At 35.1% G+C, this 54,516-nt stretch overlaps 3 protein-coding genes across 4 annotated transcripts; all 3 read right to left on the reverse strand.

The window, feature by feature from the left end:
- Nucleotides 1-13,250: 13,250 nt before the first annotated feature.
- LOC123544790 (uncharacterized) lies at nt 13,251-23,858 on the reverse strand. Of its 2 annotated transcripts, none has more exons than XM_053551074.1 (2): nt 23,694-23,858; nt 13,251-20,620 (listed from the first exon to the last, which is right to left on the reverse strand). In XM_053551074.1, exon 2 carries the CDS (start codon nt 19,027-19,029, stop codon nt 17,599-17,601), a length of 1,431 nt encoding a protein of 476 aa, XP_053407049.1. In that variant the 5' UTR covers nt 19,030-20,620; nt 23,694-23,858; the 3' UTR covers nt 13,251-17,598. Both variants share the same exon structure in this region, with proteins under 2 accessions (XP_053407049.1, XP_053407050.1).
- A 658-nt stretch (nt 23,859-24,516) lies between these two features.
- LOC128559239 (uncharacterized) lies at nt 24,517-34,065 on the reverse strand. The gene is made up of 4 exons (XM_053550476.1): nt 33,980-34,065; nt 28,524-28,661; nt 26,474-26,634; nt 24,517-25,064 (listed from the first exon to the last, which is right to left on the reverse strand). The coding sequence occupies exons 3-4, from the start codon at nt 26,574-26,576 to the stop codon at nt 24,517-24,519; spliced, it is 651 nt and encodes a 216-aa protein (XP_053406451.1). The 5' UTR covers nt 26,577-26,634; nt 28,524-28,661; nt 33,980-34,065.
- A 15,382-nt stretch (nt 34,066-49,447) lies between these two features.
- On the reverse strand, nt 49,448-53,099 carry LOC123546767 (uncharacterized). Its single transcript, XM_045333305.2, has 3 exons — nt 52,948-53,099; nt 50,430-52,048; nt 49,448-49,986 (listed from the first exon to the last, which is right to left on the reverse strand). Exons 2-3 carry the CDS (start codon nt 52,044-52,046, stop codon nt 49,498-49,500), a joined length of 2,106 nt encoding a protein of 701 aa, XP_045189240.2. The 5' UTR covers nt 52,047-52,048; nt 52,948-53,099; the 3' UTR covers nt 49,448-49,497.
- Between the last annotated feature and the right edge of the window lie 1,417 nt (nt 53,100-54,516).

The raw sequence follows: 54,516 nt of genomic DNA on the forward strand, positions 1-54,516 counted from the left end.
ATGTTAGCGCGAATGGCATAATGTCGTACAAGAATTGGTGTTAGTTACAGGTTTTAATCGAAATGAATTATTTTACTCTGCAGGAAACAACTATATACATACTTGATAACCCGCTCATCAGGTGGCTATCTTTTCAACTTTCCTTGACTTTTTAAGTTGCGTCAGTAGATGCATACGTTACGTACAAGAACATGAATTATTTGAAACTGTAATTGATGAAACAAATGAGTCGCGCCATGAGAAAACCAACATAGTGCGTTTGCGACCAGCACGGCTCCGGACCAGCCTGCGCACAGTCTGGTCAGGATCCATGCTGTTCGCTAACGGTTTCTCTAATTGCAATTAGGCTTTGAAAGCGCACAGCATGGATCCTGACCAGACTGTGCGGATGCGCAGGCTGGTCTGGATCCATGCCGGTCGCAAACGCACTATCTTTGTTTTCTCATGGTGCGGCTCAAATGAACTTTAAAGATCGCGCTTTAGAACAAATAGGTCTAGTTCTTTCTTTTGTCCTCTTAACAGCAACAGATATAATTTTGCAAAAATATAATACTCCTTGCTAGTAAAATGTCTTATCAAAATATATTTCAATGTTTATATTTGCACAATGAATAATTATTTGAAGGCAGCACTTATTTATCAAAATTTTTGACTTACTATGTTATGGTTGAAATAGAATAATGAGTATAGTTAGGTAACTTGAAGTTAAACAGTAGTCTAAAATACAAAACTTAAAGCCTATTTAAGCAAAATATATTTATTTAGCATATTCATGACCAAATAACAATTATCTACCCTAGCGTAGCTGTAAGAAAATTGTTCATAGTGTTATCATAAAACCGAAACACTTGTAAAAATTTTTAGTTCTTTTACAGATTTTATTCTTTAAAAAATGTTCAACGCCGTTTCACAAATAACTTTCAAATCTTTTTGTAATTTTTGTTTGATATTCTTTATACATAAACTGACCACAGCTCCTATTTTTAAGTTCAAACAGGCTGTCCTTGTAATAATCTAAGAAATGGTATTAGGACAGTTCAAATACCAGAAGTATTTAAATTAGAAAGTCATCTAAAGGGATACATAGGATTAACAGTAAATGGCAACATGTAAAATAACGTTCTTTTATTACAATGAAACACCGAAGCCATACACAACTTTAAATTGAGGCAGATGGGGGAGGGGGGTCCACTCCCGGTAAAAAAATTGGGTATATCATGAGCGAATTCCTGCGTTTTCTGGTTATTTAAAGGTTGTTTTCAAAGACACTGAATATGTAACAACAATGTGATTCATATACGTTTCAGTTCTTTAAGAATAAAAAATGCTAGAGCATTTCTTGTATGACCAGAAGAGTCTCATAACTGAAGAATTACCAAATGAATCAATTTGTGTATTTCTGTGAACGAAATTTAGGGCCAAACCATTAAGCTGATTGACTTTCAATGTCGATCTTGTCCAAGTTCAAGTCATCTAAAAGCACTGAATCGCAGGATCCAACAGGCAAACACAGAATGAGCTGGAACATTGCATTAACGTTTGGAAATAACTCGCATCCATAGCTCAAGCCCTTCTTGGAGAGACTTGGAATTTTTAATGTTGTCAGTTATGTGTTTCCATCTTACAAGTTCTGTCTCAAATTGACTTTACATAGATAAGTCATGAGGAAAACAAAACCGGCAAAACAAAATAAATAAATAAAAAAATAATAGAAAAATAAAAATAAAACAACAACAACAAAAAAAAACCCTTTTTATTTTGTTTTCAACGTTTTCATGTTTAATAATCATGATTTCATGGTAGGAGACAAGTATAATATTATAGGTCTTTCAGTTGTTTTAGAAAACGAAGCGTAAGACGCTGTATCATATGGTCTAGAAAGGGGAAAATGATACACCATAAAGCGATCTGGCATTGGTCCTGAATCGCAGTTGGCTTTTGTGGCAATGTATCTGTTTGTTAAGCTCCTTTCCGAGATCTATCATAAGTCTTTTGAAACGGTTCAGAACCGAAAACTTTCAAAATGCTAATAAGATTATTGACTTCTTATTAGCGCAGGTAATAGATCTTTCGCTTGCAAAATAACTGAAAGGGGTTTCATAAATGCTACTGTGTCTTGTTTTTAATATGCCACTATTCTCTATTCCCTGCAAATATCTGGAAGCATCAGTAGCTGCCTGACCTACGAGTCGTCAACTCGCCCATTATTTCACTTAATGCATCGTGTATATATTCATAGTGAATTAAAAACGGGCTTACTTAATCAACTCTTGTTAACCATCTCAGATACGAGAATATATAGAGTGTGTGCTTTGTTCAGGCACTTTTAAATATGAAGGTTTCGTTTCCCCATTTACCATTAGGTACATCTGCAAATAGGTCTTACATTGTGTATGCAGCTGACATGTGTTTATCTTGTGCCCGGAATTTTTAAAGATGTCTAACTCTGCCTCCTTCTGTTTCAGAGGTAAATTCACTTTAAACAACATGAAATCACTTATCAATTGAAAACTTTTCACTTTTCACTTTTGTACAATAAATCAATAATAAGTCTTGAGAAAAAGTAAAAAACTTATTAGAAAAAAAAGAAGTCAAGGAAAAAAATTGGTCCCAGTGGGGCTTGAACCTATGCCTGCCCCCTGAAACATTTAAGTCAAAGTAGGTTTATTGTAGGAATGGAATACTCTTCAAAAGGAGGTATACTATTAGATGGGTCATACTTTAATTGGATATGCGAGGTAGATATATCCAATATTGAGTACTGGCCTATCATAAGTCAGCATTTATACAGAACTAAGATCTACTTTAAAGGGTAGGTTTTTTGCATATTTCTGCTCGAGGCAGTTGCCTTGGGTGCCTCAGTGTGACTACAGGCCTACAATGATTGTCCAAGACATAATAATATAATCTGATGAGGTCAATCAAAGCATAATAAACTCCACCTAGAGAGTCTCCAGGTTATGAATATATAGATATTCATCACAATTGACAAAAAAAAAACGTCTACAAAATATATAAAATCACAATGAGTATGAATTACGTTTTTTCTTTAATATATTGTAACAGAAAGACAATACTTGGTATAATACTAGGGGGTAATAAATAGTTGACAAATAATAATACGAGTGGGTAATAAATAGTTGACAAATAATGATATTGCTACAATGTACAATCTGTTCCTAAAATGTTCCTATAGGAGGTTAAACAAGAAATGTCTTTAAAAAGACAAACGGCGTAGAGGTATTAATGTTTGGCGCATAAAAAAAAAATCAGAATTAAACAGAATGTACAGACAGAAAATATTTGGATATGCATATACGAACACATTATTCATTTGCAAATATTCCAACTAAGCAGCAAATTTAAATGATCAAGAGGTATCGTTTCAGCGATAGAAGGTCAAAATGATTTGACGTCCTGGGCTGATTCTAAAATAATTTCGTGTTGGGTCAGACTCCCCCATAAGTAACCCACTAGCACAATATGTCGTACAATTAGTTGGACTGGTAAAGGCTAAAGCAGTTGACATGGAAATAAAACCCTAGCTTTTAAATCTCTAGTGACCCCCATAACTCTAATTACTTGATTAAGTTCTCAGTTTAAAAAAAAGCTTAAAGCAAAAGATCAAACATTTGCAGATTGTGATACCTTCAGTAAATGTTGAAATCTTTGTTATTTGGGTAAAGTAATAGGTAAATACTTACATAATATATGATGGAATAGTGATTTTTAAATTTAATTTACACATTGTTGTTGTTGTTTGCATATTCGTTATTTTCGTGAAATTAAAAAATTTTCAGCTGACCTACTGGCCTCCATTGGTGTTGTTATTGTTTTTGTCTGCACTTGCCAGAGCGAGGCTCCAGTGGGGAAAGACCCCTGGTGTCAAATTATGTAGGGAATAACTCAATTGCGTGAAATAATAACAAAGAATTGTTAAATTTTCTGCTTTATTTTCACGAAGAGCATGAATTTGCCGTGTGTGCGAAACCGCGTACAGTCGGACACTGGGTACAATGACTCTGTACACAGTTACAACCAGCCACCACTCATTCATCCATAAGCGAGGTACGCAACGGGGGGAGAAATTTACTTTCGATTTCTCTAGCGGTGATAAATTAATAAAAACTTTAAATTAGAATATATCATTTTAGTTTAGGGTAACAAAACTACTAAATATGTTCCATTTAATATGTGTCTTCTGAAAATCAATGTCATTTAAGACTTAATAAATGGTTTATCTTCTCAGCGCGCACCTGTTCCGTGTCCCGATTACTACAGAATCTAGGTCAAAATCCATGTTATTCAGCTAACGCCGAAAAAGCATGGTATGTGATCAACAGTTCCTCGATATTACTAATGACGACGCTTTTTTGATCTGCTGTGAACTGATACTATTTTGCCTGTGAGTAACCTCGACATAATTTGGACTCAATTAATCAACAGCACACATGTTATACGAGTTCTGAAGTTTACAACTCTTTCATATACGTGCGATTTATTTATAAGCTTTACAACACCATTTTATAGATAAGATAAGATCATCTTTTATTCACAGTAACATGTGTACAGTATCGAAATATACATATAAAATATAACAAATTTAAACATCCCGGCCCAACGGGTCTACAAGTCACCTTTCATAAATATTTAACAATATTTCACGGATACACACACTAAAAGAATACAATATTGAACAAAGACATTAAGACTTAAAGTGCTTATGTACTTGTTAAGTGATATCCTTGATTTCTAAAAGTCTCAATAATGAATGTAATAATACCATTCAAGGAAATCGGGTCATATTTTACTACTGATTTTTTTCAAAAACGCGATTTTGACATTTTATTACCACAGAATATTAGTATAACATAAGAGCATTGCAATTTATTTTAGTAGGTCAATTCTAAAAGTAAAGGTTTTAAGAATGCTGCACTTTAGGTGGAAATATTTACAAACTGGCAAGAGCATATTAAAATGTGCATTTGATAGTGATACTCAATGTATATATAAGACACATATTGTATCAAAATGTATACACAAATCATAGATATGGTTTTTCCTTTTCTGCTGTCTTTTTAACTTAACATCACGTGAGACATATCCCTGGGTTCACAATTCTGCTGTTTATGAACTATAATATTTATATGTGTGCTGTTTATCACTTCTACTGTTTATCAACTTTAAAACGTGCATCAATCGTGCTGGTTATGAACTTTACAGCATCCCAAAATCAGCTCAAACGGGTCAAATAAAAGATCCAGTCCAAGAGAAACGAGAAGAAATATCTGCTCTGCTTTTTCGATGACAATATATCCCCTGCCATAAATAGTTCCGGCTAAAATCAGAAGTGCAAGTAAAAGATTTATTGTTTTGAAGGTAAGAAAAAATCTGTTAATACGGCGTATTTTCTCATAGTCATCAATTCCGTCCTGTAAAGCACTGCCTGCCTGATACCCAACAATCATCAATGCTCCAATCATCAGCGCGACTATTGCCAGTATTAGAACTATATTCAGCGTGGAGTTATCTTCTGTCACATCACTCAACACAGAGGTCTTCAATATAATAAGTTCGGCACCTTCCAAAGCAATACCAATACCTGCTCGGCACATGTAGAAAACAAATCCAAGATCACCTCCAAAGCACTTTGAGGCAATCTTTAGAGCTAACAGCGAGAAATCAGCTGGGTCTTCACACACACCCCTAGACTCCATGTTAAAGATTCTACACCAGTATGTTGTTTAGATGAAATTTTGAAAGAACAAATACTGTTATTGTCATTTTGAAATCAATAAAACAGTTTTAGTATTGTATCCGTTTATATTTGTCACGGTTAATCATTTTGCAAAATCGATACTTGCATTTTTTTCAAGATGTACGATTATTAACGTATTGGAAAGTCCAAGGTTATAGCCCTCCATACCATAACATGTAGAAGTGAACAAGTTAATATAACCCCCCTGTTTATAACGATTTGGGTAACCGTCCTTCGAGCTTACTTTTATGCACAAACACTAAGAATATTTTGTAATGGGTATGCTTTACAACTTAACCGATAAACAATAGGCTTCATTAACATCTCACTTGTACAGAAAATATTGATCGGTACTACCGTACTTTAAAATAAGTACAATAAAAACTATTATGAGGCAGGTAGAAAAATGAATATTTAACAGGATATAGTAAATCAAACAGGAACTGTTTACATAATTATTGTATATTAATCCAAATTAATATAGAGCTAATCAAGTGAGGAAGTACGAGTCAAATCAACAAAAACATCTCACCGAGGATAACCACCTCCAGTTGAATGATAGTGAACACCCTAAAGTACACCAAAGCTCTTTCTGGATATATATTTGTATATTACTTATGTTTGTCTGAGCTTGAGGGACTAACTCTAAAACAAACAGTTCTTGTGTAATGTACGTAAAAAGAGGGAACGGAGCTCTTCCTTTGCTCCAGTGCATAAATGATATTGTTGAATAACATTTTTTCAGTGCAGTTTTGAGTCATTAATATTAACACCTGTACAGTTGGGCCGGGGAATGCCGTGACATGTGTATAAAACGACATCTAATTGCGTTTGCAACACACCCTAAGTACGGCACCATCAAACGTTCCTTATAGTCGGTGAATTGTCATTGCGTCCATATGTAATATAAGTAAAGTATGATTTCAATCATGACGGTATGTCCTAGTTTTGTATTTTTAACTTAACTGAATGGCACTTTTACGGGAACGGCTATTCCATTATTCTGACAGAATACCCGATTACAATATTAGGAGTTATCCATATGTTTTGAAAATATCGACCAAAGATTGCTTAACGAACTTTCTCTAGTTATCTACATTCTCACATATGAGAGGCGTACCACGACTCACTGGACTTATGGCGAGCTTCTGAATATGAGTTATGTACTGTAAAGAAGACAATGTTCTTGCTGTAACAATTTTGTGTAGATGGTCACAAAAAGGAACATTTCTTTTAAATTTTAAACATAATATTAACCGATGATATAGAATATTTATTTAACGACTAACCCTGGGTATTACAGATTTCCAGCAAACTTTATTCATTCTGTATAACGGCTTCCATGCATTATTCTAGGTTTTGCGGATAAAGGTGGTTACTTCTGGGAGGTTTAACAATGATTGTTAAGGTAGTTCTGCGCTTTTGATACACTTGTAAGTTGAAAAAAGAAACACCACTTGATAAAGTAAATAGAGCCTCATATAAAATCCGACGGTAGATAACGAATATTCTAAAGTTATATCGAACTCCGGATACATTATGAAAATACTAACAAACAACTATTATACTACAGTACAGCTGTCTGGTGTCAAAACGAGGAAATAGAAAGTAATACGGCCACTGTTCTGCGACACGTGCAGTTCAGTAAGTCAAAAGTCCTTAACAAACATCTATTCTACAAATATGTAGCAAACTGCATGTGTTAGAAAAATGCGAAAATGCAATGAAGTTCCAAATTATTTTCCCACGAAATGCAAATGTAATTGTCATAAGAGCCTTTGCGATTGCTTGAAATAAGACATTGTTCTTAGGAAACATTTATTACTCGGTTACATGTGATAAAGCTTTTAGTAGTTCTTCATTTAAATGCACACCAGCTTCTTACACTATTCGAGATAATTTGGTAATATAAATTTCAAGTCTGAAAGCTTGTCTTCAAAGATTGTGCAATCAATTAGCAGGTATTGACTTCGTGATTTTGTGTAAATACCTATTGATGTAAAATTTATTAAAACTTTTTACGGATGACAAACACGATGGCCCTAGATCGGTCATTTAAGTTTCACAGCTCTTATAGCTAACACTTTCGGTTGAGAGTTTTCCACGAACTATTTCTGCCAAATTGCTTTGAAAACTGCCCTGCAGATTAAATTGTTTCTATAGCTACAAAGGGAGACATAGCCCTCACATAGCATTTAAGTGTTGTCTGGTACTTCGGGAATCTAAAGTCCATTCAAAACAAATATATAATAGAATTCCGCTTATTAAGTCGGTGCTAGACGACGTGAGACGTGTTGTATGTGTCTATGTTTAGCTCAGGTGGCAATGGTGTTTTTAACAAATTGAAATTAATTATTTTAACAATCTTGGTAGACGATCACCAATGGATCAATTATGTTATACGATGAGAGGTCTGAAGGTTATTTTTTTAAATTTTAATTCCGGCATTCTTGATGAATATGAATAATTAAAGCAATCTTGGTAATGGGATGACCAAAAAAAAAAAAAAAAAAAAAAAAAAAAAAACAAGATGATGACCCTGGATCGCTCACCTGAGTAATTGGGCCTACAACCTCTAGAGTGTAAACAGGTTTTTCCTTGATTTGACCGGATGACCTAGGTTTTGACCTAACTTGACCCAGATTCGAACACAGCGTAGAGATAATCAAGATAAACATTCTGACCAAGATTCATGAAGATAGGATCATAAATGTGGCCTCTAGAGTATTAACAAACTTTTCATGTGATTTGAGCACATGACCTAGTTTTTGACCCACATGACCCAGATTTAACTTTGACCTAGAGATCAAGAAGATAAATATTTTGATCAACTTTCAAAAAGATAGGGTAATAAGTGTGACCTCTAGAATGTTAACAAGCGTTCCTCTGATTTGAGCAGGTGACCTAGTTTTTGATCTCACATGACCCAGTTTCAAACTTGGCCTAGGGATCATCAAGATAAACAACAGTCTGACCGAGTTTCATGAAGATATGGTCATAAATGTCGCCTCTAAAGTGCTAACATTTGAGCAGGTGACCTAGTTTTTGACTCCACATCACTTTGTTTCGAACTTGACCAAGACATCATCAAGATAAACATTCTGACCATGTTTCATGAAGATAGTATCAGAACTGTGACTTCTAGAATTTTAACAAGCTTTTTCTTTGATTTGAGCGAGTGTCCTAGTTTTTGACTCCACATGACCAAGCTAATAAAATCTGTAAAAAGATCCTTTGGAAGCAAAGAATGCAACCAAAATGAATAGTAGCAAACTTGTCCCAGGAATCATGAAGATAAACATTCTGACCGAAGTACATGAATATGGGTTCATAAATGTGGCCTCTCGAGTGTTAAGGACACGTCACGACTGAGATAGTTTAGCATTATTACAATACACAGTCGGTACTGAAATTGTGTTTCCAATACATGTGCTCTTTAGATGAATCCTCAATATCTATGTGAAAATAAAGGATGTGTTTTGTATGATTGCAACACGGTAAGTTGCTCTAATTACTGGCAAATGACTGAAACAATAGGAATTCGTACGAGACATGGATAGACAAAACGACAGTGAGGTAACAATATATTCTTTTATTGTTTTAATGTATGAGTTGTAAGCTACAATATAGAATACCCATTTTATGAAAATCAAACTGGAAGTTAGAAATAACAGAAAAAATTTAATTAGGTCACGAGTCATCATATACCTGTCAAAATTTGTCATTAGTTTTCACGAGCTGTCAAAATTATTTTCATCTCTCTATTCTGCAAATGCATTGTTTTTGAAAGTATCTTGGTCGGATATTGTAGTGTGTAACTTACTTTACATTCCACATTAATATTTGTGCTTGAAACTGCTTTGTTGAGCTCACCGAAGTCACATATGAATGTCTATTGTTTTAGTTTATTGTCTGTTATAAAGGTATCAAATCTCAATATTAAGATATAAGAATTGTTCCTTTCTGGTAGACAAAGGAAACTATTTGGTTGAATCATAATATAACGGTTTTTGGAAAGAACTGAATATTCTTTGGTGTTTTGTTATTCACCGGAAATTCAAAATGTGACATCACCTTAACAAGCTTTTTCTTAGATTTGGGCATGTGACCTAGTTTTTGACCCCACATGACCCTGTTTAAAAATTGGCCTAGGAATCATCAAGATAAATATTATGACCAAATTTCATAAAGGTTTATAAATGTGGCCTCAAAAGTGTTAACAAGCTTTTTCTTTAATTTGACCGGGTGAGTTTCAAACTTGGCATGGGAATTATCGAGATAAATATACTAACCAAATTACATGAAGGTAAAATCATAAATGTGGCCTTTAAAGTGTTAATTTTTTCTTTCGGTTTAATCAGGTGATCTGGTTTTTGAGCCACATAATCAAGATAAAAACTTGACATTCTCATGAGTTCAAACTTAAAATGAGGTCAGTATAGAGTGTTTACAAGATTTTCCTTTGATCTAGCCTAGTGACCTTGTTTTTGACCCCACATAACCAAGTTTCAAACTTGGTCTAGAAGTCATCAAGATAAACATTCTGACCAGGTTTCATGAAGATATGGTCATAAATATGGCCTCTAGGGTTTTAAAAAGCGTATCGTTTGATTTGACCGGGTTACCTAGTTTTTTACCTCACATAACCCAGATTCAAACTTAACCTAGAGGTCATGAAGACAAACATACTCTCATGGATTTCAAGCTTTAACTGTGGACTCTAGAGTGTTAAAAAGATTTTCCTTTGATCAAACCTACCGACCTAGTTTTCAACCCAATATGACCCATTTTCGAACTTGACCTAAAGATTATCAAGGTAAACATTCTGACCATGTTTCATAGAGATTGGGTTACAACTTAGGCCTTTAGAGTGTTAACAAAGCAAATGTCGACGGACGACCACGGACGACAGCCAGCCACATTAGCTCACCTTGAGCACTTCGTGCTCAGGTGAGCTATAAAACGTGTGTGAAGTTATTTTAAAATTATGTGTACGACAGACCGGCGCCGAGTCATCGCAATAGCTGATCCAATAATGTGGAGTATACGATATTGACAAAAACTCTCAGACGAACACAATACATAAGTTTTATTTCTTGCTCTTTGTGGTTAACCTATCTACAACAATATATACTTGAATTCAACACACAACTACTTTTTCTTAGATCAATTAAATCTTATTACAATTACATTTTCAAAACAGCATCAGCTAACATGGTCCATGTGCATCAAAGTGTAAACATCTTTGAACAAACATTTCATAAAAATATAACAATAACATTAATAATAGCATTATATACAAGTGTATACATTGTAAACATTTCAAAATTGACTTTTCATGGTTTTCGTTTTCAGTCTAAAAGGATAGCTAGCTGTACCACTTTCGCACATCATTGATCGCGGCCTGGAGATCATATGGAATAGGTGAAGTGTATGCGCGCTTGGGAAAATATTTCATGATGGACCTGTGAATTCTTTACTTATGGATGAAACAGGTCTCATAAGCGTAAATACGACTAGCTTCTACTGATTATAAATACCGTACGATTTATTGTGAATTAACTGTTGTTGTACTTTTTGTAGTTCAACCGCCACCCTTGTTTAAGAGCAACATTTAAAAAACACGTTTTTTTCATCCTCAAGTAATAAGTAAGTAGACTCGCCCAGTGTTATCAATAACCCACAATTGACCGACCCCTCTGGTACAGTATCAAGACGCATAATCTAACTTTATACACAGAGCGTCTACTTCACCCGATTTACATTCGGAACATTTTCACGCGTTTCGGGCTTTATCGTATGTTTAACATGGGATTTTTGGATTTTTGAACCGTCCAAAGATGTTGGAAATGTTTGTCTCATTGTTTATTTTTTTTTAATAAAAATGTTACTGCTTTCATTGTCTACCACTTTTTTTCCACCCTTGCCTGAAAAAACAGTAATGAGTTTGTACACTGTTCAGACAATTGTGCTCTATTGAAATTTAACCAAACACAAGTTTACCTGCATAAACAGAAAGCATGATATGAGCCGTGCCATGGGAAAACCAACATAGTGGCTTTGCGACCAGCATGGATCCAGACCAGCTTGCGCATCCGCGCAGTCTGGTCAGGATCCATGCTCTTCGATAACAGTTTTCTAATAGCAATAGGCTTTGAAAGCGAACAGTATAGATCCTGACCAGACTGCACGGATGCGCAGGCTGGTCTGGACCCATGCTGATCGTAAAGCCACTATGTTGGTTTTCTCATGACACGGCTCTTATCTTAAACGCATGTCACTATACCTGTCCATTACTGGACATTATGGTAAACGCTTCTTTCCTGCACAAATGACAATTTCGCAACTTCTGTCCGGTTCGTACAAATTTCTGGCCGCGATAAACCATTTGACTTGTATATCACTTGATAATGTACGCTACTGATCACAATATAATGATACATAGAAAATAAATAACATGTATGGTAAATATACATATAAATGTAACTCATCATACAAATAGTGTTAAAACAATTGTGATATGTAAACAATCAAACACTTTAATAAGTTTCATTTCAAATATTATAATGACACTTAAGGTACTGGACCCCTAATAGTAATGTTTAAAAAATGGCATTTGCTTGGTATATTCTTATAGATGACCATGTTTCGCACTATGTTGCAATTTTTAAACAACTTTTACCGTGCCGTTATTTTTATAAATTTTGTATAATTTATGGTATTTCATCACACTCAAGTAGAGACGAATTTCAAAGTGATGGCCACTATCCAAAACGGTTGTAGAGAATTCATTATTTTCAAACATAACATCAAACTATTGGTAAACAATTATAAAACATAAAATAAAACTGTCAATATAATTTTTTTCTAGGGTGCCTCAAGTAAACGGATTTAATGAGACATAATTCTAACTCCAACATTGAAAAATAAGGTCGAATCCTGCTGGTCTGTTTTGAATTTTGCTCATTTTATTCAAAGATAACCTTGGGGCAGAAGTAAAACCTACCTACATTTCTTACACAACCTGTAATCTAAAGAGTGAAGGCAAAACAGAGAACATTTACCGCATGTAACTCAGTATTTTAAAGATGTCTAACTCTACCCATTCTGTTTCAGAGGTAAATTCACATTGAACAGCAAGAAACCGCTTATCAAATGAAGTGTTTCCACTTTTGTACAATGAATCAATAATAAGTCTTGAAAGAAGTAAAAAATTACTAGAAAAAAGGAAAATGAAAGAAAAAAAATTGGTCCCAGTGGGGCTTGAACCTACGCTCCCATGAAAATTGCAGTCAAAGTAGGTTTATGGTAGGAACTGAATACTCTTCACAAAGAAAGTACTCTAATATGGGTCTAATACCTTAACCTACAGCAATATAAATGCAATTCATCATACAAATAGTGTGAAACAATTCTAATGTGCAAAACAATAGTTTCATTTCAAATGTTATAATGACACTTAACCTATAGCAACATAAATACAACTCAGTCATACAGTGTAAAACAATTTTAATGTGTCAAACAGTCATCAACTTTAATAAGTTTCATTTCAAATATTATACTGACACTTAAAGAACAACATACAGCAAAGCACAATGACGTAATACCTTCATCACAAAGGTGTAAAATTTACTGTTTTCATTGAAGTAAAGAAAACAAGACTGTAACAGTTACCAACGCCCCGCATTGTTTTGCAATCATTATACATAAACATAGTTTTATTTCTAAGTAAACGGGATAATTAGATTAAAAACACACATGGACTGTGTTTTATCATAAAAAGAAAGTAATGGCATGTACAAAAAGGAAAGTTGAAGTGCCTGTGACCTTTACTTTTGAGAAAGGGGCCTCTGTATTACACGTGACACATCCTATTTTAAAAGCAAATATTTATGCCAATATATGCATAAAAAGTAACAGATCCGACAAAATTCTAAAAATCTTAAATTATCTCTAAATGTGACCTTGACTTTTAAGCTAAGGGTCCGATTCTTACATGCAACATATCATTTTGTTATGGTGACGGATTGTGTCAAGTTCCGTGAATATACAATCAAGTCCAGTACAGTTATTGGCCAGACAAAAAATGACCTACTATTTTTGACCACTATGTCTGATCTTGACCTTTAATATATTAGACTCACTTTGCGCGCGAAATGTTGCCTCATGATGGGGAAGAATTGTGCGATGGTCATTTTAAAATTTCTTAAAGAATTGCAGAGTTGGATCAAACATTAACAAACCCTGTAAGCATTTGACCTCTAAGTATGAAATTGACCTTTGAGCTAGGTTAGTGACGTCCTATTATGGAGAATATTTGTGCTATCTAAATTTAAACTCCCCTGCGTTTTTACGGACCAGACATGAAACAGACCCTGTTAACATTTTACCTCCCGGTGTGACTTTGACCTATGAGCTAGGGGTCAGGGTCTTGTGTGCGACTTGTTGTCTTATTAGGGTTAACATTTGTGTCAAATGTTTTCAAAATCCCTTGACTGATTGCAGAATTACGAACACGACAGAAAGTAATACGAACAGACAGACGGACAGGAAGACGCAACCCATTTCTAAGCACCCTCTTTTTTCCGTAAAATGCGGGGGAAATAAACAATAAAGGCGTCCTACAAATTGTTTAACTTGTCAGAGAAATGCTTAAAATAAGAAAAACATATGAAACAATGTTAAAACGATAAAATGAAATGATGAATATAAACTTGTACATTCTACATAGGCTTTAACAAATATGTTATACTAGTTATAATTTTTGCTATTTCCAATATCGGTTATACATTGTACATTTTACATCAACTCATATCCTTCCTTCAGAGCATGTACCTTTAGGTTAAAAGTAAAAAACTTTGAAATATTTGCAGTTACGATAAAATTTCTTGAATCAAATTCATGCAACTTTGATAAGTTGATACACTATTTCAGTTACTGACAGGGCCTTGAAACGACTTAAGAAGTAATTGTTAAGTGTAAGCCATTAGAAATGTGTGCATGTTCTATTTCCATGAGAATAATTTTAAACAAATGTAGGTAATATTTTTCGTCTATATGATTAGTTGTTATTCCCTTATGGACAACCATCTCCGATAGCCGTGTGGGGAATAACAACAAAAACACAAACTTTTTTATGCACAGGCTGTTGGGAACCTTAAACAACCTGTCTTGGATACCCTTATTTGCAGCTAAGGCAGCACCACCAGATCTCAGAGAATGTAAGCAGTAACTGCTTATATATTTAACATGTGGCTACACTGTTCTGCGATTGCTTTATGTCAAATGTTTACCATCTTTCCTAATTTTATAACCTTTTTGTTGCGATTAAATAACAAAAGTATAGATGCCCAAATTACTGTCTATGTCAACCTAAGAGAAATACATTTCAAGGCTTTGGATCGGACATGTTCCTGTTCTAGCGATTAGATATGTGTCAGTCTTACTAGATTCAGTGAACACACTCATGTATTTTGAATTAATCAATGCATATATATTTCACTTCATTATCTAATAATTATTGCCCCCTCCTTTACAGCAGACTTTGCAAGTCTACGTTTTGCGGCTTCAAATTATTTTAAACCAAATTAGAGTTAGTTGGTGAACTGAAATCAAACAGTTCATGAAAGTATTTTACACTGAAATAAGCACTTAAGATAGGACAAGGTGTATTAGCAAACAGAATCAAAGAAGATATATATAAAGCTACGTGAAACGCATTGGCAGGCAAGGTATCCTTACTGTCAAATCCGTTATTCACACTGCATGAAGAGTCGAATTTACTTCGATTTCATGTGTTAAATATAATTCCAATTTACTGCAAGTCATTGGAGCTACTTGCGAGTGGATTAGTTTCATTTTGCCTTACCGTCTCCCATCTCACTTCTGTGCCGTCAACAATACGAACCTGTTTGTTTCTGACACATTGTTTATGCATGGTTTCGGGCATTATGATGGCCCAGTCTTGTTGTTTCTTGGAATCGTATTTTGGAACTGAATTCATATTGTTGTTGCCTATTTCCCTCAAACATCCAATGTAAAACTGTATTACCACGAACCTCTTTTCTAAAAAAGTAAGCTCAAGTTTCTCTTAATTTATTCCCTAAGGAAACGGTTCTGCACAAATGTGACTTGTCACGCTAGAGGTATATTCTATTTCACAATATCACACGATATCAGTTTACGCACTAAAATAAAAACGTTTGTTTCCAAGGCTGAATGAATCTTACACGCTGTTCAGTCAAGCATGAAACCAACAGGAAATAAATGTTTGTCTAATTCACAGATTCAAACAACACAAACTTTATTTCAAAGTCATTTAAGATCTCTTACGGTCTTACTAGTACAAATGTAATTACTTTTTAGACAGAGGTTTAGGTAAAACATTTTATTACAACTAAAAAGCTTTAAATAAACGAAACAAAAATGCACAATAACAGTCAATTTCGTTAGAACCTTTAGGAGAGAATTTCATTCATTTTGTCGATCATACAACAGCTTAACATTCAATATTTAGGAAAATATCTGTGGTACCAAAAATAAATAAAATTTGGCATTTACTAGATTACTGCGATTGCGAGGTAAAACTCTCGGGAAAATAATTGCACTCAATAACTTCCTTCAGCTTATCGTAATTTGTAGCAAACATCTAAAGTAAATTTCCAGAAAGGTATGTCAATATTCTGCATTTTACCACACTTGCAGTGGCGGCAAGTTTTCTGTATATATACATAAATTTTTGCCATTAGTTTTGAAGGAAGCCCAACAATATATCCTTTTCTTTGTAAACGCATGGCTCCAAGTACACCACACTCGCAGACCAAATGATATATTCGAGGATTACGAAACCATATTTCGAAAGTTCGAGTTTGGTCATACAATTTCATTTCTTCTTCAGGATTATACCGTGTGTATTCTAGTCCAGACTGAACTTTAACAATAAACTTTCTTTTGCCTGTTCTGTCCGGTGGGGGTCCATGTCCTTGTTCTGAAGCAAGATCTGGGGTGAGTGGATGGCTGTGAGATGACCTCGTTTTGGATAAATCTAGTTCTACAGTGAAACTCTCATGCAGCATACTGCATAAGTATTTGTGCCGTTTCCAGTGATTTCTTTGACATTGCTTCGAGCAATAACTCGCCTTTCTGCATTTTGAACATCGTTTCAAATTTATCGATAAATTATGGCAAAAGCAACAAGTTCTAACTAACTGCAAAATTTGCTTTGGATGCTGTAACCCTTTCTCGTTGTCCCTAAATACATTTCTTGTAGTAATGATGGGTTCAAGTGTGTACAAAGCGATCTCGTTGTTTGGCACTAACATATCTTGAAATGTATCATGAGATGATGGAGGAAAAAACTCGTCAGGTGACGCCTCCCTGTTTAAACCTGGACCTGTATGGTCTCTCATGGAATTTCCATCTAAAATGACTGAAGAAGAGAAGTGTATTCCTATCCATACTCCACCACATTTATTTTCAAATATATCATTATTGCTTATATATTAATTAATATTATATATAAATTCCCCACAGCCAATTTTCAAATATTTTGTTGCCTGAGACAACATAAGATCCTCCGTTTAAAGAAATGCCACACATACCATTCTGACAGATGAGATTATCTTTGATTTCGCAAGATGAACCTCTTTTACAATTTTCACTGTTTATGTCAATTATTTGTGCACACCAAATACCTTCTTCTTTATTGCCTTGTATCACGCAATTCTTTATTGTTCCGAAACCATTAGGTCCAATGGCAACACCATGGAACTGATTGTCTAATATTGAGCAATTATCTACAACTGTCCTACCTCCATGCCTTGCCTCTACACCCATTTGGATCATATTTTTAATAACACTATTTTTATTATCACGGAAGATCCTTCACCATCACATAATGTGCCACTACCTCCACATCGATCGAAAATACAATTTTCTATGAAAACATTGCCTTCGTTAACAGCTGCAATACCTGAATTACCAACAGCACCAGTGACCAAATGACGGCTTCCGAACAGCGTTTTCCTTTCGAATGTCTTGAGTCGGCACTCACCAGAGTCATAGTTTTTGCAGCCGTCGCCCCCTTCGCAGTATGGAAAGTCGCGACAGCCTTGTTTCCCATTTGAAAATCTACATCTATAAAATGTTGCATGTATGCCTTTCCATACACGGACTTGTTCTGACCCGCTTGAGAAGAAAACATTTTCAAAGTGAATATTTATTTGAGACTCAACTTTGAAATCAACTCTAAACCAGGATTTTTCTGGACTTGTTAGATTCAACACATTTGGGTTGTGAATTTCTACTTCGTCATCTATACCAATTATCTGTATACTTTTCGTCGTGATGTCTTCGTAAGATAATGTGTAACGTCCCTTTTTCAACAATAAAGTTGTAAAAGGCCTTATCAATAACGAGGTAATATTTTGTCCAAGCTTTCGTTCATCGTCAATAATCATGAAACGAACAACTGGATACTCAATTTTCATTTTGTATTCCAGCAAGCATCTTTCATTCAGATGTCCAGCAACTGCTGCTGCAGCAAGGCCAACTGATTCCCATGATACTGACAAATGACCTAAGCGGATAAGATTTGAAACTGCGTATGCTTTCCAACAATAAGCTTTCCAAGATGTTGGATCCAACTGTATGCATTCTTCTGCATCACGCAGAGCATTCTCGTAGTCATTAATCTTAAGATAAGCAAGACTTCTGTTAGAATACAGGGACGGATTGATTCGGTTATTACTAATACTGACTGCTTCACAGTAACACTGTATAGAATCATTACATTTTCCAAGCTTGAAAAAATCGTTACCCTTTTTTCGCAATGTTTTTGAATCCAACGGCTGAGTATTTTCCCCAGACGTGCTTGATCTTGAACCTAACGCTGCAGTTACACTAGCTTGTATGATTATTCTATCCTTGTATAGAAGAGGTATCTTGACAGACGTAAGATCCTTGTAATCTGTTTCCGAAATATCCATTGCAGCTATTATGGTCAACATTTGCTCTTGGCACGCTAATGCCTCGTCCTGTCGCTGATACAGACTATGGTAAATCGCACTTGCCTGCAAAACCTGGCAAGTCTCGACACTAAAAAAGACATGGCTGAATTCTGAAATTGTGTTGGTGAACTCGAACATGTATTCCTTCAATGTACTTGCATGGAGGGCTATTTTGTTCCAAGTTTGCAATGACTTTCTGCCAATATTTTGGCTTTTAAATGTGTCATTTATTGTGTTAGTTTCGGCTGATGCCTTATTGATCATCCGTGCTGCATTCTGAATAATTCGTTTCTTACGCTCAACATCTACAAGGTTTTTTCTGATAACTTCTTGAACTAAACGATGTACACTGATTGTGTCAACACCAGACCAATGAAACAACGAAAATCTAGTAAGAATTTCTATACTTTGTTTGACCCCTAGACTGTCCTGAAGAACGTCAACCAAGTCGTCACTGACCACATCAGGTGAACCAGTATTTAGAACTGCAACGGGAATATCGTCTGCATAAAGAAATGCCAGGATTTCCAAAATCGTCACAACAGCTGTACCTAACCCTTCGTCAATAGACTGTTTTCTGATATACTCAAAGTTAAGTTGCCATGTTGTTCTGACTGCCTGTCGATCCTTAGGTATCTCATAAGCGGGGTTACTTCTTTTCAACAACTTTAGTCTTTTTCGAACGAATTTATCCAAATATTCCTTGAAAGAGCATTTTAATATCTTAACATGGACAGCTGCTTGTTCCAAAGCAAGTGGCAAACCTCCTAGTTCTGTTACCAGTGACTGAAGACTTTCCTCATTTGTATTACTTCACAAACCTGTCCGTGACATCATAAACTGCACACTTTCAGACATAGTTAATACATCTAGAGTAATACAATTTCTTGACTCAATGCCAAATTCTTCTTCCGCATTGACAACTTCTCTTCTAGATGTTATGATTATATGACCTTTTGAATTTCTTTTCCATGGTCCCAATATCAGCTCTTTAATAGTTCCGTGTATTTCTTCAATATCTACATTGTCGACAATAAGCAACCATCTTTCTGGTATGGCTGCCAACCACTTCAATGTTTTGTGAACTGTTTCTTTCCGTTCAATACCAACTGTGTTAACATCTATTGCAAGTCTTTGCAAAGAGTCTTGTAAAGCCTCATTTGATTCTGCCGACATCCAAAAGACGCCACCAGGATAAAACTCCATGAATCTCAATCCATACTCAATAGCCAATGTAGTTTTTCCTGTCCCCCCTAACCCACACAACACTTGTATGTGATTTTCGTTAGTTCTGTTGCCAAACTCATGCCCAAGTTGTTCTAATTCATCATCTCTTCCGACAAATGTTGGCACTCTATTTGGAGGATAGAAAAATACTTTGTCTTTTGGTCTTAGTACTGATATATATTTTGTTATAGCCTCTATATCTGACCTTTTTTTTATACATTGGCTGCTATGACCTTCTGATCTATCTCAACGCTCTCTACCTTCTGTTTTGTTGCATCCACATCGATTTTAACATTATCTAAGGTGCTTTGAATAACCTGAACTTGCTGTCTGTCTTCCTCCTGAATTTTACTAATATCTGCAGTTTCATCTTTAATGCTTTCAACCGCTAATTGCAAATCTTTTATATCACATTCCATCTGCTCTTGATTCTTTCCTATGTCCTTGACTCTATCTAGTATCTTATCAAATTCACATTCTATATTAGTCATAGCCTTGTGAACCTCTTCGAAACCTTCATCTATATATGAAACAACATCTAACAAGTATTTACTGAGAGTCGATGTTTCTGCCTTTATATCATTTAAAAGCTGTAGTCCAACAGTATTTCCCTCTAGAAACTGAACCCCTACAAAATGATTTATAGATAATGTATTTTCATTCTGACATCATTTGAAAGCATTGCAACTATCAGCTTTTATGTATAAAACATCTAAGGTAATTACAACTTTATTTGTATTGTGATTTTATGAAGAAACCTTATCATATCTAATATAATTATGTAAACTTAAAAAATCTTCTAACAGGTAGTATTTCGAAATATCTTAATCTTTACCTGAAGTACATTTCTGAAATTTGACTCAGATTTAGATTACCCTAATATAAATGTCTTACAGATATTTCAATAAAATAAATTTAAGCCTATTAAAAATTTTACTCATTTTACGATCACATACCAAAACAACATAGTGAACTTTTTATAGAAGAAAAGTTCGTTTTAACCCACACGAAAAAAAAACACAAAACACCACTTTTTTGTAGAAGCTAGAAAAAAGAACTTTTTGCTCAAATGTTTGAGAAAATAAGTATCTACGTCTTGTGTTCATTTAATAAAGCGTCAGTCATGTAATAGTACTCGCATTCAATTTCGATTACTATTTACTCCTTTTCTAAAGTAGAAAGTATCCCTGACACTGGAAAATTTTAAGGGGTCAGTATTACAGAGGACAGGGTCACACAGACCTTGAGACTGAAAACGGTTTCCGCTTCATAGCTAAAGAACACTTTAGTCTACAGTCATGAGATTTCACAGGATGCTTTTCTGTGCTCAGTAGATGACCACTATTGTTTTGATGTTCATTCTGTCTCAGTGACTTTGAGACTACAACAGCTTACACTAAATAACTAAATAACGTTTTGGCCAACAGTTGTACCAGTTGTTAATCTGCATAGGATGACTGCCTGTAGTCAATAGAAGACCCCTTTCGTTTTGTGGGTCAGTATGTCGAGGTTCCGAAGCACAGTGACCTCGAGACTGTAAACGGTTTTGGCTCAGTAAATTAAGAATCTTTTAACCTTCTTAGGATGAATATCTGTGGACAGTAGATAACTTTAAATCTTGGGTATCAGTAGATCAAAGGTCATATGTATCTTGTCACGGAAAACAGTGAGCAAAAGAATGTTTTGGCCTGCGGCTCACAATATTCGTATGATGATTGTCGGTGGTTAGAGGACGACCTCTACTGTCTTGAGTATCATAGGATCTAAGGTCAAGGTCACAATTACCTTGAACTCGCTTTAGCCTATAGTTCACACACTTCGAGGTTGATTGCCTGTGCTCAATAGATGAACCATATTGTGCCGGTGGTTAGTAGATAAAAGGACCATAGTGATCTCGGTCTTGAAAATAGGGCAAGCCATCAACCATCAAAGGGTGGTAGAAGGATACGTGTTTTACAAATAGCTCTATTTGAAATCACATTTTTAAATTCAAATTTCAATCAAGGCGAGTCCACTATCATTTTGCTTGGTTGCGTTCTTTGCTTCTAAAGAATCTTTTCACATATTTCATTAGTGAAAAAACTTGCATATTCCCCAAACATCTACTACCTGTAATAGTTAGGTTTTATCAGAAAACAAAATGAGCTTTTAAAAGTTAACAAATGATCTAGCTTTTTTGTCAGATGGATGTAAAGATCGATAGACGAACAAAGGAACAAGCTAATACGACCTGTATAATGTACATATTGCTCTCTATCTATTTGCAAGGTTTCGTGAAAACATAGTTTTGTAAAAATTCAACATATGTGACTGGCAGATGGGAATACATATGGACGGACGGACGCGGAGTGCATGATATCTGCACTGTCTTCTAGTTAGTTACCAAACTTCATGAAAAAATCTCTTTTACTTTTTTAGTAATAGCTTAATCCACTTTTGTCGCATCACCTAAATTTGTTGTCACAGCAACAAAATAAAAGAATGTGCATACTCTCCATATTGCCATCTACCCATGTAATAAGTTTCATGAAAAATATCTTATTCGCTTTTAGTTATCGCATGATCCCACTCTGATACAATCTTGTCATATTTCAAATACTTGCTGTCATATCAACTACATCTGTTTTACAATAACCACAAAATAACAGGACATGCATCTTCTCCATATTGCCATTAATCAAAAAGAAAGAAAACCAGTATCCAACATTTTATAAATATGGTTTAGCAGTACATCACAAAAACAACATTTTTTAGTAAATGAACGGCATCTTGACCAACAACTTATCTGTCCAATACATGTTTTATTGTTTTGTCCCACGTAGTAATGAGTAAATTGACAATGGTTTTGTAGTATAATATAAATGTTTTATATGCTGTTAAAGTTTCATGAAAAACAATGTGTACTTTATTTCTATGACTTGATGACGTTCGAACTTTTTTTCCGAAACATGGACTTATATGCATATTACGACATCTATCGGAACTTTATAAACAATAGGAAAGAAATGTTAGTCTAATTCACGGACTCAAACGGCTAAAACTTTATTTCAAAGTAATTTCAGATCTCTTACGTCCTTACAGACGGGGGAAAATTAGAAGTGCCCGATGATGAAACACTCTTTGGGGATTAATGAAATCATATTATTGCTTTATGCGATGTTAGTGTAATTCATTTTATTTTATAAATAATAGGTATTTCTAAATGCATTCAAAAATTCAAAACTGTTTGTAAGTTATTTAAAATAACCTGGTTTGACAGACTGACAGACGGGGACAAACTTGAAACCACATCTGGTTAACTGGTACTAATAAAATTACATAATTGCATCATTCGATGATTGTGTCATTTATATACTGTATTAACAATATGTATTTTTAAAGGTATGCGAAATTTCAAAACTGGTTATAAGTAATTCAACCTAAATGATTTTGCGACCACTGCAGACCAAGATCATCCTGCACATCCATGCAGGTTGATCATGGTCTGCACTGTTCGCTATTCAGTTTGTAAATTTCAGTGAACACCCCTTTGAATAATAAGTGGTACTGCCCAAATTGAATGATGGACCAGTCCATTTTAGAAATTTAGCAGGGTAAGGGTTAAAACATATTGGCAAAAAACTAATTGTTCCGTAAGAAGACTTTTAAAGTGTATGCATGAATGTACCGCACACCATACATGGATATGACGTATTACATACCATTGGTTAGCCAGTCTGTTAGTTTTCCAAGAATAGCGATCTTATCTTGCATCGGAAGCTGTAAATTCCTCATCAATAGATGCATCAACTGGAATGACGTCTGAAACATCATCTGGTCCCACTCTGAAAAACTGCAGTGAGCCCATGGATTTCGCACGTCTGTGTGAACCTGTTACCATGAAAAGAGAATAGGTAACAACAGCAACAACAAGGACACAATATAACACCAACTTCAGAGTATTCGAAACATGGAAATGTGTTAATGAAACAAACTAGCTAATCCAATGATGTTTCATTTTACAACTAAAGTTCATTATCAAGCTTAACACCCTAGGCTCCTTGTACTTGGCGTGATTTTCTTTTTGAAACAGGTACTGAATATATATGAAAATTCAAGCTGATTTCAAGAGATAGTGGTTTAATGGTATGACCTATAGTGGCTGATTAAGACATTTCTTTATGTCGCGCTGGCATGTGTGCAGCTTTTATAGCACATTTCGTTCAACGATTGTGTCGTTCTGGCACCAACGACAACGCATAATAAGGAAATTTCAAAAGTTGTGTGTGATATTTTGTCGCGACTGCCAACACGACAAAACGAAACTAACAACGCGACAAAACAAAGCATAAAACGCGACAGAACGAAATATTTTATTTCATGATGGCGCGCGCACAAGCATATCAAAATGAAATCTTTGTTAATGTCGTGCACGTCACCGCGAACAAGGAAACATTTTATTTCCTGTGCATGCGCGCTAATGTGCCAAAACAAAACTTTTGCTGATGGCATGCGCCAGCACAAAATAATTAATGTATCGTTCTGTCAAGTTCTATCTTTTGTAATTGTTAGTTTCGTTTTGTTAGTTTCATTTTGTTGTGTTGGCTTGCGTACCAAAGCGAGTCCCAGTACGGCACCACGAAATAATGAAAATACTACCTTCTCCGATACTTGTTTAATCAAATTTGGAAAGCTGTCTATATTGATAATTATTCCAAGAAGGGCAGAAGAATCACAGGTGTCGTCAAACCCAGTGTAGTGAGCCATGTGGGTTTGCATAAACAACTTTGTGAGATCAACTGCACTTGTAACTCTGTAATCATATCTTTGTACATCCTTCTTTCCCCTAACTTTAGGTATTGCTGCATTGTTGTTAATTGCTTCATAATTAAGTTCTTTGTTTGTGGTTCTGTATTGTTTCAAATAGTTGGTGTATGTCTGCGTATGAATCTGATCTGACTGTTGTAAGTTACTGTACAGCTTGCTAACAACAGGCGGGATATACTGTCGTAATGCTGGAGATACCACACTATGCAGGCAAATTCCAACGATAAGCCAACGTTTCTGGTCATCTTCTATATCTGGACTTGGAACTAAAACAAAAAGAAACAAGAGTTGTCACTATTAGTGACAAATGCCCCCGAAGCGTGCCCAAGAATGCAAGAGTTGCCTGCTCAAAATATGCCAGAACAGTTTAGGTATGAATCATTTTGAGACATTGACCTTAACCCTAGAGCTAGGGGTCTTGATCTTGCGCATGACACATCGTCTTATGGGAAACTTTTATGCCAAGTAATTTCAAAATCTAATAATGAATGGCAGAGTTATGAACCGCACACCTCTTAACCTTTGACTTCTAAGTGTGACCTTGACCTTAGAGCTAGGTGTCTGTGTCTTGAGCATAACATATTGTCTCATTATGGTAAACATTTATGCCAAGTTATTTTAAAATCCCTTCATGGATGGCAGATCGAGGTATGGACCGAACACGAAACAGACCCCGGTAACATTTGACCTCTAAGTGTGACCTTGACATATGAGCTAGGGGCCTGGGTCTTGCGCATGACACGTTGTCTTATTATGGTAAAGATTTATGATACTTATTTCACACCAAAAAAACCACCTAATACCAAAATGTGTGATCGGACGGACGGATGGACGGACAACACCAAAGCTGTATCCCTCCGCCTTCGGCGGGGGCTAAAAAGGCAAAGGAAAATATTCTCCAAATTGCCATCTGTCCATGTACCAAATTTCATGAAATCTATCTTGTATTCTTACGTTATCTCTGGATCCTACTCTTTTGTCACGTTTATGACAATCTTTTGTCAAAGCAACCACGTTTTTCAATAGCATTAAAATAAAAGGACGTGCATTGTCTCCATATTGCTTCCAATCCATCATGTCCATGTGTCAAGTTTGGTGAGAAAGTATGTTGTAACTTCATAAAGTTATCGCAGCATAACACTTATTGCAACTATCTGACTGACAGACTGACGGATGAAGTCGTAGAAACACCGGTTCGGGACTTTAAATGTGTATTTGTGTCTAGGGCGAGTAATATAAGGCACAGTAAACTCAATTTTACAATCAGAAATGTTATTGAACTTCTGGAAAAGATTTGTTAAAAGTTTTCCCTACGTAGCTATATAAAACATTAACCCCTACGGTGGACCCAAATTTGGCCACAAGGGTCCAGCTTATACGAAGTTTGCAATGGGTCACTAGCCAACCCTTAATTTATACCTAAAGTCTAACCTTGCAGTTTTAAGAACAGTTTTTTTTTAATTTCCATTCTGTAACACGATATGAAACACACTTGAAGAGTGACGACCTGAATATATTTTATAGGGGGCACTTGACAAAACAAATATATGATACCTTATGTCTAATAAATGTCAAAGAACATCTTTAGCCCAATACAATACTGACTGAATGATATTAAAAAATTACATAACAGTTTAAACAGGAATAGCTAAGCAGATAAGCAGAGCATACCTACCCTGGTTAGGAGAGTGGCTACTAGCAATCTCAACAACTCGGACTCGAGTATCAGCGCTAGCCTTTAATCTTGTTGACAGCCCAGGAAGATGTGTTCCACTCATTCTACAGAACAGACAATTAAATGATGTCTACTGTCCAATATTTCAGGTTTGCCTAAATCTACAAGGGAAAGAAAAATATGTAAACTGAATAAAACAGTTGCAAGGTTAAGGGCCCCGATACGAAATTCAGGCGTCAGTGTATGGAAAAATATTGACGTTTCCGGTACCAGTGTAACTTAACGGGGAATAGAAAGAGTATGTAATAAAATCAGTTATTTCATTACACACACCCTTTCCTGTATTTCCTTATAACTAGCGACCTAAATACTACTTTTAGTGGAACGGAACCAACAATGACAAAATACAGGAGTGTCATCAAATTGTGAGAGTTTGAAATGTAAACAACAGGTCCACAACTTCCTGTTCTGAGTAACAATCCTGTAAGGTTTGACGACTTTGTGTGACAAGGGCAACCCCCGCCTTCCCCCGCCCCCCACTACTCCACCCAAAAAAAAATATATAAAAAATAAATCATAGTCATGTTTTGAGATATTTCTCCCTCATTAAAATCGGAGTTGTGTCATTATTAGTGTCCGTTTGTCTGTCGTCCTACATCCATAGCTGCCTAATCAAATTTATTTATTTGTTGGGTTTAACGTTGCACCGAAACAATCATAGTTCGTATGGCGATTTTCCAGCTTTGATGTTGGGAGATGACCCCAGTGCATTATTTCATCACGAGCGGGAACCTGGGTAGAACTACCGACCTTCCGTAAGCCAGCTTGATGGCTTCCTCATATTAAGAATTCAACGCCCCGAGTGGGGCTCGATGAGGAAAATGCCGTATTTAGTTTATCTTTAGTTAGTATGTGTATAGACTCACATCTGCTACCCTGTTTATTTGTTGTAACAATTCATTAGAAAATCTGTGAAAAATCAAAGACGTCACGAGACTTCATAGGCTATGAAAAACAGTGCTTGATAAATTCAGGACAATAGCTGTGTGTTAAACGTTGATTCTGATTAAACAAGCTAACTGCATACTAAAGTTTGTATATAATAACTTTTAATAACTAAAATAGTATGACAAGTACGTGAACAAAATTATTACTTGTATCAAGTAAGGGGCAATACTTCTGATAATACAAAGTTGATTCTGTAATTCTAATGAGTTGTTACAATAAATATACAGGGTAGTTCTAAGCTGTGAATGTATACAAATACTAACTGAATATTAACTCGTAATATGACATTTGTTTGCGCAGCTACGGCTGCAGAGCGTCATACAAACGGACAAGATCAGTGACAAAGCTATATCCCTCCGATTTTAATGTGGTATAAACATTTCCAAAACATGAAATCTGCAATTTGATTGTTATCGATAGGTTATCGATAGGACAAGTGAAAACAAATTTTGTAATCATCTCGGTTGCCACATAGTTTACACTAATCAATTCAATTCTAAATTTCTCTGCCCATGAAAACTGTTCTCGAACGGTAAATTCATCTTAATTAAAATATTATGTACAGCTAATGAGAGTCATTAAACATGATACAACAGAGAAAAGAAGTGCAAAGCTCTCTCAATACAATCTAAGATAAACGGATAGTTTGCGGAAAACTTAACTTAAAAGCATTCAACACTCTGAAATTGGCTCCCACACTGGTTCTTTGCGCCACCTCTGCAGCTCTGGCTCTTTCTCTTGGTCAGAAATGCTCATAGATGTATGAAACCAGTCAACAAATTACACAGGTCATAGATTATCAAGAAGTTCAATTCAACAAGATCGGAAGGATGACTTGTAACTTAGGGCGAAATATATCGGCACATGTTAACTTTTGGTTTGAACCAGTCCTTTTTCACAACCCTTAAAATTCCGCAGAGCAAGAAACGCTTTCGCTCTTCAAATCTACCTATATATATATGTACATAAAAAGTATAAACATTTTTTATTAGAACCATTGCCCGTTTATTGAATAATAACCAAAAGTAAAATATTTACTTACCCTCTTTCTTTATTTACATTTCTCGTATAGTTCCGGTCATTAACACCGCATCGTTAATATCATTGCACGCCATTTTTCCATCATTTTATAGGCATTGGTTTATTGCCACCAACACCGATGGATTCGGGAAAACGTCCTCTGAATAGTCAAAATTAGGAAAATTGAAACATAACATGATACACATAGATCTAAAGATTTTTTGGATAATATTAATATTTTTCAGTTAACAGTCATTGAGGAATTTCCGGTTCAGAATTTGGGAAAAAAGAACATAGACATAGATCTCTATTATTATTATTATTTAGGCTATTTATTTATTTCTTTATTTATTTATTACTTTTGGACTGCCTCCTTTTACGGGAGGTAGATCTAGTTTTATAGGGTTGGCTATTTTTCAACTCATCAAGCCGGTATTTACAGGTCGTGAGCTTTGAAACTAGATTCACGGGGGAGGAACTGTTACACGAGACTCGGTTGTGGAGGATATCATGTTACAGATTTAGGATGCTACTGTTACAATATTCCTGGATAACGTTACAGCATTCGCAGGATAATAATCGCTGTCGGTGTTTTGTTTGTCAAAGATGTGGTAAAGATTTATCTCTTTTTCCAAAAATAAAAACTGTATTTCTAGATCAGTGATATGAACGTCTGTTGAGACATGGTTTAACCTGCGAAACACAGTATGTTAATGTCAATTAAGCGTTTTATGACAAAATTCGAAATTTTGATAGAAAATTACCTAAAAGAAATTGATTAAAAGATATTCCAACAGTATTTCATGCTCATTTGCATTTATTAAAACCCTCTTCAGGCATGACCTTATAATACGTGGTAGAAAAATTACTGTTGATCTAATATTTCGTGGTTTTATAGAATGTTGCAGTTTAGCAGGATATGTTACAGTTGTGGGGTGCTGCTTCTGAATGTGTTACAGATTAAGGATGATACTTTTTTCCTTCTTCAGGATTCTGTTGTTAAATGTAAATACTGCTAAACAACATTTATTTTGTCATTTGAGGCAGTTAGACATGTGTGGCGTTGCTGTAACGACATTTAAAACACAGGAAAGAAATACTAGGATATTCCACCTAACGGGAGAAGATGTCGGTTGTGATATGTGAAGAATCACATATGATGAACAGTTGATGAGTGGCGTTGCTGTAACGACGTTTAAAAACACAGGAAAGAAATACTAGAACATTCCACCTAACGGGAGAAGTTGATGATACAACTTATGCAGAGCAAATCTCCTATCCCTTTTCCATGCAAATTGACCAACCATTTGAACAATCTCTAAAAACATCGATTGTTAAATTTTTTCATAACCTCAAATAAATCACCAAAGATATCGCGGAGCGAAATCGAAAAATGTCCTAAGTGTTTCTTTATTTATATTCACATAGATTACTTTCGTTCAAATCTAAGAAGAGAGCGAGTTACTATGGTTATAAGGTAACTCCTAATTTTTGAACAAATGTGCTCGTGCTCGCGTTTACACAATGCCAGATGGTGGGCGTTACAGTCCTGAGACATGCCTTCTAATGGCGCACGGTCCTGAAAAGCCCTTGACACCGGCATACACACAAAGACAAAGACGCATATATTTTTAGTTGAAATCCTGAAACATTATACATTTAAGCTATGAATTGCGTATAAAAACCTCTGTTAAATGATATAGGCTCCTAACTGTGACCAAACAGATTGAATGCTTCAGATTAGCCTATTTGATTATGCATGCTTGCCAGATCTTCATTGCGCAGATGCATATCTGCTTGTAGGCAGCTAGGCGCCTGCAAGCAGACTATGATTCGATGGTTGTTCCAACAGTAAACACGTATACATGTTTAACAAAAAAGAATCTTTTGTTATTTGAAATAAAGTTTTATTGCACATGTGCGAGTTGTCGGAAGAAATGTCAATTAATTTCTTTAGTTCTCCATTACCGATTCCGAGAGGATATTTTCTTTTAAGCGTATTAGTAATTTAAGTCGTTGTTAAAGACGTTTGCTAGCATAGTAGGGTAAAATGGGGTAACTGGGACAATGGGGAAACTGGGACACTTGACACTTTTCAGTAAATTGGGGTAAATATTGGTTACGTTCCCTAAATAAGATCATATGTTGAAAAAGAACATTCAGTGTTAAAGCCTATTATGACAAAACTTTTCTGCCGATGGATTGGAAAATATTGTAAGAATCGATTTTCTTAGACATATGTTGAGAGTATTACTAATTAAATAAAAATAAGAAAACATAAAATTACACGCTGTAAATAATTATGCCTATTTTTCAGATGGTGCATTAAAATATTCTCGTTATGTTCCTGTCTAGTGAAACGCACAGTAGAAATAGTCGTCTGACTTTCTAGATATATTTGCTTACATGTGGTCGGTACATCAATAAGATCTTAAAGATATTTAATTTCGGTACCGAAACGGCTTGATCATAAATGTGACGTCAATTTTGACGCAAGAAGCTGGTTCTCGTATACATGTAATATCGCATTTAACTTGTTTGAAATATTGAAGCGTATTATGTATCATTGCAAATCAAGGACATGGCATTATTTTTTTTAAATTCTATAAAAAAAATTATAATAATTTTATTTTATTGACTTTCATTTTGAATAATAAAGTGGCCTGTCATGAACCGTTGCGTTGACGTCAGACAACGACGTTATAAAACAGGTGCTTGTTTGTGAAATATGGCATGTCCAAAATATTTATATTGGTATGTGTTGATACCTTCAGTTATGGGAAGAGTTGCAAAACTGTAGGTATCACATTACTGTTTCATACAATGAGATTTGTTTTTGAGAAATTACAACATACTTTATTTTTGAACGTTCCTCTTCAAAAGTGTCCCACTTACCCAATGTATTGGGGCAAGTGGGACACTGTCGTTAAGAACAAAGTGCACCATGATTTTATTTTTGAACAAACTGGATGCTGGAAGAAAAAGGGGATATGCTCCAATGGACAGTACATAAATTGTTGTACATAACTGGACATAACCACTATAAATCGTCAACTTTTAATCTTTTTTCCACAAATGAAATGAAAATAGGAAAGAAAGTCTAGTAATGACGAAACTCTGATATTTTGTAAGTATACCACTAGTTCACAGGCGTGGTCATAATATAATATTAGCTTGACTCTGGTGCAACTACTGAATATTCTACCCGATACCAAGTTTACATGATCTAAGTCACTGTTTAGTCACATAAGCTTATTTAAAGGGAGGTCGTTCCGTGAACCCCTCCCACTCATTCCGCGTAAAATCTGGTGAGTTTAGAATTTTTGATAGTCTAATAGGCTAATACTGATATTTCTTTCATGTTTAAAGAAACTGTCGGCAAATCTTATATTAATAAGCAGTATTTATACTAGGTGAAGCGCAGGAACCAACTGACAGTCAAGCCAACATAGTAGTTCTTTTAGTTAATTACTCCTTTAAAAGATGATGTTGTGTCAAATATTCAGGCTAAAGCAAACACCAAACACATTTTGGGTACAGCTGCCAATAGTTTCCGAGAGCGTATGCCCATGTGTCCCTCTAGATCTCCTTAACTCTACCTTCATTCCCCTCATATTTCATCCCCTCCTCTCCGAGTCTTCCCGTATGCAAAAAGCTAGTTAATGTCCTTATTTCTTTGTGAAAAAAGGTACACATTTTAATTGTCCCGTTAACATTTGATAAAATCTATGTTTAAGACTGTTTAAAACTTTTGACCAGTTTCAAGTGTAAAAGTCACATATATAAGTACATAATGGATTATGTCAAGTTTATGTTTAGTTCATACATAGTTATTTACACTTATAACATTTTTTCTTATTTTAAACGATTTATATAATAAGCATATATTGAAACAAATAATGACATAATTTAGGCAAAAATTGGACATATTGATTTCTTTAAGCATCCTTGTTTTACAAAAAAGTCATAAATTGTAATTAATACTGAGCTATATTTTCAGTTTAGAATTCATTTTTGAACTGTGGACATGAATGGTTTCATTTGTCATAAATGCGACTGTAATATACATAAATTCTAATAAAACTAAAATGTCCCAAGTTACCCCAACTGGTTGGGGTAACTTGGGACACTTGACCAATGTTTAATTAATTTATAGTTAATCACAGGTTATCAGGTATTTGCAAAAGTTTATATTCGTCATATATTATATAGGTTGCGCATACTGAAATATCAATAAATCAGGTTTATATTTTGTCTTTCTAAAATATTACTCAACAGTGTTTCTTTAAGTGTCCCAGTTACCCCATTTTACCCTACATGTAGCATAAACAGGTACTATTTATAAAAGAACAGCCATTTAAAGTGCAAACGACGATTCAATGAGAATTGGTGATTATGGTATTATAAACATTTCCACTGAAAATGTTTATATCATTTTATTATACATGGATGTTGATTTAGAATTTCGAAATTAGAAAAAAATGCACTTGGTATAATATATTTGTTACATATTACAAAAAAAAAAATTCCCGCATAATTCATGTTATATAAATTTCATTTGCTATCCTGGTATTGTATATTGTCAAAATGTATTAAAAAAAATTATCATCCTAAATCTGTAATTCATCCAGAGGTAGCACCCCACAATTGAACATAACCAGCTAAACTGTAACCTTCTATAAAACCACGAAAAATTAGATCCACAGTGATTTTTCTACCTCGTATTATAAGTGCATGCCTAAAGAGGGTTTTTATCGATGCAAATGAGCATAAAATATGGTTGAAATATATTTTAATCAACTTCTTTTAGATAATGTTCTATCAAAATTTCGAATTTTGTCATTAAACGCTTGACAGACACCAATATACTGTGTTTCGCAGGTTAAACCATGTCTCAACAGACGTACATACCATTGATCTAGAAAAACATTTTTTACTTTTGCAAAAAAGAGATAAATCTTTACCATTTCATTAGCAAACAAAAACACCGACAGCGATTATTATCCTCCGAATGTTGTAACGTTATCCAGGAATACTGTAACAGTTAGCATCCTAAATATGTAACATGATATCCTCCACAACAGAGTCTCGTGTATAAGTTCCTCCCCCGTGAGATTGAACGGCTTCACGATCTCTCTTAAAAAACGTAGGCAAACCTTTGCTTACATTAGAAGAGGTTATATTACAATAAAACACATCTACATCATAATCGTAACATGCATCAGAAAAAATGCAGTCAGCAGCAGACACAACAAAAGTTACGTGTCAACATCTAGGACAAGGTTTTAGCACCCAATAAGCTTCATAAAAATATTTGTCATTAGAGTTCTGGTCTTGTAATAGAGTACAAACAACAGAGTGTGTACATATGGAAAACGAAAGTTGACTAGATCTAAGAGCTCTATTTCAACGTAAGTTTTAAGCAAAAACCACAAATGTGTTAAAACATTCATCAAACATTTTATATAAAATGCTAACCTAAACTTGTCCTACTCGGTGCTGATTAATAAGTGCGTATTTTCTCAAGAGAAGTTAACAATTACTGAAACTTCTCGTCTTCTAACATCCGGGTAGATCTACATTGGTAGATAAGAGTTACGCGTCCCTTGACGACTGGGGTAAACAACGTAAACATTAATGCGCACCTTTTGGATGTAGGTACGCATTGAGTGTAGAAAAGAATAGTATAGAATAGACTAGAATAATAGAATAGAATACTGGACCATTACTGGTACTGATGATAAACGTGAACAGAAAATGAGTTTTTTTACCTGTAACTTTTTTACTTCTGCAAATTGTAATCAATAGACGGTATCAAAATAAAGCTTAACATTTGCTGAAAACTTTACATAATTCAAATTTATATTTCGTAAGCAAACTCACACGAAGTGAGGCCGTGAAAGGGGTATGTAAAATGGGGACTGTATGAATGTTGACTGGTGATAAATTCGAACACGTTGTCATTTACAAAATTTTCTTGGTATTATTAGGCTATATTGAAACTTTCCCCAAAAAGCTGCAACAGCCATTCCTGATCAAGTAATGAAAAGTTACCAAATGTCAGGCATTCATGTTCTGACAGTGAGCATGCGTAAAAACACCCTCTTTCCCAGTAATTTTGGATAAATATTTTTATACAAATAAATGTAAGTCATTTATTTATACAGAATATTTACCAATTTTGTTTTTGTTTTCACCAGTTGGTGTTTTAAGTGGAAACTATTAGATGGTGTGTTCAGTTTTATAAATAACCAATTGCAATCGAGTATTTCCAAGGTGGTCGACTTTATCATCTGTCCGGGTTTATCATCAGTACCAGTAGAATAACTTTTATTCACCAATTTCGGGCGTACAACTTTGACAAACTATTTATGTATAAAGACCTAAAGTTTCTAAAGGAAGAATGTCTGAGCAAAACTAATGTAACTAAAATAACCGAGAACTTTCTTAAAAGGAATTCATTAAAATGACTAGATCTAGATCTAAACTTGAAAAAAGAACATGGGGTAGAAAGAAATTAAAATGTCAATTTGACTAGTCTGATGAAGTTTTCAGCTTTCTAGATTCTAGTAAACCAGACATAAGGGTATAATATCAGGGGGAAATCCTTGACACTATACATGTAATAAGAAAAAAAATCAAAAGTTCAATATCAAATCGACATAAATCTCTTATACCAATATCACATACATATGGCTAATTATTGTGTTGAAAACAAGATGTAACTGCGTATTTTAACCCATTGTTTAATGTAAAATCATTAATGTGTTGCTTCTGTGAAAGCAGTCGGCTATATATCATAACAAGAACTTTATAACACTGTTGTTATTCCCATCAGCACAGATGTACATTTGTACAATACAATGAGCGCAGCCACTCTAAACAGAATAAGGGCCTAAATGAGATATATGTAAAACATACAACACTTAAAATCTAAAATTACCATTTAAAACTACTATACATAAATAATATGCATGTTTTGTGATATGGTACACTGAAACATATAACGTTTCTTTAAAGCGATAAGGATCAGTACAAAATTGGACCTTGATTTGGTATCTTCAGTTATCTATATTGATGCCAAAATGACGACTAGGTGACACAATCGAACCAAAATGTATTAAAGGAGGGCTTGTAATACACCCCACTTAACCAAAAGATGTGTAATTAAATATTCTCAGTATGACATTGAAAGACCAATCACAAAAACAACATTCTATTATCTTCATTATTGAGTAAACAAATAAATTTATCTTTATCTGACAGGGATGAGTTTTAAGGAACATTTACAAAATCGTTGATCTGATAGATGCTATTATATAAATATCTTCCTGTCTCAATTTTTAATTTATGCGAGCTAATTCTATGTTTTGTATAACATTTTCTAACATCTCTATTTTGTTATAGCATCTAGGTAATGTTCTATAACAAAATTGGTTTCAAACTGGACTTGGTGATGGTACACAAGTGTTGAAAGTTTCAAAGCTATATGACAAGTTTTAGTCAAAATGTGGACTGGTTCGAAAAACTTAACCAATTTTTGTGGATGTTTATGTGTTTGTATTGGGCTTAGCGCAGATTTCCAACAGTTTTTCAGTTAGTAACGGCGGGTAGTTAACCTTACCATTGTTTCAGGATTCTGATGTTCTCCGCAAGTAAATGCCAACTTCTCCAAATGAACCAGTGTTGGGGGACGAAATGACTTCAGACACAATGTATTTGTTCAAATTTTCGCGTAAGACATACGCACCGCCCGAGAATCGAACTCGCGACCACGTGATCATTAAATCAGCGCTCTTCCTATTTTGCTAAGCAGGCGGACTTAATTCGAAGGTAGACCAAAGAAGATAGTCATGACATTTTATCAGGTACGTGTGTGTCCCTAAACAATCAGCCAAAGAATCCGTCAAACCTTTATATATGAAGCAATGTCATATTCGATTCAAAATATTATAAAATAATGGTATTCAATTTGTTGAGATTGATAATTGCTCTTAAACATTACATACCAATGCGATTGTAAGAAGTGCAAGGTGTAATGATCATATGGACCCTTGGCACTGCTTACCAGTTGTGATACATACTCTGACAGGAAAGCTTATTTTCTAATAAAGGACTGAAACACAATAGTCAAATATATTGTAATATTGAAGTTTTGTCATTATATGGTGTTTCAATGATCGCAAGATATTTTAAAGACGACGCCATCGCCGTTGAATTAAGAATTTATATAACAAAACTGTGCTTAATCACTATTTATACACGATGAGCGGTTATACGTTGGGCGTAATAATTTCACGGGGGCGCAGCATTTGATCCCTGCTAATGGTGTTCTTTTTATTTATGTCAGAGAATTTCAAGAGAAATCGTTGAAAACCTGCATTACGAAAAAGGCGAATCAAACAGTAGTTCAATGTCATTCAGTTTTATATATTTCCGAACAGAATGAATGTCCACTATTAAAATGAAATAGCATTCAGACTTGGTCACTGGTGATTTTTTTTGTTGGGTTTAACGTCGCACCGACACAGAGGACATAATTATGGCGACTTTCCAGCTTTAATGGTGGAAGATCACAGGAGCCACTATTATTGCATTATTTCATCTCGGGCGGATACCTGAGTAGAATCACCGACCTTCCGCAAGCCAGCTGGATGTTTTTCTCACATGAGAAATTCAACGCCTCGAGTGAGGCGCGAATCCACAAGGGTGTAGTGGAAGTGATTCGAAGTCAGCGACCTTAACCACTTGGCCACGGAGGCCCCCTGACCACCGACGAAGGTCAAAATCAAAATTTAGAGGACTTATCGATGACTTCACAACGATAGATTATGCTCCCGTATATATGGTCACCGTGGGTTCAAGGTCATGCTTTCATAGCATAAACTTGTTTATAATCACATTTTCATTATTCTGTTTTGTAGATATTTTGACGAATAACGTGGTCTTAATAAATGAGTCAGGCAATAAAAGGCAATGCTTAAATACCGGAACACTTTAATCGCAGAAAAAATATTACAGTATAATTTTGTTGAAGTAAAACACTTGTGAAATAATAAAATAAAGATGTATATAATGATAAAAGCATTTTTCCAAGAAATTAAATAACGGAACAATATAATACTTTTTCAAGGGTTCTTTACCAACAGTGCTGAAATAAAGAGAGGGCAAACACTAAACGGATTAGCAAGGCAAAATATCAAATCATAAGGGGTGTCAGTATCATAACAGTTGCACCAAACAATAAGAAATCAATACAAGAAAGAAAGCTTGAGCATCGGATTGTGCACATGGAATATCATTAAACACAATATCACACTGCCGCGGAAGGGGATTAATGTTAACTTCTTTTGCCCTGTCTACTAAATAGTTTAAATCTTTCAGTACCTTAAGAGCTTTTTCTCTAGGAAAATAGCTTAGTAAAAATCACTGACAGAACTGGGGTTGGCTATTCTGGATGTCAGAATTATTATATAGTTATTGATTTATGTTGAGGTCATATATTGACCGAAGCATAAGTCTATAATTGTTATATTATATGCCCTTCTCAAATGCACTCATTTGACTGGCCCATAGTTCATACATATAAGAAAAAGTGATATCACGAGAGTCATTATCACTTTTGCGGGTCAATCTCGCTTTTTACGGACCCGCGAGTGCACCCCTTTCGACCAATAAAATAAGCGCATTTGAGAATGGTATATAATAGTAATATATATAAACGTCAAGTAAGAAAAATAATACGTTAGGGTCGACAATTAAGAAATCCATTTGACAAGAACAATCAATCAAATGGTAACACATTTTTTATATCGCAAGTAAGTAAATATATGGGGACCACGTATTATTATGCAATGCATGAGGGTCTAAACAAAATCCATAAAAGAACATGTTACAACAGGCTTGAGGAATGTTCGTTAATCTCAACTAAAGATATCAGAAACAAAGAAACAAAACATTTGTAAAGTTCTCTGAAAAATTTCCTTATAATTGATTTATGAAACAGTTATGTTCATCACCAGCACGTGTTATGATATGTCGGAATCCTTATTTATTATTTCTCTAATTATTATATATCAGCATGTACTTCACTGAAATCTATTGCTCGCAAATCTGTAAAATATTTATCACTGGTAAGAGAGAAAGTACTAACTATTTTTACGATTTTTTTTAAAGTACAATGGACAAAATGTTATGAAAAGAAACTTAAAGAAATAAGATGTTTTACACTCTTAACATTTTGTTAACCATTGTTTTAAAGAAATTTGCGAATACACTATATTCAAGATCACTGAACATAAATGCTTTTGTCAACACTCTTCAAACTGAAAATGAAAAAAAAATCAACGACAAAAAAAAAACAACAATAAAACACTTGTGATAAATTAAAGTTTTGCAAATGATTTAAAATGCACGCATGCTATTCCTGCACCTCTACATTCATATTGCCTTGAAAATTACCTGTACAATGACCACAACCTTCAACCACAACTAAGTCCACAGGACGCAGGCGACCCTCTCATCTACTGTAGTGATTGCATACATGTAAATAGTAATATTATCAAAGTCTCAAAGGTGATTAATAAAAAGAATATATCATTCGTCCTTGCTTTAAACAGTGTGCTTTCTATTTTAGCAATAGTACCATTGGCATTTACGAGGCATAAATCCATAATTATGCTACATGCATAATAAATTTGCAAGATTTCGTATTTTTGTTATATACTTTTTGACATAAATGCAATAATAATTAAAGAGCAGTAACTCTGTTCCTAAAATTCAAAATTTCACACCCTGATTATCAGTATCGAAAGGTTTTAAATGTCTACTTCATATACTTGTACAAGTTTTGAAGAATGAATTCAAACGAAAACAACTCTTATTATGGGATAAAAAAGAACATGCAAAATTCTATTTATGCAGTATTATAATTATGATGATCTTAATTTTGTAAAGTTTCTACCGTCGGCCGTATACTTTAAGAGAGACACGTGCTACGAAAATATCGTGGTAGCCTGCAATTCTTCGAGGCTGTGACACGTCCATGATATCGTAATGATACTTTTATAATGTCACAATATCACTTGAAACTCTCATCACACACGGACGACTGACTGTATGTTTTAATGTTGCTTGAAGCGTCCTTGTCTGGAAAGTCTAATTTTATGCTTACAAACATTGTTACGCCTGTCACACGAGTATCCTGATGTTGCATTATGAGTGGCAGTATGCTTTTGTTTTGAAAGCACAGCGTCCCTGGCCTTAAACCAGAACAATCCATATTCCTTAGTTCTCTCTTCTCATTTTTCATGTGAACGTTTAATGTATTTCTACAAGCAAAGTCTTTCCAACATGTCTTACACATATGATATTTATGACCATCATGTTTTGAAGCTTATTCTCTTTTAACTGGTATGCATCCTGAAAAGCAATGCCACATCAAAAAATAATCCCTGTTTAGCATTGACCGCAACAAGTAAAGGTGGCAATCTAAATTGAAACTCCTGTTAAAATTTTGACACAATCTTGGCACAAGTAATGCGCCATATAGTACTGTAGTACGTGAATTATCAAAGAAGTACATGTCAAAGAATTATGATGCGAAATAGAAAATAAAACTTTCAGCTGACAGATACAGCACAATAAATTGCACGTGACAATTATAACAAAGTCTTTTAAAAGATTCTTTGGAAGCATAGAACGTAACCATGCAACAGATAGTACAGCAACCTTATCAAGCTTGACTTTTAAAAAAGGCAACTTAAAGTATGAAACAAACTTTTAAAACGTTCAACTGTATGAACTGGGTTCGTGTATGGCTTCAGAAGATACAAGAGTGGTCCGATATTCAGTTTGATTGCAAGACTGAGCCGAATCAAAAATATTTGCTTCTAAAGGTGCTCCCATATATAGTTATTGTATATTAGCCTAAATACAGGTATAGTTTGAAATAAAACTTTGCTTTTCAGCTTTATGAATGTTATATACAATTTATTGCAATATATTTCGCCGCAGATTCAAGAGAAATAGCAGAGAACAACAGATTTTGGTATGTGTATGGTTTCTGCTCCTCACCATGTCATCCTTTTTCATCCGATCGAAATGCGCGGTTGCACTTTCTGACGAAACAAAACGTAAGTGCAAAGTTAGGGGAGACGTTTAAGGAGACGGTGGTCCTTGTCTGAACCGAAGCATCTTAAACCGTAGTCTGAAGAAATTAAAGTACACCGTACCTGGTGACAATATCTAATATTTTGAAAACAGACCTAAAACGTGAATGTATGTGTCTATATAAGTCATAACCTAATTGAAAACCGACCGATTTTTAATAGAGGCCACAAATGACAATAATCACATTGACAAACCGTGATCATATACTGACGAGATAAAGAAACGCCTCATTGAAATTTGGCGTTATTTTTTTCCTAACGCTTTTAATTGTTGTGAAATGTAGTAAATCTACATGTACTCTGACCGACAAACACAGTGAACAAAAACTCGCGCGATTTCATTCAGCCATTTGTTCACTTCATGTACCTGGTCATGATTTCCTCGTGCAGTCCGTGCATGTAAACCATATGGTTTGATTGAACGATTTTTGCACATGTACATGTGTAATACGACACACAACCATATTTTCAGCTATTCTCTGAAAAAAAAACATTAGTTTTCGTAATGCCGAGGCTGAATTCTGAAGAGAGGGCTCAGGTTTTGGCTATGCTTGAATGTGGGCGAACGCAGGAACAAGTTGCTAGACGTTTTAACGTCTCTCGTTCGACAATTGTGCGTCTTATTCGACGTGTTAGGGACACGGGAACGTCTACCACGTTCAGGTAGACCGCGTGTAACGTCAATACGACAGGATAATTATATACGTCAACGTCATTTACGTGACAGATTTGTGACGACGCAATCTACGTCACGTATAGTTGTAGGTAACCGTGGACGTCCAATTAGTCGACATACAGTGAGAAATCGACTCAGAGAACGCGGAATTACCTGTCGTAGGCCCTACCGCGGTCTAATTCTAACGTTACGCCACCGTCACCAACGTCTTATTTGGGCCCGCAACCATCGCGGCCAGCGTTGGCAGAACGTAGTGTTCAGTGACGAGTCGCGTTTCAATTTGTGGAACGCCGACGGACGTATCCGTGTCTATAGACGACGCCATGAACGCTACGCAAACAATTGCGTTTTGGAGCACAATCGTTACGGTGGAGGTGAGTAATGGTGTGGGCAGCAATCAACCAAAGGTTTAAGTCCCAACTCGTCGTTTGCCAAGGTAATCTCACAGCCAGGCGTTACATCGACCAGATATTACGTCATGTAGTTGTCCCTTTATTCCGTCAACGTCAAGGATTAGTCTATCAGCATGACAACGCGCGACCTCACGTTGCACGCGTCACCACGGACTTTCTACAGGCTAGAAACATTAATGTTTTACCTTGGCCGGCGTGTTCACCGGACTGCAATCCGATTGAACACGCGTGGGATTATCTCGGATGGCGGTTACGCCAACGTCAACCCCAGCCAGCAAACGTCCGGGAACTGGTAGCAGCGCTGCACCAGGAGTGGGCCAGAATCCCACGGTATCTGTGACGCAACTGGTGCGGCTCTATGAGGCGTCGCCTTGCTGCTGTGGTTGCTAGCAGAGGTGGCCACACGCGCTACTGATTTTTCTAATGCAATTTCTCCGACCGGGCTATTAAAATTCAAGATTTAAGCTTAATGCGAAAATGAAATGATTTCTTATTGACCATAAATTCTTGTAAAGCATCTAATTTGCGAATGGAATTGTTCTTTTCTAATTTTGAATCACGGTTAACGAAAAATTGTATACCGAGTTTGAATGAGGCGTTTCTTTATCTCGTCAGTGTAGAATGTATGAAACGTTAAAGGGGAACCACTTACTACTGATAAAACAGACTGCACCTACTCCAAAGCTATTAACAGTGCTTCAAGTAGACCAAGGTCATGTACGAATGCCCATTTGTTCTACTAAGATATGCAAATTTAATATCAGTCGTTGTAGAATAATAGAGAAACTGAACTACATTAAAAAAAAAAGAAAAAAAAAGCAACTTACTTGCTTTCAAAAGTAAACTGTCATAAATAAAAGTTTTGAAGATTAACACAACAAAACATTTTGTTGATGAAACTGGTCGCAGTTAACAAAATTTAAATGGCTTTTAATACATGCATCACGATTAGTATGAATAAATACTTTCTTCAGAAACAAATTAAGACGGGACAGCGATGTTTATTTGATTATTTTTCGAATGTTGTTGTTGTTGCTTCACAAATGCTAAGGTCACACAAAGGTCAAAGATTTGGCGTAATGTTCTGTACCGTCTTTTACTGTCTTCATGCATGGATGGATTTCATCTGTACTAAAATAACTACCATAACTAGACAGTGAATCATATGCAGGACCGGGACTCTAGGCAATAAGGACTTGTAAAATAGGTAAAAGAACTACATCCATTTGTAATTGTTACTTGTAAATATATCGCTTAGCACACACATCAACAATTGCACGACTATAGGGCACTTGCAAGAATCAGACAGCTACATCAAAGGTCAAGGTCACCTATTGTTGTAAAATACATGTATGTCATTAGCTCGACTTTTCGAAGAAAAAGTAGAACTATCGCACTTAGCCCAGCGTCAGCGTCGGTGTTGGTTAAAGTTAAATATTTTTGTTGCTATCAAAGCTATTGACTTGAAACTTATAATAGATATTTAATATCAAAGTCTACACCAGGAGAAATAATCCCCATAAATCTGTTTGAGTTTTGACAGAGTTATGCCCCTTTTTAACTTAGCTTTTTTGGTAGAATTTTTATTAAGGTTTCACTGGCAAAGCTCTAATTCAGAGTCAAGCACTGAGAAAAGTATTTGCTATTGATAAAGCGATGAAAAATGCACCACTGACAATTTCAAAATCATACAAGTTGTGCATAAATGTCGGCAAAATGGTTTCAACATTTGCAGATACATGAAATATCTGTCTTATGCATTATAGACGAGTTTCAAACAGAGTTAATGTCCAAGTTACTCATATTTCTATGTCATGAATCTGTCACGATGTAGACAGAATTTTGTGACAAAACAAACTGTGACTTCCTTGAAATAATGACATGAAGTTTAATTTGCTATTTACGTAATTAACACAATGATAGTCACTTATTTGTAAGTTAAACTTTGAAAAGACATGATAAATCTATGGAATATCAACCTACTTTTGTTTTCAATGACGGCAAATTGGACTTCGACTTTAGATCCCTGATACCTTGCCCAGAAATCCATTACTGAGACCCCTTAAAAATGATTTCTGAATATCACCAAGTAATAGAAAGAAAGTGTTACATGTAACATAATGAAATAGCATATAAAACATACGCACCTTTCTTCAAACATTCCTATTTTCTACTTGCAATGCCATTTGTAATTTCAACAGAGATCTATAAAGAGGCTTTCGATACGTTCAGCACCTTAAATGCCCAACCATGTTCAAAAAAAGTGTTGCACATCTTTGTTTTGATAAATTTGCAATAATGTTCAAATGCTTAAATGCTCAAAACAATGTTTGAAATAATTTTCAGCCAATTAATTATTGGTAATTTGCAAAACAAAAGGAGTATTTTTTATTTTATTTATTAATGTCTCATCACATGTACATCATATATTATTTCACATAATAAAAGCAACAATGTACATACGCCGCTCTATACAAAGCTATAAGAGACAAAAAAATACATATACATATTAACATTGTTCCAATTCTCTATATAAAACACTGACTTGAAACATCACTCTTTATAAAAAAGGTAGAATATTTACACCAAACTAAAATAAACTCAAACGTAGTCACATTGTGTAAAAGAATGTATTAATATTTGCTTTTAGGGTTTCTATAAAACGAGCAAGGTACGGACGGTATTTACAGTAAGAAAATTAAATCTATTTACAAAATAAATTATTTTTGCTCCATTTTAGAATATAAAAGTAGGTACCAGCAGTGTGTTTAACTACTTCATTATTGGAAAAAAGCAAAATAAACTTATCTGAGTCATTCATCTGTTCAAACGCGGCAAAAATATCTTTCGCAGCATTGTATAACTGATCTCTTAACTGCTTATATAACGGACAGTAAAGTATTACATGGTTTTCTTCTTCCACACAGTTCTTACAATGAAAACAAGTTCTTGCATTAATATGTAGGTTCTCATATCTACCAGTCTCCAATTTCAATGGAGCTACCCCACATCGAAATTTTGCCATGGCACTTCTAACATGAGACGGAATAGTAGATTTCGCATAGTTTTCTGTACCAAAATCACTTTTAAATAATCTGTATATATGTCCGAAGACCCCTTTGGGATTCTACTTTATTCAATGCATCCTTCCATCCTTGAATCTCAGCTGCTACCAGTTTGTTTTCTACGGCTTTAACACAAACTTTTAACATTTGGTGGTGGCAAATCTTTGAAGTGGGAAGGCCAGTTTGTTCTAACATTTTACACATACGAAATATACTATTTTTACAGTTACGGGAAGATTCATTCTCAGCCCATAAAAATATTTTCTTACTGACACGGTTATGAGTCATATTCTTAAAACGACAAAACTGACGAGTAACTGCGCCCCATTATTATCCAACCCATTTCCCATTGATTGCATTATTTGGTGTATATTTACCAACCTCAAGAAAATACCTCATTGCACGATTTTGTACAGCTTTAGTACAAAATAATTCTTCACCTTCCCCCCCCCCCTCCACCCCAGGAAGCTGCAGAGTAATTTAAGACTGGACACACCATGGAGTCGTACAGTTTGGTGAAATTAGATAACTGGAAGCCACCAAAGGTTTTGCTTTTAGGTATTACCAGGCCTAAAGCACAGCCTGTAGATAAAGCTGCTGTCCTGGCCATTTCTGCATAATCCAAAATCTCACTGAGTACTACACCTAGATATTATACTTAGAAAATACCTTTGAACTATCTGTTCCCAATTCTTAAATACAAACTTTGGTACAGCTTTCTTATTTGGTCTTAAATGTAAAATATTTGATTTGTCACAGTTAACCAACATACTGTTATTATTACACCAAATATTTACCGTGTCCAACATATTTTGTAAGTCTTCTGGAAATTCAGCCAACAGAGTAACATCACCATCATACAACAAGATACTATTGTTTTTCATTAAATATTTCAATACCTACATCCAGGTCCTTTATGGCACCAAACAGAAACGCAATGCCAAAGGGATTGTTTAATCAGCTTGAAAAGATTTTGGAGTATATAGTTCCTGAAGATTCTACATTTCAAAATCTTTTGGGAAATGTTTCTTCCTGCAGACAATTGATACTCTTCTGCATCCTTGTTGTAGACCAGTGCCAACTTTAAACAAACGTGATTCAAACACATTTACTCTTAGACAACATTCCACCCTCCTATATAAAGAGAACATTGCATTATAAAACCTGCCATCGATATCAAATTCTTTTATTTTATCCAATAATGTTATTCTGTTGACATAGTCATAAGCTTTACAGAAATCTACAAAACATACAACTGCAGTAAGTTTCTTTAGCGTTCTTGTTTCTATTATCCTAGTTAAATTATGAATATGGTCAATTGTACTTCTACCTTTAATAAAACCATTTTGCTCATCATGAAGAATATCATTTTCTTTACACCAATTACTTATTCTATTACTAATTATACTACAATATAGTTTATACACTGACGAGATATGAAAACGCAACGCACATATGCCTGAATATATTTTTACTACTAAAAGCTTCACCTTGAAATGTTCAACACATACACATCTCGATACTCTATATCCATTGTGTTAATTTTACGGTCTGTTGTGATGATTAAATTTATACACAAGGGGTATAGAGTATCGAGATGTGTATGTGTTGAACATTTCAAGGTGGTGCAAATTGTAGTAAAAATATATTCAGGCATATGTTTGTTGCGTTTTCATATCTCGCCAGTATACATAGTGGAATCAAATGTTAGACCTCTGTACTGAAGAGGATCTCGCGGATCTGCAGTTGAGGCTTTTGCTACGAGAGTTCTTATCCCTTTTGACCACGAGGATGACATAATGCCCGCATTAAAACAATAGTTAAATAAGTTTGTGAGTTTGTAAATCAGCATCATTTTTAAAGACATCTACTGGTATATTGTCAAAGCTTGGTGCCTTCCCAGATTTGACATCTAATAAAACTTAATATGCTTCTGCAACCGATATTTGAATCTCCAACTTTGGAATACCACAATTAATTTGGGTGTCATCAACTTGCTGACCTCCGGGATCCACACCAATTCCAGTATCATCCATAGAACTAGCCACTACAACGTTTTTAAATTCATCTGCCCACCTATCCAATACAACCATAAAATCCCTATGAATATGAGTATAGACTTAACACGCTCATTTCCAATTCCTATTTTGCCTATTTCCCTCAAGAATTCAGTTGGATTTGCTGTATGGAGTATGTTTTGGGCAACGTACATAATTGTGTCCTTTTCAGGGATAATGAAGTACAATGTTTTGGCGAAGAAGTCATTAATCGATCACTGGACTGCTGGACCTATCTACAGTGTAAGTTGGTGAGATACTGTATGAAACGTCTTGGATAGAGAAACTTTTTTCAATGTTGAAAACCTGGCAATTACATTGGTGATGTCTCTGGGCGGTCAGGTGGACAAAGTCAAACTCAACATGCGCTTTCAATAAATTGTGTTTTGTGTCCAGATATTGTGATGAAACTTGTCCTATAGGTTGTAGATACTAAGTCCAAGTTTTTGGTTAAATATGGGTAAGGTCAAAGTCAAAGTCACAGTTAGACAAATAGATAAATCAATATCCGCTCAATACTTTTTGTTAGATATATTGAAATGAAACTTGTCAAAATGGCTAGTCATATAAACCCAAGGCTGCGTATATATTGGGTAACCCTGAAACTTTGTGTTGAGTAAGGAAGCCAAGAACAATATCTTTCATTAATATTTTGTAAGAATTACGTCTCTCTTGTAGTTAGAAAATTATTAATTCTTTTGTTTTGTTTATTTTATTTTGTTTATGTACACTTTCCAGATTTACAACCTTGAAACTGTGTACAACGGTTGATCATTACGGGAGGAGTACAGAAAGTCAAGGACCATAAATCTCTCAATCACTTTGTTACAATTATCGCCCTTATGTAAGTTTATACTTGTTGGATGTTTGAAGCAATCCGTCTGAAATATTTTTCCATTACAGCTTCTTTTTGTTGTTTGTAAATGCATGGCTCTGGGGCTGTGTTTTGATGCTCTACCCTTACCTATTATCTTTTGTATGAAGAAAAGAATGACCTGATCAAGTCATTGTCAAATATAACCAACTGTGCAGTACTGAATACATATTAAAATGGTTTGCAGCTTGAAAAAATCGTTTTCATGAAATGGTCACGTCTCCTGTGCGTATTTTGAAAACGGTTATTAAAGTATTATTCATTAAATAGATCCATAATTTATCTTATCTGTCTTTTTTTCTCAGTGAGTTAGAGGAAAAGAAAGCCATTTTTTAAATTAATAATTGCAATGATTTTCGCTATATGAGTATATATGTTTAGTCGGGAAAACATGTGACAATTGTCCAATCAATAACCTGACTAACAATCTCTAATTATCTTAAATTATTTTCGATAGAAACAAAAGAAGTTGGAAACGAAAAAATTTTTTAAACTGGTACATGCACGTCAGGTTTGCAAAATAATGAAGACTGCGTGAAAGAAATGATTCATCTCATTTAACTGCTTTTGTCAATAAAGTGTATGAATATCATTGTTATAATAATAATGCTTTTACGTCTACTACTCTCTACCTATTTTTCTCGTTAAGATGTTTTTGAAAATTTCAAAATATGTAATATTTTAAACGGTTATTGACTAGTTGCATATCCAGAAACATAATCATCATTTTTCCTAAAGTTATCTCCGCGTTTGCTTTCCTATCAATTAACGATGCTCATTTTCGTGTAAAAACCTTACACCTAAACCTTAAAGGTAGTTAATCAAATTTTAATCAAGAAATGAATTTGGTCGAAGGTTTAACAAATGATCATTTACACTTATTTGTGTTCACTGACTGCTTAATACATGTTAGAATTTCACTTGATGTATTTTTAACATGATTTGATTTTCCTGTCCTTGTTGCCTAAACAAGACAAAGTTATTTTAACATATGTATAAATTTGATAAACATACTTTGCCTAAGACATCATATGAATATAAGAACTATCGTATTACATTTGCTAAATATTTACATTGACAAATACATGTATACATTTAGCCGAAATTCAGTAGTTCAAGTTTGTAAAATATTATTAACTTCCTTTGCCTATCTTGGTTGCGCAGCCAGGATAGCTGGGAAAAATATGAATTCCAAAGCTACACACTATTTTAAAACATGCCTTTTGGTTGCTATTGTTGAAATATCCGAATAAATATTAAACAAAAACGTAAAATCAGAAATTATATCGAAACCAAAAGCAATAGTCAACAGGTTTGCTACTTTAGAATTAAATGGGAGAAACTTCAAAATTCCATAAAAAATTTTATGAATTTATGAAATACATACATTTCTGATAGGGATCTAACTGTTTGGAACGGACTCTTTTGGTTCTTTAATAAAACTCTAACAGAATATACTAAAAATGAAAAATGTTATAAAATGTTGCATTAAATGTGACTTTTGGTTTTGGGCGGATAAGGACGGAATGGCAAAGCGGTAACTATATTTCTCCTCAATGGTCATGAACTCGAAAGATGAAATTTTTGGGTTCTTCACCAAACTAATTTATACAGAGAGTATTGTTCATTTTCGCTGATCAGACGAACAGTAAAACATTTTTAATAACCTAATAAATGGAAACAACAAAACATATTTTGCTATGTATAATGTTATTGTAATCGTAATTGTTACAGTATCATTTCAGGTACGTACAATATAAGCGTTGTTGTTATGGTGATCCCAACAATGGGTGTTTCCATCACAGGACACGATATGTAGACGGTTGAGATCGTGTCGATGAGGATCACGTTTGAGCTCTAGCTCGTGCTGGTGCCCGTTGTTTTCTGTTGTGTAAACGCTAACAATGGTCTGATTGTTGTGTAAGGCTTTCACTTCTTCGGCTGTTAGATAGATATCATGATAGTGCATGCCAGGTGGGTTCGAGTGGGTCGTAGATGTCTTGTAGTGCGCGTCCTCGTGTACATTGAGATCTTTGATTTGCGGCTTGTGCTCGAACACCTTGCTGTATTTATTCATATCCATCATCATGTCCTCTATGGCAGCCAAGTTTTTCCACGCGGCACTACCTTCCTGATGCAAAGGAGCAATTGGGTATCTGATTCGTAATTTCCCAACACCTGGAATATCTGGTGTGAAAATTCTGATTCCAGAAGCTGTTACACGTTTAACCTATACAAAAATATACAAGATAATTTATTTTTATTAGTTACACATTAAAACATGCCATTTTTATAAATAAAGCCAAAACGTAATTCGAGCATTCATAAAAATTATAATCATGCTTTTATTGTTGCTTGTTGTTCATTTTCATAAGAACGGAATTTCAATACTTTTTTGCAAAAAAAAAAAAAATACATATATATAAAAATAAAAATAAAACGGCACATCTTGAAAGAAAATAAACTGATAGCAGGGAATTTTGTTATAGCAATATCTGAAATTCTCCTAGGTATTACAGTATGAAACCCTACAGGTACAGGTACCTGGTAAAGAATTTAAAAACTCACGAAGTCTCAATATTTCGTTATCGTGAGCTAACACCTAAACTACGGTACAATATGTGTACAGAAGTGTCCCTATGTAAGTATTTTTTTCTGATTGATGTCTTTTACCTCTCCGTGTTGATCAAGGACGCCAACGGTATCCCTAGCTGTATCTGCTGGATCTCTGTTTGCTTCACCACCGTGGAAGAACTCAGCTGGTGTCAGGTAATAATTCTGTAATGATGTTCCATTAAATGCTTTTGCTTTAGATAAATCACCGTTCCTGCCACCATCTGTAACTGTATGAAATTGTCTGTAATCTTTCGAGAGCAGTCGAAGGTTATACGGATTCCAGCTACTGAGTGGAGTTAGCCAGATGATCTCGAGTGGCACGGCATACGTAGTTCTTGCTTCATAATTAATGCAATCCATCTTGTGTGTCCTTTGATTTCGCTGGCAATCCTTTACATTGAATTTTGCGATTTTTGGATTCTTTGTTTGAGCCACCCAAAGGGAAGTGTCGGAATATCCTCTGTTTCGCACGGTGAGACCCATAGCGCCTTTTCGATTTACTTTATAATGGCGATGGTATCGAGCAGTGTTCAGCACGGTTGCATTTTTAACATCAATCCTGTGTTTGAGAAGCCCGAATGAATTATCAGTCAGATGCCCGGGATAGTTGTCCACACCTGGAATTTCATTCATGATTGCATCCATTGTACCGAAAGTATAACGACGGTCGTCATAGGAGCCAAAACCATCATCAGCATGATAGTCTCTTCCCCTGCTTGGGGCTACAGTGAATCGAACTTGCTTGCTGTGTCTTGTGTAGTAACTGTAGTTCCTATTACTGTAGTAACCCATTCTTGACGATAAGTCATCGACTGGTTTTAAGTCTGCAAGTTTCAGGTCATGTTTAATAGGGTGGCATAATATTCTGTAGTTCCATTGCGCATAAACGGGTTCGCCGTCATCCGTTACATTTACAATGGTTGTTGGAAGGTAGGAAAGGTTTTCGAATTGATTCTTCCCTCCTGTAGAAGACATGTACTGTATCTTCTGTTGCAGGTCAAACCAGCTTGATGCATCGATAAAATGTCTATCGCTATGGAATGGCTCATCAAGTTTTTTAGTGTCTGTTGTCCATCCACCTTCCAAATAGCATAAAACTGGTTTAAAGTAGGGGGAATAATTTCTTAGTTTAGGATTCTGATCACGGAAAGCCTTGAAATACTGTTGCATTTCTGCAACTTGTTCAAGAACAGTCGTTTTGCTGCGAACTGATGGTGGAACTTCTGGAAATGGTATATCTTCCATTGCATGGTAATCTGATTTAGTAGTCGAGGGCATTCGGAGTTTGAAGTCGTTATGCCTGGTACGGAATTCGACGCCATTTAATACTCCTATAAATTCTCCCAAGCCGACGGTTCTGTCGTAATTGGAATGCTCGTGTATGGAGAGAAATGCGTGACTTGAATACGTATTATAGTGATAAGGTCTTGATCCTCCGCCATTGTTCCGGATTTGTTTTACACCGGAACTACCATCTGAACGAACTCTTTCTTCTACAAACAACTGCTGAAGCATCATCTGTCTTGCCAGACCACTAACTGTTTGTTTTACGGAAGACTGAAACTGCTTAAACTGCACTTGTAGCTGATGAAGGAGTTGAACATCATCGTTTGTTGCTCCATGCACAACATATAGCAATGGACACAAGATCAGGAATGATAACGCCAGTCGCATTTCTGAAATTATAATAAGTGTTGTTTCCCTAAAAATACTTACAGCTGTAATATTGAGACATGAAAGTTTTACACACCTGTATTGTTTAGAACTGAATGTTTTACCCCTGTAAAAATCAATTGTATTTCTGATCACTTCGTACTTAATAACCTTTTACAGTGTTACCCTTAGACGTAACAGAAATGTAATTTTAAAATGACACGTTTGCAGTTATAAAATAAGCCCTATTTTTGTACAGGACATGATCTTGAATAAGTTAACAATCCAACAAGTACATAAAGGCTACACTTGGTAGTGCCAAAAATGGTCTTCGTTTGCAGTTGGTTTTTATACCCCGGTGAAAAATAGTACAGTACATGTGTAAAATCTAGTGGTCTCTTTAGTCGGGTGGTCTTTGTAAATATTAACAATGCTTATGTTAGTTTTGTTTGAATAACTTTTTTCGAGCCTATTGTCGTATGTTTTTAACAAAATATCACTGGTAACAATTTGTTCTCCGCGATTAAGTGACGAGTAAAAATTGGTAAACGAATGACTTTAAACGTATAAAATACACTTTAGAACATCAGTCTGTCTCACCCGGAAGACTAGCTGTCATCTTTTTAATTTTGAGTACTCTTGAGTCTGAACTAACAAAACTGGCGCAGTTTATGACGAAGACTTACGTGCTACTTGTTTGTGTCACTTTAAAGCATAAACCCTGAACAGAAATCGCGTTTGGAGGTGATTGCCTTTTAACTAAAAGCTGATCTTTAATTAAATTCCTTAATAGTTGTTGGTAGCTGTCATATGATTAAATTTATATAAAACTGTGACACATGATATTCTAACTATCCTAACAGAGCATAATCTTTTAGCAACTGCAATAAAAATATTCATTAAGTGTACAAGAAATTCTTGCCTGCAGAACTGAATGAAGCCTTCCTGGAGAAAGCGACAAATACTTCACACGATGTCTCTGACAGAGGAACGACTGGTAACTGTGGCGACTAAGTTCTTTATCTCTGACGATTTAACATGCAGAAACATTTGACCTACAAAGGTCATTTAATGTACTTAACATTATCTCTGTATTTGAGGTCATTATTCAACATTTTAGAAATTTTATGTTGTAATTCAATTCTATTGCCATAGATTTTAAACTAAATTGTGTCCGAATTTATGAGGTTATACACTGGCCTGTATTAAGACTGACATAAGGACATAGTGTATCAATTGTTTGCTATTGTTTTTGCTCATTGTAAAATCGCTGACTTCGAAACACTTGCCCCGAGTCCCCACCCCCTCCCCACCACAGAGGAGGGTTGCTTTGAAACCTCGTTTGCGTTGTGAAATTATTTTAGGAAGTCATCAAACTGGTTTACACTGGGTTAGTGGTTTTACCCAGGTGTACGTCATGGGCAAAATGATGCAGTTTTTTCCGGACGAGTCGATATTTACCCCAACACCGTGTCAATTTGGTTGTGTTTCTAGGTATACAGACACTAAATAGAAAAATGGCGCGAAAGAAAATGGTAGTCGCATAATGGCGGATACAAATAGTTCTCAGTTTTTTTTGCTCTTTAGAGCTACTTTCCTTATTTTCTTTGCAATTTTTTTTTGCTAAAATCACATGACAGATCTATGCTTGACATGTAGGTAACATTTTCATAATGAAATAACAACATGACAAAATTTTTCATGGAAACTTAGATCATACACCACCAGTATAATTTTGGGTCTCATTTTTTAGCTGATTTTGCAGTTTGTGTGTTTGACTGAAATTATTTTTCTTGCATCAAACATGACCCCCACTTTTCTTTTGATTTTTAGTTAGCACTGACAATATTCTTCAAGAAAATGTAAGTTACAGAAATTTAAAATGGGTCCTGATGTGTGCTGCGGTCATTGGAAATAGGTCAATTTTATATAGAATAAAGAACAACAACTATTTAGTGTGTTATAACCTATTCTAATCGATGTAGCTCACTGCAGAGTCGGAGCGGTCTTCTGCGCATGCCCGGAAGTGATTATCTAATGTCGCGTTTGGCAAAAATTCGCAAATTATTGTATGTTTGCATGCATTTAATGTATAAAATGTATGATATACTGACTAAAGGTTAGGGTAAGTATCACCATGCTTACAAAATATATACATTTGAAGTACTTTTAGTTCAAATTGCTTCAATCCGACATATACTGGAGTCTATAATTTTTACCGGCTCTCCAACTCTGCATTCAGTCACAGCTGTTTCTAATCCCGTACCGTACCCATACCGTACATCCGTATTCGTAAACTATAGGTTTTGTTCGAAGAAAGGCGGAAACTTTAATCGTTCTATGACATCAAAATGCTTCAGAAACACCTTAAAATCCGCTTATTAAGAAATCTGCCGTTTGATAATTTGATATATCTCTAAGTCATTTGCTCAAACACTGAAAAAGTATTTCGTACCAACCTGCGTTGTATAAATGCCCGCCACACCCCACC

The sequence above is a fragment of the Mercenaria mercenaria genome, chromosome 9, assembly GCF_021730395.1.
Source record: "Mercenaria mercenaria strain notata chromosome 9, MADL_Memer_1, whole genome shotgun sequence".
In the NCBI taxonomy this organism is placed as follows: Eukaryota; Metazoa; Mollusca; class Bivalvia; order Venerida; family Veneridae; genus Mercenaria; species Mercenaria mercenaria.

Bases quoted from the DNA above. Each gene is read 5' to 3' on its own strand.
- LOC123544790 (XM_053551074.1), bottom strand. From the start codon at position 19,029: ATGATCAATAAGGCATCAGCCGAAACTAACACAATAAATGACACATTT.
- LOC128559239 (XM_053550476.1), bottom strand. From the start codon at position 26,576: ATGAGTGGAACACATCTTCCTGGGCTGTCAACAAGATTAAAGGCTAGC. The intron at 25,065-26,473 runs GTAGGTATGCTC...TTTTTGTTTTAG, and splicing joins TAGCCACTCTCCTAACCAGG to TTCCAAGTCCAGATATAGAA.
- LOC123546767 (XM_045333305.2), bottom strand. From the start codon at position 52,046: ATGCGACTGGCGTTATCATTCCTGATCTTGTGTCCATTGCTATATGTT. The intron at 49,987-50,429 runs GTAAAAGACATC...ATTTTTGTATAG, and splicing joins TCCTTGATCAACACGGAGAG to GTTAAACGTGTAACAGCTTC.